The sequence below is a fragment of the Carya illinoinensis genome, chromosome 14 (genome assembly GCF_018687715.1).
Source record: "Carya illinoinensis cultivar Pawnee chromosome 14, C.illinoinensisPawnee_v1, whole genome shotgun sequence".
Taxonomy (NCBI): domain Eukaryota; kingdom Viridiplantae; phylum Streptophyta; class Magnoliopsida; order Fagales; family Juglandaceae; genus Carya; species Carya illinoinensis.
In genome coordinates, this window is record NC_056765.1 from 33527329 (window position 1) to 33599417 (window position 72089).

The window sequence follows — 72089 nt, forward strand, 5'->3', positions numbered from 1 at the left end:
GATCAGATTCGCTCTTTAAGAGGACTTCTCTTTGGTTTTGAAGCTGTCTCAGGCCTTAAAGTAAATTTAGCAAAGACGGAAATAGTTCTGGTTGGCAGGGTCCATAACTTAAATGAAGTGGCTGCCATTTTGGAATGTAAGATTTCATCCTTGCTTCTGCGGTACCTTGGACTTCCCTTGGGGTCCCCTCATAAATCCAAGGTAATGTGGGAAGGGATCATCGAGAAAATTGAAGGCAAATTGGTGGGTTGGAAGAGGATTTACTTGTCTAAGGGAGGGAGAATCACTCTTATTAAGAGTACGTTATCTAATCTCCCAACATACTTTCTCTCTTTTTTCTCTTTGCCAGCAGGGGTGGCAAACAGAATGGAAAAGATCTCCCGCGACTTTCTTTGGGGAGGCATAGAAGTTACAAAGAAATCCCACTTGGTAAAGTGGGATAAAGTATGTACTCCTTTGGCCTGCAGTGGTTTGGGCTTAAAAAAACTAAGAACCTTCAATACGGCACTTCTTGGGAAATGGTTATGGCGTTATATGCATGAGGAAAATGCTCTTTGGAGGAATATTTTGGATGTCAAATATGGAAACATCTGGGGTGGTTGGGGCACAAAGGAAGTAAGAGGTGCGTATGGTGTGGGAGTTTGGAAATTTATTCAGAATGGTTGGAATGACCTTCTCGGCAATTGCAAATATGAGATGGGAGGGGGCACACGTATCAGATTTTGACATGACATTTGGTGCGGGGATGTTGCCTTGAAAAATGCTTTCCCTTCTCTCTATAGGATTGCGTTTGATCAGGACTCCTCAGTGGCTGAGAACATGAGTAATACTGCTGAGTCTATTCATTGGTCCGTGAGATTTACTCATGCTGCTCAGGATTGGGAGGTGGGAGACATTACTGATTTCTACAGCGTACTATATGCTCTGAAACACAGGGTAGGAAGGGAGGACAGATTAGTATGGACACGTACCGGGAACAAGAAATTCTCAGTTCGCTCATACTACAAGGCCTTGACAACTCACTCCCCTAATACCTTTCCTTGGAAGAGCATCTGGAGGAGTAATGCCCCTCTAAAGGTTGCTTTTTTTGGTTGGTTGGCTTCTCAAGGCAAAATCCTGACTATAGACAAGTTAAGAAAGCGCGATCTAATCATAATGGACTGGTGTTTCTTGTGTAAACATGACAACGAATCAGTGGATCACCTTCTCCTTCACTGTGATGTAGTCAAAGCCCTATGGGATGAAATCCTCTCAAGACTTGGTATCGCATGGGTTATGCCAAAGAGGGTAATAGATTTATTGTACTGCTGGCAAAGGATTGGAGGCAATCGACAGATCGCCGCTGTTTGAAAAATGGTACCGTTATGTCTAATGTGGTGCACTTGGAACGAAAGAAACGGTCGCTGTTTTGAGGATAAGGAATGCTCCCTGGCTGGTTTTAGGGACTTTTTCTTTCATACGTTGTTATTGTGGGCCTCCTCTATTGTATTGAATGGAATGAGTTTTAATAACTTTTATGCTACTATACGTAGCATGTAGTTTGTAATTACGTGGATCAATAAAATTTCTTTTACCTATAAAAAAAAAAAAAGTTTTCCCTTTAGCTTGCTGCCCATTAGTAAAATTACTGAAAATCTTCAATGTTTTGTAACATTTTTTCTTTCTGTATGTATCTTTTAGGATCTCAAGACGGGGAAGAAGATTGGTACGGGGCATGAAACTGGTAGTCTGTATTACCTCGACATCGACCAGTCACCCACTCAAGCCCTCACTTCGTCCTCCGCTTTTGAATGGCATTGCCGCCTTGGACATCCATCCCTTTCTCTTTTGAAATGTCAAGTTAGGGATCTTGAAAATATGTCTCCCTTTCCTTGTGAAGCATGTCAACTTATTAAACACCACCGTGTGTCTTTTGTACCTCGAGTTGATAATCGAGCATCTTGTTCTTTTGCATTGGTTTACTTTGATATATAGGGACCATTCAATATTGTATCAAACAAGTTTCAATATTTTGTTACATTTGTTGATGACTATTCTCGTATGACATGGTTATTTCTGATGAAAGCACGATCTGAACTCCTTTCCATATTCAAAGTCTTTCGAAAAGAAATTAAAACTCAATTTAGACACAAAGTTCAAGTTTTGCGTTCTGACAATGCTAAAGAATATCAATCTAATTTTTTTGCTGCTTAAGCAGTAAGGGAATTATTCATCAAACTTCATGGTTTTACACACCCCGACAAAATGGGGTGGCTAAACGTAAAAATCGTTATTTGTTAGATGTAATCCGAGCACTTTTACTACGCATGTATGTTCTTAAACGTTTCTAGAGTGATGGTATTTTTACTGCGTGTCACCTTATCAATCGTATGCCTTCATCTGTCCTCGATGGCTTCTCTTCATTTTCCATCTTGTTTCCCTCATTACCATCTTTTTCTCTTCCACCCAAAATTTTTGGGTATATTTGCTATGTTCATAATCTTGGCCCAGGCTTTGATAAACTTGATTCACGTGCTATCAAGTATTTCTTTGTTGGTTATTCCCGATCTCAAAAAGGATATCGCTGCTATAGTCTTGCTCTTAGACGCTACTTCACGAGTGTTGATGTCACATTTTTTGAGTCCATACCCTATTTCTCAGACACGTCTTCGGTTGTTGAGTGTGATCCTTTACCATTACCTACTCTAGCCTTTTCCCTCCACAATCACCCACTGTTACCCAACCCCCTACAGTGCCTTCTCTTGTCTCTCTACAGGTGTACTCGTGTCGCTCAGGGACCCTAGATCCCCTGCCTCCACCAACTTTGTCTCCGTCTTTAGATCCTGAGTTACCCAGTGCTTGAGAATCTCCATCTATTGCTCTTCGAAAAGGTACTTGTTCTTGTGTTACTCAACATTCGATTAGCCAATATGTCTCTTGTCATGCCTTGTCTCCATCTTTTACTTCTCAACTGTCAAAAGTTTCTGTTCCTAAGACAGTTCAAGATGCTTTATTTGATCTGAGATGGAGGAAAACCATGGAAAATGAAATGGATGCTCTTCATCATAATGGGACACAGGATCTTGTTACTTTGCCGCTGGGTAAACAATTTGTTGGCTGTAGATGGGTATACATAGTCAAATTTCATCATACTGGCTCTGTGAAACGTCTGAAAGCTCAATTGGTAGATAAAAGTTACACTCAAATTTATGGCATTGATTACAACAAGACTTTTTCCTTCGTTGCCAAAATTTCATCTGTTCGGGTATTGATCTCTCTTGCTGCTAATTTGGATTGACTCTTATTTCAGTTGGATGTAAAAATGTATTCCTCTATGGTGACTTAAATGAGGAAGTGTATATGGAGCAACCACCTGGGTTTGTTGCTCAGGAGGAGTGTCAAGGTACAATTTGTAAGTTAAAAAATGCATTATATGGTTTGAAACAATGTCCTCAAACATGGTTTGGGTGGTTCTCTGATAGTGTATTGGCATTTGGTCTTCATAGTTGCCAAACAGACCACTCGGTATTTCATCTGCATAGTGATGGAGGTCATATCTTATTGATTATATATGAAGATGATATTCTAATTACTGGGAGAGATTCAATTGGAATCGTCAGGCTGAAACAATTTTTGCATGATCAGTTTTAGACAAAAGACTTGGGTAAACTTAAATACTTTCTTGGAATTGAAGTTAGTAGATCTAAAAAGGGTATCAACCTATTTCAGAGAAAACACGTGCTTGATCTTTTGGAAGAAATTGGCATGTTGGGTGCACGGCCTACTGACACTCCTATTGATCCAAATCGTAAACTCTTGAAAGAGGAAGGTGAGTTGTTTGGAGATCCAAGTCCGTATCAAAGACTTGTTGAAAAATTAAATTATCTGACTATCACTGGACCTGATATTTCTTATGCAGTAAGTGTATTGAGCCAATTTCTACAAATGCCTAGGGTCTCACATTGGGATGCTGTAATCCATATTCTTCGGTATCTTAAGCGAGCTCTTGGCCTTGGGTTGTTGTATAAACCAAATAAGTATCTTAGAATTGAAGTTTTTTCAGATGCTGATTGGGCAGGATCTCCTTCAGATAGAAGATCGATTACTGGATATTGTACCTTTGTAGGAGGTAACTTGGTTACATGGAAGAGTAAGAAGCAAACAGTAGTAGCTTGATCTAGTGCAGAGGCCGAATACAGAGCAATGGCTCACATTGCTAGTGAGCTAACATGGTTGCAACACTTTCTTCATGAGATTGAGTTTCCAGCTTCAGTCCCCCTTCAGTTATTTTGTGATAATCAAGTTGCAGTATATATTGTGTCTAATCCTGTATTCCATAAGAGGACTAAACACATTGAGATTGATATTGACTTCATTCAAGATAAGATATTTAGTGGTGACATTTCTACACCCTTTGTGAAGTCTGCTGATCAACTTGCAGATATGTTTACCAAACCACTTTGTTATAGTCGGCTAAAGTTTATTTGTTCCAAGCTAAGTTTATATGATATATATGCCCCAGCTTGAGGAGGAGTGTTGGAATACATAGTTGTAACTAATTGTATAGTATGAGAGTATAATGGTCACTACTCTATGTATATGTATGGTTGGATATTCATCAATAATACACAACAAAGTATTCTCTCTCTCTCTCTCTTGTTTATTGACTACAAACAATGGAAGAAGCCCAAAGCTAGAATGTATGAAAGAAAATGTCCCTAAAACCCTCCAGAGAGCATTCCCTATTGTCAAAATAGTGACCATTTCTTTCATTCCATGTGCACCACATTAAGCATAGAGGCACCATCTTCTAAACAGTTGTAATGTGGCAATTACCCCTTATCCCTTTCTAGCATGACAACAAGTCTATTACCTTCCTAGGCATTACCCATGCAAGACCGAGCCTAATAAAGATTTCATCCCATAAAGCCTTGACTACTTCGCAATGAAGAAGTAGGTGATCTGTTGATTGCTATCGTGTTTGCACATAGGGCACCAATCTGTGATATAGAGACCAAGCTTTCTCAATATGTCAATAGTCAAAATTTTCCCATGGAAAGCCAGCCAACCGAAAAATGTAGCCTTGAGGGGAACATTGCTCCTCCAAATGCACTTCCAAGGGAAGGCATTGAAGGAATGAGTTGTTAATACCTTGTAATAAGAATGGCATGAAAACTTCTTGTTCCTTGTAGGTGTCCAAAGTAGTCTGTCCAACCTGATTTTTCAGCGCATGTAGCACGCTGTAAAAATCAGCAATGTCTTCCACCACCCAATCTTGTACAGCTCTATTCAATCTCATGGACCATTGCAAAGAATCAGAGGAAATGATCATATTGTCAGCCACAGAGGCATCCTCATCTGCCGCAATTCTATAAAGAGAGGGGAAGCTGTTTTTCAAAGCAACGTCACCACACCAAAATTGTGCCAAAATCTGATTTGCGTGCTCCTCCTCACCTCAAGTCTGAAATTACCAAGTACGTATTCCCATCCTTTCCGAATGTATTTCCAAACTCCCAACTCATACGTCTCTCTTACCTCATTAGAGTACCAGCTACCCCACAAGCTCCCATATTTAACGTCTATGATGTTCCTCCAAAGGGCATCCCCTTCCCGGTGATACTACCCAAGCCATTTACCAAGGACCTTATTGAAAGTTCTCAATTCTCTGATCCCCAACCCAGAGAAGGGAGTGTAAACTTTATCCCATTTAATCAAATGGAATTTTTTCTCATCCTCTAACCCTCCCCACAAGAAGTCAAGAAAAATCTTTTCCAACCTATTTGCCACTTCTGCTGGTAAATGAAATAATGATAGAAAGTACATTGGAAGGTTAGATAACGTACTTTTGATAAGTGTGATTCGTCCGCCTTTAGACAAATACATCCTCTTCCAACCTGCCAATTTTCTTTCCATTTTTTTCACAATCCCATCCCATATTACCCTGGATTTATGTGGAGCCCCAAAAGGGAGTCCCAGATACTTCATAGGCAAGGATGACACCTTGCAGCCCAAGATATCAGGCACTTCGCTTAAATTATTGACCGAGCCAACTAGAACTATTTCAAACTTGAAAGATTCACCTTAAGACCAGAGACAACTTTGAAGCAAAGAAAAAGGCTCTCAAAGAGTGAAACTGATCTAGATCAGGGTCACAAAAATTAGTGTGTCATCAACAAAGAGAAGATGGGATACTGTTAAGCTACCATGCGTGGAACTACCCACCGAGAAGCCCGAGATAAATCCCCTGTCCACCACCCCAACCAACATTCTACTCAGCACGTCCATCACTAAAATGAATAAGAAGCACATGTATATGTGATATTAGATATTAATTAGTTATATATGAAGTAAAAATATATCTAATTAATATCTAATACTGTGAATTTAGATAGGGATTCCAATAGAAGTCCTTCCCTTTCATTTGTAATTGTGAATGAAATATTTATTCAATGAATAAAGTGAATATTGAATGAATAAATAGATTCAATCAAGAAAAAAAAAACGAAAAATTTGAATGGTTTTGAAAAAAGAAAGAAATGGAAGAAAAAAGTCATATGGATTCACAAAAATTATGTGAATAGAAACTAAAAAAGAAATATGGAAGTAGTTCTAATGATTCAATAATATTATTACTTCAATTCAGAGTTCTTAGTTCCTTCGACTGTATAGATCTTAGCGATGGAATAATTAAGTCATAATTTCTTGGTTGATCGTATCATTAACTATTTACTTATTTTGGTGTGAGGAACTTATCATGAATCCACTGATTTCTGCCGCTTCCGTTATTGCTGATGGGTTGGCCGTCGGTCTTGCTTCTATTGGACCTGGGGTTGGTCAAGGTACTGCTGCGGGCCAAGCTGTAGAAGGGATCGCGAGACAGCCCGAGGCGGAGGGAAAAATACGAGGTACTTTATTGCTTAGTTTGGCTTTTATGGAAGCTTTAACAATTTATGGACTGGTTGTAGCCTTAGCGCTTTTATTTGCGAATCCCTTTGTTTAATCCTATAACAATACCTATTTTTTCTTAGGTTATTTCCTTGGACTTACCACTCTCGCTTTTTCGAATTATATTAAGATTTCACTCCTACAGGGTCCCCTTGTCTCAGGCCCTGAGAATTGTTGAAGAAACCTTCAGGAGTGCCATTGACCAGAATTGAGAATCTGATAGTTGTGATACAATACTTAATCCGTTGACACCATCTTTCCCCAAAACCATACCGACCAAGTATATACAACAAGAAATCCTAGTTTACATGATCGAATGCCAGGTCACTTTGTGCAAGGGATTTTAAAATGTGAAAAGTGGTTGACTACATGGGTTGCTCCGCATATGGGCATTCCCTAAGGATGTTCCTACATATCTTGCTATAGAAGTTATTTTTGTTATTGAAAATAATGCGTAAGGATAACTGAGTTATTTATATGGTATTTCTTTCTTTCTTCTTGTTCTCCTTTTAGTTGCATTCATGTGTGAAAACTAACTTGCTTGTGCTCAGTACTTGTGCCGTACTAGGTAACTTCCTTAGGATCCAATTGAACTCGTTAATTTTTGGTTGATGCATGATTGTAATATCTGCAGGAGAAGGCATTTAACGCCCCAATAGAAGACCCAAACAATATGGCCCATACTCTAAAATGATTATTCAATGAAACAATTGGAGTCCCATTGAAACCTTATAAAAAGTAAGATTTCTCATTCTCAAGCAATATGGGATCCTATACACCATCTACCTTTATCCTTATCATATGGAGTATCACAATCTACCCTCTTTAAATTTCTGACGTCCTCGTCGGGCCAGTCCATCGTAAGTGGCACGACTCAAATCCTACATTTCTGGTTGGGATAGGCTCTGATACCGTTTTTAACAAAAAAAAAACCATTTTAAGCACCCCAATAGAAGCCCCAAACCACATGACTTACACTCCAAAAAGACTAGTCAATGATACAATTGGAGCCCCATTAGAACATTATAAAGAGCAAGAACTTCTCATTTCCAAGTAATGTGGGGTCCCATACACTATCTTTCATTATTTTTATCATATGGGATATCACAAGGCAACCTAATGTTGAATTTATCATAAGGTTAAAGATTCCACTCTAACAACCTGACCCTATGATCAGATTTAAAGAGTTTTGACAACCTAACTATAGTGCACTTGTTCTTGTATCTTTTTTAATTTGTAGTTAGATGACGTTCTTTTACACATCTCATTGTATTTGGATCGTGCTTTTTATTGAAATTATAATTACTTATTAAAAAAAATTCTAGCACACTTGTCCATTACCGTCTACATCTCTGTATTCTGAATAACGTCTTCTGATCGCTTAAGAATATAGTGAGATTAAAGTAGCAAGAACTTCCCATTTACAAGGATTGTGTCTCTTTCTTTTGCTTTTTTATTAAATTTTACTTGCTGGAAAGAAGGAGAATGGAAAGAAGTTTGACATGGAATTATGGGCAGACGATATATTTTCGATGGAGCATTGGTATTGTGAGCAAACTGCTTCGCTAGTGACTTTGGGGGAACGATAAGGTTGCAAAGTGATTTGAAAATATTATTTGATTTTATTCTAATTGTTATATTGAAGGAAACAATATGATGTGGCTACAGGGATAATCATGGATTATGCTAGACTTTGTCAATAGTCAGAGTGCGTTTAGGGCATGGTATGAGAATAGTTCTCGGTTTGAATCAGAACTGTTTATATTTGTCAAAGTATGAGAAATTGAGGATGAGAAAATTATGGGAGGAAGTTGGTTGAGGATGCTTGCCCGCGTATAACTAATGCCTACTGGTATGAGCTGAAGGTGCTATATAGACAAGGGCAAGTACACGGGACATATAGAAGAGTAACACCTATGCTTAGGGGTCTAAAGATACAAGGAAATCATGTGCATTCATGCCATTAAAGTCTATTACAATTGACCAATGGAATCAAGTGTTAAGAAATAATGTTCTAATCTCGTCCATTGTCCATTCATGATCCTTAAGACTCCGACCATTCCTCCATCGATATGCACCACCATCAACAAATCAGAATCATCTTCCACATAGTTGCTATTTGAGAGTTACCTTGGATGCCTTGCCCAATGCCAGAAAATCAATGACCATTCGTGGCATGATAGATGTGGCAATATGTGAGACAACCTGTGAACCCAACATGAACATGACACAAAATTAGTGGGTTTGAGTTTGATGTAAATGAGTTTGGATCGAAACGGGTTGACCCGTTAAACCAAGATATTATTAAACAAGCCAATGGTGGGTCAACCTGCTTAACCCGAAATCAATCTGCAGTAACCCGTTTAAATTTTATTTCAAAATTACAATTTTACCATTGTTGGGTTATAATATTGGTATTTATTGTTGGATTAAGATAAGGGTATCCCCTGTCCCCATTGTTATTTGTCATTGTTATGGAAGCATTGAGTTGTATGTTGAGAGCAGCTGTTAATGGAGGCTTCCTTGCTGGATTTTCTGTGGGAGGTGTTAATATATCTCACCTTCTATTTGATGATGACATGCTACTTTTTTGTGAGCCGGATGGTGATCATATGCAGTACTTGAGGGCTGTCTTACTTTGCTTTGAAGCTGTTTCAGGCCTGAAGGTAAATCTCTCGAACTTTGAAATGGTTCTTGTCGGTGGTGTAAACAATATTCAGGGCTTGGCGAATATCTTGGGTTGGAAGGTTGCTTCACTGCCCTTGAAATACCTTGGTCTTCTACTGGGACCTTCTTTCAAGAAAAAATCTATTTGGGATAGGGTGTTGGAAAAAAATTGAAAGAAGATTGGCTGGGTGGAAATAGATATATTTTTCCAAGGGTGGGAAATTAACTCTCATCAAGAGCACTTTATCTAACCTTCCTACTTGTTTTCTATCCCTATTTTTGCTACCTACAAGTGTGGCCCCTTGTATTGAGAAAACTTTTCGTAAATTTCTTTGGGGAGGCATTGGGGAGGAAACTAAGTTCCATCTTGCTAATTGGGATAAAATTTGCTCACCGATTCCTTGCAATGGGTTGGGGGTGCGTAATGTGAGGGTCTTCGACAAAGCACTTTTGTGGAACTGGTTGTGGAGATATCATAGGGAAAAAGAGGGCTTATGGAGAGAAGTTATAGATTCTAAGTATAGGCATATTCGGGGGGGTTGGTGTTTTAATGAAGTTAGGGTGACACATAGCGTCGGGTTGTGGAAAAACATTAGAGCTAGATGGGGAAGATTTCGAAGTTTTTCAGATTTGCAATTGGAAGAGGTAATAGCGTTTTTTTTTTGGCATGATCTTTGGTGCGGTGAAAGGGATCTAAAGGAGGTGTTTCCCATGCTCTACCAAATTTCTTGTGACAAAGAGGCTGTTGTGGCTGATTTATTGGTATTATCTAATAGTGCTGTCCATTGGAATGTAAGTTTTTTTGAGAGCGGCTCAAGATTGGGAGTTGGATATGTTTGCTGATTTCGTTGACTCGTTGTATGCAATGTCGATTGGCAATGAGATGGAGGATAGGATGATTTGGAATCCTAGTGGAAATAAAAAATTCTCGGTCCCCTCCTTCTACAAGGCTCTCTCGGGATTCGCTATTGATCATAGTTTTCCTTCGAAGGCTATTTGGAAGTGCAAGGTAGCTTCTAAGATTGCTTTCTTTGTATGGACTGCATCTCTTGGGTGGATTTTCACTTTGGATAATTTGAGAAAACGCAGTCTCATCATTTTAGATTGGTACTTTAGGTGCAAGAAAGATGGGGGAATCATTGGATCATTTTTTGTTACATTGTGAGGTGGCCTGGTGTTTATAGAATGAGAACTTTACTTGGACTGGGGTGGCATGGGTTATGCCTGGAAGAGTTTGGGATATTCTAAGGTGCTGGACAGGAATTAGGGGAAATGCCCACATTGCTGTTTTGTGGAGAATGATCCCTCATTGTATTATGTGGTGTTTGTGATTGGAGAGAAACAAAAGATGCTTTGAAGATATGGAGTGTTCTTTGGATGAGCTGAAGCAATTTTTTTACAATACTTTACTCTCTTTGGCTTCAGCCATTATTTGTAATACAGACAATTTTCATGATTTGTTTGTATCTCTCACTAGTGCTTATATGTATTTAGGCATGTTCATTGTATACTAGTATGTACTTGGGCATTGCCTCTTATATCAATAGAACTTTTCTTTTACCTATAAAAACAATATTTTTATTTCTCAATATGCTTATGTTTTTATTGTTGGGATTGTAATTCTAGACTTATGCTCATATTTGTTGTTGTTGGGTTTGTACTATTGGTTTTATTATACGTTATAATATGAAAGTATTGATTTTTTTGTTAGTAGGTGTCTTAGGCCTGGTTTGTATACAAAAGTCCTCCCAACTCATTTCAATTCATCTCATTTAATCATTTTAATTTTTTCAAATTCTCATACAAAATATAATAAATAATTCAATTTTTTCAAATCCCAAAATAATAATATTAAAAAATAATATTTTAAGAATATTTTATTCAACTTTTAACTTTCATCTTATCTCAACTTACTATCCAAACCTCCCCTTATATTTTTTTTCTAAAGATATTGTGGTTACTAATAAATATAGATTTGAACTTTTATATGAAATTATGTTCATCAGGTCAAATGGGTTTTGATGATTAACTCAATCCATTTATATGAAACGGGTTAAAATGAGTCGTGTTGTATTGATTCATTTCTAATTAATTATTAAACCAGCCAAAACGGGTTATCTAACCCGACTTGTTATTTAAATGGGTCGTGTTAGGGTTTGAATGTCTGATATATTTACCTTAACAGGTTGTGTTCCCCATAAGTCGAATGTTTATAACTAGACATGACACAAACATGACTGACGAACATGAATTGCCACCCTTAGTGGCATCACCCAATGGAGCCCCACTCTAGCAAAGATATCATTCTACAAGCTCATGGCTACATCACAATGCAATAATAGGTGATCCACAGACTCTCCACTTTTGTTAAACAAATAACACCAATCCAATACAATTATTTAGTGTTTCCTTAGATTAAGCTAAACCCATTTATATCAAATTCAGACCCGTTAATACAATGATTCGCTGTTTCCTTAGAAAATCAACGACCCTTCCTGGCATGATAGGGGTGGCAATAAGTGATATGACCCTTGAATCCAACACGAAAACGACATGAAATTAGTGGGTTTGAGTTTGATATTAATGGGTTCTGAATACCATAGAAGAATGTATGGAAGATTATTGTTATTTTTAAAGATATTGTGGCTACAAATAATATAGATTTTAACTTTTATATGAAATTATATTAATCATGTCAAATGGATTATGATGATTAGTTCAGCTCATTTACATGAAACAGGTTGAAATGAGTCGTGTTGTGTTGATTCATTTCTAAATTATTAAACAGGTCAAAATGGGTGACCCGACCCGTTATTTAAATTAATCATGTTAGGGTTTGAATGTCTGATCCGTTTAGCTTAATAGGTTGTGTTCGGGTTGAGCTATAAACCGAATGTCCATGACTAGACATGACACAAACACGACACGCGAACATGAATTGCCCCTAGTTGCATCACCCAATGGAGCCCTACTCTAGCAAAGATATCATTCCACAAGCTCATGGCTACGTCACAATGGAATAACAGGTGATCCACAGACTCCCCACTTTTATTACACATATAACGCTAATCCAATACAATTATTTGGTGTTTTCTTAGATTAAGCTAAACCCATTTGTATCAAACCCAAACCCGCTAATATAATGATTCGGTGTTTCCGTAGAAAATCAACGACCCTTCTTGGCATGATAGGGGTGACAATATGTGATACTACCTATGAACCCAACAAGAATATGACACAAAATTAGTGGTTTTGAGTTTGATATTAGTGGGTTCTGAATACCATGGAAGGATGTATGGAAAACTAAGGCCCCAATTGGATTCAGAGTTGATCTCAACTAATCTCATTTAATCATTACAATTTTTCCAAATTCCCGCACCAAACATAATAAACAATTCAACTTTTTCAAATTCTAAAATAATAATAATATTAAAAATAATATTCTAAAAATATTTTATTTAACTTTCATCTCAACTCACTATCCAAACCTCACCTAAGACCCCCATAAAAGCCTCTCTTCGTAGTATCTCCACAGCCGCTTACCCAATAAGGCCTTATCGAATCAAGAAGTCTCGAATACCCAACCCACCTCTGGCTATTGGCCTACAAGTTGTAGCCCAATTCACCAAATGAAACTCGAATTCTTCATCCATTCCTCCCCATAGGAAGTCTCGTTGCAATTTCTCTAACTGGTGAGCCACCTTGCATGGTAGTGGAAATAATGATGAAAAGTATGTGAGCAGGTTGGATAGAGTACTTTTGATCCCACAATGGCTATCTGATAGAACTTAATGGTATATTTCCTGCTTCTTGGGAGCTTGCAGTACAGGGCTTTAGAGGGGTCAAATCGATACAGGGTGGCAGACACTGATTTGCGGAGCGAATCCTTGTGTAGACAAAGAAGAGAGTGGTGGCACAATGGAGGAGAGGGACAGCCCAGCTGGGGTGTCTTAGGGTTTTACGGTTTTACCCTTCTCAACTTTTTCTCTTTTGAGATAGCCCTATATTTGTTGAGAAGAAATTGCGCATGTCTGATTTCTGATGGAGGGGGGCACCAGCTGGATTGGGAGAAGAATATGGAATTTCAGCATGATTCTAGGGAGGTTCATCCTTAGTTTTGTTTAAAAACTTTCCTAAAAATGACATGGGAAGTCGGCAGCCTCATGCCAGGAGACTTCTAAGGCTTTTTGTTGGAATATTACAGCTGTGACAGACTTCTAGGAAAATTCCCTTCAGTCTGGGTTACATAAACTTTCCTAATTTCACCATAGGGATGTCAGGAGCCTTAATTAGATAGATTTTCTGGCAGTGACAGCTTGCTTAAGTCAACTTCTGCCAGAAAGAAAAAGAAGAAATTTCCTAATTTATTCCTTAGGCCTTTATAAGACAAAGCTCGCCTAAAATGCTGCAGGAAGTTGGAAAATCTGTCTGACAGATAAGGAAGTTTCCTAATCTGTCCCAAGTCCTATCTCCAGCAATTACACCACTTGATACCTTCCTTATTCAATTAAGGAAAGTCTTTGAAGCTTAGGGCTGTCATCATCCCTAAGAATATGCACAAAAGCTTACTTTGTGCGGGTGAAAACATCCCATATATATGTAAGTCAACTAACTATTCTAAACTTCTTGGGTATCAAGCTGGTGCCACAAGCTGTCCAGTGGATTGGACAGCAAGCCCACTATCATAACCCATTTATTACCATGTGAAACAAAAGCCCAAAGTCCATGCAATTCAAACAATAATAAGCAAATAAAAGTTTGATTATGGAAAATCCTAGCCCAATGAGTCCTAGTTGAAGTCCAACCCAAATATATGACCTAGGACTTGGGGGCAACACACGTGTGGTTTTCTTTGTTTGGATGTTTGCATCAGGGAAAGTTCTCACTTTTGGACAATCTAAGGAAGTGTCATGCTTTTAGTGATTGGCTAGTCTTATATGTGCAAGAAAAGTGAGGAAATAGCTTATCACCTATTGCGTCACTGCCAGGTAGCCAATGCTTTATGGAGTTCCATTTGTAGAAGGATTTGGCTATAGTAGGTAATGACTTTACGGTAGTGGATCTTTTGGCGTGTTTGTAAATATATACTTAATGCATTTTATTTATTTTTAATTAAGTATAATAAATGTGTTTTATTAAAAGTGCAAACGAGTATATAAAGGAAACACCAAACAAAGAAGAAGAAAAAGAGCAAATGTCTTTGAAGTCTAGAAAATTAGGAGATTGGAAATTGTCGTGAGCAGCGGCAGCAGCCATCCATTGAGTGCTGAAAATAATAGCTTTTAACTCTGGTAACGTCTTTTCTTGGCCTTCAACTGTCTGTGCATAGCGTCAGATTAGGCATGAGGGGAACAATATGAACATCTGATTTTTTATGCATTAGACTTTTAATCTGCATGTCGGTACTTTATGGAAAATGATCGCGTCCTCTTTGATGCGGTGCATTTGGAGGGAAAAAAATGATCTGAGTTTTCGAAGTTTGTGAAAGAAAAATGGAGGATCTTAGGGTTTTTTTCCTTAACTGTCCTTATATTTATCTGAATGCTCATGCTTCTTCTGTTTCTAGTTTTTAAGTGATTCCCTCACCATAATATCCCCTTCCTCTCTCTCCACCTTTTCTTGGTATGTGAGTGTGGGCACGCACACATTTATTCTGCCTCTTCCTGTTCAGATCTTAAATATTGATTATAAAATTGGATAGGACCATTGCTTCCCGGCTCATCTTTCTTTATGCACTGGTTAGTGCTGTTTAATGAGTTATTGTTGTTCATGCACCGCTCGAATCAAGAATGTTCCTTTTACGCTATGCTCCTTTGACAGTATAAGTTAATTATCAGATACTTGGCCTGATTAATTTGTTGATATGAGGCATATAAATTCAAAGACTTTTTTTTTTTTCCTTTTAATCTCACATCAAATCTTGGTTCTGTGAGCTAGATCTAATATAATGATTCTGCTTTTTATTGTTGTGTTACTATATTCATATGGGATCAAATGTTTTAAATCACATAGTTGACCACAGCATTTTTACATTTTAATAACCAGCTTATTTTGCCTTTTCTTTTTGGATTGCATATGAAGACAGATGACATTATGTGAGATAATGAGTAGATTGGTTCTTGCTTGGTATTTTCGTTTGATTCCTCTTTCTTATTCTCACTATCGTTCTGGTTTTTGCAGTGGTAGCAATTTGGAATTGATGGAAGGATCATGGACTGAAATCAATGGAATACTTGCCAAGCATGGTTATAATAGTAATAGCAATGGTAACGATAGCAATGTCAGCAGCAGCTCGAGTGATAGTGATCACATGATGAACACAGCAGCCAGTGAACTTGAGGGAGATGCTGACAATTTAACATGTAGACAGTCTGGTTTATCTTATAATGATCATTCAGAGAATGGCCCCAAATTGGTACATCATTATACACAAAGCAAGTAGTTTTTTAATATGTATTTATCACCCATTGAAACATTGTATGTCACACTCATATTAGATGCATATAAGTTTTTATACATTTTTATGGTTAATTTATGCATGTGTATCTAAGAGACTTTATAAAGTATATTTGCATGGTTTTTCTTTTAGAAGGGATTGATGTAGTTCTTTAAATTGTTGAAGTAAAGGTGGGCGAGTCTCTAATTGCCTAAACTAGTGTAAATTATTGTCTGACAAACAACTGTTTCCAGGGAGAGGCTTCGTACACATCATAGGTACATTCATATGTAGCTAATGATTACAGATATGTTGCTTGTTATGAACGAGCAGCTTGTTATTTATTCAAAATTGTGAACTCCAAATGCAGGACTGGCTTTTTTGATCGTCAGTTAACTCAAATGGTGCAGCTCTATGTTAGCTATTCTATTTATTACTTCATTTCCATCATTTGTGCTATTGAACCTCAATCTTATGAATCCCATTTTACTTTAAAAATATAGTTTGGTGGATGCAAATGAAATTTTCTTCCAAATTGATTATGCTAGCATCAAAACAGTATTGAGGCAACAAAATATAGTACTGATGTACCCTTGAGAATGATGTCTTTGTTTATTTATCAGACTACAGTCTTACTTTTGATACTGTTTATTTTTCATGATTATGCTACTTGCCAGGAGTTCTTTTTCAAGGAATTGAATGTGAATATTACTTCATATCTTAATGCTAAATGTGTGGATTCTGCAAAAGAAGTGAGCTTTGATGCTAATGCAGGGTTCTAAGCGTCCTCAAACCAGGATGACAGATTCATTTGGTCAAGTGGGTACAGAGACAAATGATCTTCTGCAAGAAGTGTACAAGTCTGATTTTGTATCCATGGAAGTTGATAATTCAGCCATAACAGGAGTTGCAAATGATCAGATTGGATCCCATTGGGATTATGATGATGATGACATAGCTATGGTCATGGATATCCAAACTCTTCTCTCTGAGTTTGGAGATTTTGGGGAATTCTTCGAAAATGATGCTTTGCCTTTTGGAGAGGTATTTTCTTATCCTCTTCAGCAATTTCAATTTTGCGAAAGACTTGCTGATCAAAGTGGATAACATGCTGTTGTGTGAATAAAGGGAGCTTCTCATCTGTTTGTTATTTTGAGCAAAAATTTATGTAAACGCAACTTTAGGATACATGGTATTTTTGTCAATTAAATAGAATAATGTCTTTTCTGAATCAAATGTTAGGATTTTTTTCCACAGATATTCCCTCTCTCTTCTGGATTTGCTACTTATTTTTATGATTTTCTTTGTATGTCTGAAAGTTTTTGCCCAGTTAGGACGCAAGAATTGCTTTTGTGTTGTAGTTCTTGTCTGATCTATGTTTGATAATTCTAATACTGTGAGGATTGATGGATGATGGGAAGTCATTATCGTATTTATTGGTTGGAGGTTTTTTTCTAATAAGTAAAAGAAGGTAATAAATTTAAGATTGGGGCATGGGAATTTTCACGACTCCACATGGATCATTTTTCCAGATCGGACGTTCATTTTCTTTAAATGAAAAAATAAAATCTACCTAGCATTATCAATTGGCGGGAACGTCGAGACCCACGCCAAGTACGAAATGTAGAGTCTGGCAGGCTAGTTGGACAGGAGACGTGGGTGTCCAGTACACGCCTGCTGGAGCTACAGGGGCAGTTGAGGAAGTTGCAGAGGGAGTTGGAGGAAGTCAGGCAACATGTCGGGATGGTTAAGGAAAAAGGAGGGAGATGGGAGGATGACAACGTGAATAACAATACGGTGGCGTTTAAGAATAAGGGGTTTAATGAACCCAATAAGGCTGGAGAAAACACAAGGCACGGGCCTGGAGATGGGCCTGGGGCCCTGGAACTTAACATACGGAAACAAGGCCTCCACGAGTGGAGGGCCTCGTTTCGGGCCTGGGCCTCCTCAGCCCAGGTCCACATCTGAAGACCCAGATTCGGGTTTTCTCAACTCGGGCTCCCGCGACACCTCTGAAGACGTAGAAGCATCATCGAGGCAGCCGTCAGTCGTTAAGGTCTCGGCGACGACACAGACCTCGCCAACGGTGATACCGGAGACCGTCGACAAGGTCCCGGCAACCCTAAGCGAGGAGACGACGCCGCCGTGTCTTGTGCCGAGCTCGTGCTTACACCGGGATGGGTCTTTTCCGGCTCAGGAAGGTCAGAGGAGCCCGATAGGCTCAGAACTGCAACACAAAAGCAATTCTTGCGTCCTAACTGGGCAAAAACTTTCAGACATACAAAGAAAATCATAAAAATAAGTAGCAAATCCAGAAGAGAGAGGGAATATCTGTGGAAAAAAATCCTAACATTTGATTCAGAAAAGACATTATTCTATTTAATTGACAAAAATACCATGTATTCTGGGAGTTTAGTTTTGCACAAAAATGGCCAATCTGTGGCCAAATCTAATCTGTGCATTGGCTGTGGCAGTAGTCTTATTAGCTATCAATGTAGCAGCTGATGATCACAAGCCTTACGTTTATGCATCTCCACCTCCACCAAAATACATGTACAAATCCCCTCCACCCCCACATTACAGCTACAAATCACCACCTCCATACCACAAGGAATCTCCTCCACCACCGCATTACCGTTATAAGTCCCCGCCACCCCCATCTCCATCACCACCACCTCCTTATATATACAAATCCCCACCTCCTCCATCTCCATCACCACCCCCTCCCTATGTCTACAAGTCCCCACCTCCCCCATCTCCATCACCTCTTCCACCCTACATTTATAAATCTCCACCACCTCCCTCGCCGTCTCCTCCACCTCCTTACATTTACAAATCACCACCACCACCATCTCCATCACCTCCTCCACCATACATCTACAAGTCACCACCTCCTCCACCACCATCACCTCCTCCTCCCTACATTTATAAATCTCCACCACCACCCTCACCATCCCCTCCACCTCCTTATATTTACAAATCACCTCCACCACCTTCTCCTTCACCTCCTCCTCCATATGTGTACAAGTCACCACCACCACCACCTCCATCTCCATCACCACCACCTCCATATGTCTACAAGTCACCACCTCCTCCATCTCCATCACCTCCTCCTCCCTACGTATATAAGTCTCCACCACCACCCTCACCATCTCCTCCACCTCCTTATATTTATAAGTCACCTCCTCCACCCTCTTCCTCACCTCCTCCTCCATATGTCTACAAGTCACCACCTCCTCCATCTCCCTCACCTCCTCCTCCTTACATCTATAAATCACCACCCCCTCCATCTCCTTCACCTGCTCCTCCATATGTGTACAAGTCACCACCACCACCCTCACCATCCCCTCCACCTCCTTATATTTACAAGTCACCTCCACCACCTTCTCCTTCACCCCCTCCATATGTATACAAGTCACCACCTCCTCCATCTCCATCGCCACCACCTCCATATGTCTACAAGTCACCACCTCCTCCATCTCCCTCACCTCCTCCTCCTTACATCTATAAATCACCACCCCCTCCATCTCCATCACCGTCTCCTCCATATGTTTACAAGTCACCCCCTCCTCCATCTCCATCACCTCCTCCTCCATATATTTACAAATCACCACCACCCCCATCTCCGTCACCATCTCCACCCTATATCTACAAGTCACCTCCTCCTCTATCCCCTTCACCCCCTCCACCTTATGTTTATAAATCTCCACCACCACCATCCCCACCACCGCTATCCCCATACTACTACAAATCACCACCACCTCCGAAATACTAAAAGCAATCATTATGTAGTACTACTAATCACGTAAGTATTTTTATATGCGCATTCTCGTCGAATCTACATAACATTTCCTTTACTCGTTTACTTTTATTTCTTGTACTTTCCCCATCCATCGTAACCTTCTCATGATTCTACTACTCTGTTTTTGCAACTTATTATGTGATAAAAGGAATAATTGCTGCTCATGAAGTAATCAGATACTTGTGGATGCGCTCTCTACTTGCTTTTAGAAAATAAGTTCTCTGTTTTTCTTTTTGGTTCCTACGGCCACTTGATATATTAATTATATGTATTTGTGATTTATTTAGTTAATGGATCAAATCAATTAAGTATGCTTTCTCTCGATCTCTCTTTGATCTCTCTCATAAAAATTAATAATTTTACTATATATTTCTACATGACAATCATGAACCAAAAAAAAAAAAAGCAATTGTTTTAAGACTAGCAAACCAAAAATCAATTCAAAATACATACACATTATACGCATTTGGTCTGATCGAGAGTACTGATGATCATCATCATTTGGTTATAAAATATTATAAAGAGAAAATATTGGGAGCAGCCACTATTCACCACTGCACACCACACACCCTATAAAAAACATCTATATATCCTATGAAAAGCATTCCTACACCCTATAAAAACCTATAAGTGTGTGGTGTGCAACATGAATAGTGGCTGATGCATAATAAATTCCTATTATAAATATGTATGGATGGCCTGCATGCATGCATGCTTTTGCACCATTAATATTTTATAACTTGTACCTTCAAGCTGAGATTGAGCAGATCAACAAAACGCGAAACAACAAAAAAAATTAAGCAAAAAGGTGATCGAACAAAACCATCGTTAATTTATTTTATAATCAATCCTGTCTGTAATATTTGCAACTGGAGATCAAACGCTTAATTAACATGGTCATGTAATATATGCGTGTTAAATGGATTCGATCCCTCTTTCTGAGGATTTATCCTCCTTATATAGAATCTCTTTACATGGCTATGTACAGTCTAATTTGAGCGGGAAGAGTCCCTAAAATTACAGCTGATGTTTAGACCGCGGCGCCGTATGTAGCCTCCCTCTACTTAGTAGCTTTGACTAGCCTACCTATAAATATATATAATCTAAACTACTACAACTTGATGGACTGTATAGTATTGACAGCCGGACTGTATAGTATTGACAGCCCCCCTCAAATTGATGCCCGTAGATCAACAAGCATCAATTTGCTACTTAGGAAGCAATGTCGATGACGAGTGAGAGCCTTGGTGAAGATATCAGCAATTTGTAGTTCAGTAGAAATATGTGGAAGAGTAATAACACGAGCTTCAAATGCTTCACGGATAGAGTGACAATCGACTTCAATATGCTTCGTGCGCTCATGATAGACAGAATTGGCTGTGATCTGAATAGCACTTGTATTATCGGCATGTAGAGGTGTGGGATCGGTCTCTGAAAAATCTAGTTCAGCAAGCATACCTCGAAGCCAAATAATTTCAGAACAAGCTAAAGACATCGCCCGGTATTCAGATTCCGTAGATGACTTAGAAACTCTGTCTTGCTTCTTACTCTTCCAAGAGATCAATGCATTACCTAATAACACACACCAACCAGTGATGGAGCGACGTGCATCCGCACAACCAGCCCAATCAGCATCGCTATAAGCAGCAAGACGAGTAGAGTTGCCAGCCGGGAAGAATAAACCACGGGCAGAAGTGCCCTGAACATAGCGTATGATCCTACGAACAGCAGCCAAATGAAGATGACGAGGAGTCTGAAGAAATTGACTGACTTGCTGTACAGCAAAAGAAATGTCTGGTCTAGTAATGGTGAGATAAACAAGGCTACCCACCAACTTTCGATATAAACTGGGATCAACAAGTAAGTCACCCTCCTCTTTGCGAAGCTTGACATTTAATTCCATAGGTGTATCAACAGAAGTAGCCTCCTGTAGGCCAGCTGTAGCCACCAAGTCACTAGCATACTTATGTTGATTGAGTGAAATACCAGAGGGACTACGATGCACCTCAAGACCAAGAAAATATGTGAGAGATCCAAGATCTTTCATATGAAAGGACTCTAAGAGATGAGTCTTGAGCTGGTCAAGTAAAACAGAATCGGAACCAGTGATCACAATATCATCAACATAAACTAAAAGAACAACAATACCCATGTCTGATTTTCGAAGAAATAATGAAGTATCATACTTGCTCTGCTTGAATGAAAATTGTAATAAAGTTGTGCGGAATTTATCAAACCAGGCCCTCGGAGCTTGTTTAAGACCATAAAGAGAGCGACGAAGCTTACACACATGTGAAGTCGGAGAAGTGAACAATCCCGGGGGTGGCTTCATATAAATACTCTCTTTAAGATCCCCATGAAGGAAAGCATTCTTAACATCCATCTGATGTAGTGGCCAATCACTAGAAGCGGCAAGAGCTAGAATCGTACGAACAGTAGTCATCTTAGCCACGGGAGCAAAGGTCTCTTCATAATTGACACCATATTCTTGATTATTCCCAAGTGCAACAAGTCGAGCTTTGTAACGATCCAAACTTCCATTAGATTGGACTTTGACTGAATAAACCCACTTGCAACCTAGAGGAACAATGGTGGGAGGACATGGCTCAATGTCCCAAGTGTGATTGGCCTCTAAAGCGGCAATTTCTTCCTGCATAGCTTGTCGCCAACAATCATGCTTAACAGCATGTGAGTAGCATGTGGGAATATCAAAATTGGATAATGTAGCAGTAAGAGCAGAAGCAAACCACCCATACCTATCCGGAGGTACTGACACTCGAGAAGAGCGACGTACCAAGTGCTCTGAAGGTGCTGCAACTGACTGGTCCTGGAGCATGGTAGGATCAGATATCGGTTGAGCCACCGGAAGAGACTGTGGGTGGGAGCATCTTGTATACACAATACTTGGTTTAAAACGAGAGTTGACTGGATGAAGATCTGAGAACTGTTGGTCAAAAGGAGGAAGGACCACAGTAGAAGAAGAGGGTATAGAGGACACAGGAAAGAAATGTTGATTTTCAAAGAAAATAACATTCCTAGAAATGCGTGTACGATGTGAAGTAGCATCATAGCAAACAAATCCTTTTTGACACACATTATATCCCAAGAACGCACATCTAACTGATTGAGCAGATAATTTATGTCGCTCATGAGGAGGTAAATGGACAAAACATACACAACCAAAGATACGAAGATTATCATAACTAGGTTGTTTAGCAAACAAGCGGAAATAGGGAGACTCCATGTGTAAGACTTGGGTAGGTAAACGATTAATCAAGTGAGTAGCAGTTTTCAGAGCCTCGACCTAGAACATGGATGGAACAGAGGATTCTAATAAAAGAGTACGTACCACATCAAGAAGATGACGATTTTTGCGTTCGGCTACTCCATTCTGTTGAGGAGTAGCAGGACATGAACGTTGATGAATAATACCTTTAGAAGTCAAGAATGCCTGAAACTCAGTAGACAAATATTCACCACCAGAATCTGTGCGTAATGTCTTAATAGTCGTAGAGAATTGATTGTCAATATACGCAAAAAACTCAGTGAAAGTACGAAAAACTTCAGATTTAGAGCGAAGAAAATAAACCCAAGTGAATCTGCTATAATCATCAATGAAAGTCACATAATATTTAAATTTTTCATGTGAACTAACCGGGGAAGGTCCCCAAACATCACTATGGATAAGATCAAAGCAGTGAGAAGCTCTACTAGCATGCAAAGGAAATGGAAGAATTTTACTTTTACCAAGTTTACAAGAATCACATTGAAGAGATAAAGAAGAACGTTCTTCATTATCAAGAAAAACTGAGTGCAATACATGAGATAAGATCTGAGCATTGGGATGACCTAAACGACGATGCCACATCATACTTAGATCAGGAACATTATGACAAGTAAAAGACTTAATAGAAGAGACTGAAGAAAGTACTGGAACAGGTAAACATAGTGGAAACAAACGCCCCACTTTAGGTCCCTTCGCGATCGGCTCCCCCGTTACCTGGTCCTGCACAACACAACCATCACCAGAAAAATGAACAGCACAATTTTTATCAACTAATTGACCAACAGAAATAAGATTTGTGGAAAGTTGAGGAGCAAGAAACACATCAGTAAATTGAGAAGAGGCATCTCCGACAGCAGCTATTGGCAAAGAGCTACCATTAGCAGTCTGAATGGCAGATTGACCAGCATCGGGCCGAACATGACACAGAGCGGTAGGAGTATTCGTCATGTGATTAGAAGCACCCGAGTCTACATACCAGAGTTTCGTTGTATTTTTACCTTGAAACCCCATTGCAGATAATGCCGAAATTAGCATCTGTTGCACCATTTCTGGTGTGCAATAATTTGTTGCAGGAGGTGCAAGATTAGAGGAAGCACCGGAGGAAGAGCCATGTGCTATAGAAGTCTGAAATGCTTGAACCTGACGATTTTGGGGGCGTATACGACATTCTTTGATAATGTGACCCTTCTTCTTACAATAAGAACAATATTTCTTAGGGCAATTAGCAGCAATATGCCCATATTCCTTGCAGCAGAAACATTGTAAGGAGCTAGAATGTACAGGCGGTCCTCGTCGTTGAGCAGCATAAGCCATCGGAGGGAACCCTGAACTACCATGAGATTGTTCCAAAGAGGCTTGAGTACTAAGCCTTTGTTCTTCACGAAGTAACTCACCAAAACAAACATCAAGAGAAGGAACAGGAGAGCGATTCAGCAGAGAAGAGCGAACAGATTCATACTCGGGGCGGAGTTTCATAAGAAACTGATCACGACGACAAGTCTCGTGAAGACTTTGAATAGTGGAAAGAGAGGCAACAGGAACATCTGCAGTAACCAAATCAGAATATTCGTTCCAAAGAGTCAGGAACGCCGAATAATAATCTTGGATGGAACGATTGTCATGTGAAAACATGGCAATCGTATGCTCTAACTGAAAACGACGAACAGCATTATCTTGATGATATACTTTCTTTAAGTAAGTCCACATGAATTGAGCGGTGCGATGAGGCCGTAAGTGGGTGACAACATGTGGCTCAACTGAGCCAAGAAGCCAAGACATAATTCGAGCATCAAGCATAGCCCAATCCTTGGATTTATTAGGATTTGGTGCACAATCAGTGCCATCAATATGACCCCAAAGATCTTTTCCCTTAAGAAAAAGTTCAAACTGAAATGCCCACGTAGAATAATTGTTGCCTGTAAATTTGGTACACACAGGTGCAGAATCCATAGAAAAAAAATAGAACCCACGCTGTCGTTGAATTGCAAAAAATAAAAATAAACCCAGCAGGTCTGGACGAAAACTCCCCTTTACTGACTCCCTCAAAAAAATAAATAAATCCCAACGTCCTCTTCAATCAAATCACTAGAAAAATGATCGACACATTTTCTCTCCACTCAAACGTTCCTTACGTACACCCCTCCGTTTCTTTTTTTTTTTTTTTCACCTAATAAATCACCCTTTTTTCTTTTTTCTTTTCTCACCTAATAAAGCACCTGCTTTTTTTTTTCTTTTTTTCTTTTTTCACCTAATAAAGCACCTGCATGTCCAACTCTCCCCTCATGTCCCTACACGCACGTTTGCTCATAAAAAAATATATATCCTCCCTTGGTTGAAAACTCATGCACGGCACCTCTAAAATAAATCCCAACTAACTCACACTTTACTCTCTCCCACGTCAATACTCTCCTCCTCTCTACAGACCGACACACTGCCTGAGAAATTAATCCCAGCCGACTCTAACCCACGGGATGGAAGAACCGAAGAACTACTGCACAACACGTGAAGAACAACTGCTTCAGAAATTGCCGAGAAGAGCACCAGATGAAAGGCCGAGAACCTGCAGAGTACTGTTCCGAAATGATGGTGCTGAGAACCTGCAGAATAAACCACTGTGCCGAGAACAACAAAGCCAGTAAGAGACCAGAAACACAAGAAATTGACCGAAACACAACAAAACCAGTACACTAGAGATTGACCGAAACACAAGAAATTGATCAGAAAAATTTAAGAGAGCTCTGATACCATGTTAAATGGATTCGATCCCTCTTTCTGAGGATTTATCCTCCTTATATAGAATCTCTTTACATGGCTATGTACAGTCTAATTTGAGCGGGAAGAGTCCCTAAAATTACAGCTGATGTTTAGACCGCGGCGCCGTATGTAGCCTCCCTCTACTTAGCAGCTTTGACTAGCTTACCTATAAATATATATAATCTAAACTACTGCAACTTGATGGACTGTATAGTATTGACAGCCGGACTGTATAGTATTGACAATGCGTGCATGCATACATATACACATACACGAGCTAGCGTCTAGTTTTTCTTTTCTCCTGATCTGTTGTGCACTAAAATTAAAATTTTCATATCCAAATTAAAAGGCACGTGTAAGCGTCACTAATTAGTTTCCATGATTTTAGTTCAACAAATGTCTGATCATAGGATTGTTGTGCCTCTAGCCTATCCAAAAATCACACAAGACAATATTTAAGTGGTTCGGCAGCTTGCCTACGTCCACTGAAGCGGAAACTCAGTATTTTCAATATGTTTGTATAAAATTACAAACACTTATAAACAACCTCTTTATCTCTCAAAAAACCCTATGTTCTAGATTTCTCCAGAACCTATATTTCGTCCTCAACTCTCCACCTTGATCGCTTCCCTCAGTGAGGATGGTTTACACTATTGCAAAGTATCTCATTTTATAGGAGAAACCTACCTAACGTAGTCACCATAGTTGACAACCAAGAAATTTCCAACAGCTATCCTTGACTGTTGAGGGGCTGCTGCAGCCATCTAGGACTAGTGGGAAGCTTCTCTTGGACGGTGGGAGGCTGCATGCTCACATGGGCAATTCACACTTGGGGGTTTTCCAAAAATCACCCCCTCCACTCAAGTGTGCCATACTAGGATGCTACAAACGGTTGCATTCTTCAAATGATTGCACTCCCTCATTGGAATGCTTGTTAGCCATGAGAGATTTCCGCTATTAAATGCATCTGCATGCATGTGTGTCTTCAAATGGATGTCCATATGCCTCTCTAAATGCATCTTCAAATGCATCAACATCGTCTACATCCACGGAGCTTGTAAGGGATTTTCTTCAGATGAGATTTTCAAGTATTTCACTGCACAATCTCAACTCTCTAGGATTCTTCTTTCAATCGAGTTCATGAGTCCACACTCATGCACACCTTGAGAGAACTGAGCTTCGCTCGAGCCACAATCGAGCTAACAATCTACCTAGTTCCTTTACAGCTTTCAAACCAGGCTCCATAATCCTACAATCACCAATCTCCAACTTGGAGACTGGTTCTCAACATGCCAGCCTCTATCTCTAGCATGATCCCTTATAATCTCTGCAATTTTACAGCTCATGTCTTCAAGTTAGAAGACTAACTAAAGTGATGTATAACTTTAGTTCATCATGTACAGTGCCCTTAATCAACACATCTATATATAGGGCAACACATCTCCCACTGCACTGGGAATCAATGGTCTCGCAAGGACCTTGACACATATCAGAGAACTTGTTGTTGAGGTCTCCATCTCTGACCTGGGCGACTGACTCCTCATCCTGCTGTTAACATATCCTATCTTCAATCGATGTGCACATCTTGTGTACAGTCTCTACTGACTTGCATAATCTCCATTCTTGCAAGATTTGTCTTCATATCGTAGTTCACTACCTTCATTTAGCAGGATATACTTTAAGGTAGTAACCACCATGGAGGTGTGATCGTCTTGGCAGTCATGCGTTCATAAACTTTAGGTTTAGACATCCCTAGAACATCTGATAACATCTGACGTTCTATTCCCATCTCTCATAACTTTGCTTTATATTGTGGTCTAGGGAGATTTCTTCAGGTTTAGATGAGGAAAAGTAAAACTGACTTCCTTTTACTTCCTCATCTAATTCACACAACCATTACCACAAGCCAAAACCAATGAATCATTCGTGAGCTTCCACCTTTTTTGTGGAAGATGATCCTATTGTGTATCATGTGGTGCACATGGGTGGAGAGGAATGAGAGGTGCTTCGAAGACATGGAGCGTACAATAGTGGAGTTGCAGAATTTTTTTATGCGCACTTTAATCCTTTGGTTCTCAGCCATTGTACTTGATGGAAACAATGTTCATGACTTTCTTTCCTTAATCTAGAATGTATTTAGGTGTTCTTTTGTATACTTCCTGTGTACATGGACTACGTCTATTTCATTCATATGAATAAAATTTCTTATTACCTATAAAAAAAAAAAATACAGAAACTAGTTTCTTTAAAAGAGCTCCATAATATGGCCCACCATCCTGTCCAAATACCTTTCGACATTCATACATACAACTGAATTCAGGACATCTTGAGTAAAACAAGATTTACCCTACTTATTTCACAGGGAAGATAAGATGCTTCGTAAGTTTCTTGGTGTTCTTTACAGTGAGAAGAACACCATGTTTGCCCGGATTAGCAATTTTCAAAACTTTTCTCCACAGTGAGAAGAAACAAAGTGGCTGAAAGAATATTTCCCGGATGGTTCAGTCATCTTTTTGCTTATGGTGTTAGTGGATGATTTGGGTCTCTTGGGATGCTTCAAATAATGAGGTTTTGCTTTGTGGTATGTTGTATATGGTGATAGTAGACTAACATAGGCTGTTTCTCATAGATTAAGTTGACTGTTCATCATATGCGGAGAGTCACAAATTATGATTTTTGTTATAGTTACCAGGATGATTGGCTTAAGACGTCTGCAAGCACCTGAAACTCTGGGAGAAGGCTCCTCTTGAACCATATTCTTTACAGAAACCTGTAAGTCCAATACCAATTCCAGTTGCAACACATATTGGTGATGCTGCCAGTTTTCATACTCTGCACTTTTGTAATTTTCCTATTGAAGAACTTTTATAAATTGCTTTCCTGTATCAATGATTCTGCAACTTTGTTCATTAACTGTTGCAGGTTACTTATAATGTTATATGTCCAGACATTGATCCATTAACTTCTGCTGCTGCTGATTATTTCCAACGACTAGGAGCTGGTGAGTGCGTGGTGTTTTTATGCTTCAAGTCCAGACAAACTGGTTCTTTAACTTGTGCATGCAAAGGCATATAAGAGTTTTGCTGAAAATAGGTTTTTATTATACCTTGGTTGCGACAAGCTAACTGGTATTGGGTTGTTGCTGCGTGTAATAAGTTGATTAAATAAAACTTATTTTTGATCAAATGAGGAAAAAAGAAAATAATGTCTACCCTCTGTTTTCAATGCCGCTTATATTGAAAGCAGCATTATCCTATATTAATATAATGATAGGAGAGTACTTATAAAAAAAATATGATGATAGGAGTTGCTCTTAGATAAAAGGCCTTGTTATCTACGCTACCTGGAATCTGGGTTACATTAAAATGTAATGCGTTTCTGGACTTTTAGTTCCTTCATGAAATATATGCTTTACTATATGTTATTTATACGTACCAGATGTTCATCCTTTCATTCAGAATACGTGCTTATTTTTCGACTTACTGATGTCATTTTCCTATGTCTCTTAAAAGAGAAGACTAATGGATTATTTCTGCATTTTCTCTACATATTTTATGTTTCTTACAGTCTATGAGACATGTAAACTGGGTAGTCATTCACCACAAATTTTGGGAGACCAAATGGAAATAGATTCTGCAAAATGGTCATCTTCTGGTTTTGTTCTACTTGATTGTCCTCAGTCAATGAGGATAGAAAGCAGTAGCGCATCTCTCATGGGCTCAATAAGCAATTATTTTCTCTCTCTTTCCAATGATTGGGACTTGATGAGCTACCTTAAGTCCCTTTCAAAGGCACTAAAAGGCTTGAAACTTAGTCCATACTCATCCACAAACCCAAGAGATGGAAGCTGGGGTCCTTGTATGGTAAGTGGTAATACTATTTTTCATCATTTTGTAGATTGAAACATCCTTATTTTCTTCTCATTTTTCCTCTCTCTGGCAGCTGGAGTATAGGTTCCAATGATGTATTAGGTTGCTATCTTAAACATTTTTCTCACAGTATTTGGTGGAATCAAGGATTCATGTGAATTGCACCATCGCATGTTACTAGGTCTTCAATGTAATCTGCCAAGTATTATTAATGGTGAAGAACATATTTAGTAAAATATTTGCCTTTTATTATATATAGATTTTCAGTAATCTGGAGTATCTATTTGCTTTTAATAGTTCATAATACATTTGGCCGGAAGATGAAGTTTCACTGTCTGACCTGACTGAAGTTGTTCGGTTCATATTCGATGATGTTCTCTTTGATCTACTTCTTACTATTTCTGAAAGACATATTTCATTGTTGGCATTTTCTGAACCCCACGAATGATCTTGGATGCATTCTGGCCTCTCTTAAGTGAGGGAATTGGTCAAGATTGATTCTTTACTTGCTTGCATGTGATGCTCCTCAGGCATGTTTAGTGATTCTGGGGTTAGGGGTGGAAAGGATGGTTCTGGCTCTTGATTATTTCCAACAGGCAATAGGTTACCACCTATCTATCTATCTATCTATCTATCTATATATATAGATATATGTTAAATTTTATTATTTGCATTATCCATGCTGCTGAGTGCTAGTCTATCATGCCCAAACAGATATGAGGGTACCTAATTTACCGGTGCTTTCTATCCAGGTAATATATGTAGTGTGCTCCTTCCCTGACCCTACTGCAGTTCTACAAACTGTCGTTGAGTCTTCTGTTGCTGTTGGATCGATGATTCTCCAATCAGACAGGGAGATCTATATTGCACGGTCAGGTTGGGAAGGCTTTAAGCTGCTCAGAAGCCGTGGATGAAGCAACTATATAAAATGTTTTAGTACTTTCAGGCTTTAGTATTCCTAAATTGGTACTGCAGATTGTGACAGTTGATTCCATTTTTAGAGTAACGAGTCCATCATTTGATGAGCTTGTCATTCTTAAAGAGACTGCCTTCACTGTTTATAACAAAGCTCGTCGAATTTTGCGAGGATCCTCTAATGATATGGTCCAGTTGTCATCATTATCTAGTAGGTCTCCTTCGGTCCTGATACAAATGTCTTCTCCTATTTCAGGGATGTTGAAGGACTGTGTAGGTCCTAGAATTGATGTGCATTCCCTTTCCAGAGAGGGTGACATTGATGCTAACCTGAGGACTAGTGCTTGGGATAATTCTTGGCAGACAACAAGGACTGGAGGATTAAGTTGTGAGTCAGTTAGAAGGGGGTATTTTCAAGATGAAATTCATTACATGTTTGAACCTCTTTTTATTCTTGCTGAACCTGGTTCTATAGAACATGGGATTTCACCCGCAATTTCTGGTAATATGGTGTCAGAACCTGCAAAGCCATTGTCTGATGATAGCAGTGGAGGCTTTATGCAGGGTTTAAGTTCAGCAGGAAGTGCCAACGCTGGATCATGCTCCCAACTTGATGGATCTGAAACTTATGGCTTTGGGTTTAGCCAACAAAAGACCCCTCCAAGTCTACATTGTTGTTATGGGTGGACAGAGGATTGGCGTTGGCTAGTATGCATCTGGACCGATTCAAGGGGAGAATTGCTTGACAGCCATGTATTCCCCTTTGGTGGAATCAGCAGCAGGCAGGACACTAAGGGTTTGCAATGCCTTTTCGTTCAAGTTCTGCAGCAAGGCTGTCAGATACTTCAGGCATGCTCTTCTCCTGATATTGGTGTTGCCAAGCCTAGAGATTTTGTGATTGTGCGCATTGGGAGTTTCTTTGAACTCGAACACCTAGGTATATGAGTTTCGTCCACAATGTTATCTAGTATTGTGAAAATTACCGTTGATTGCATTGTTGTTGATTTGTTCCATTTTCTCTGCTTTGTAGTCAAATAGTAAGTTGTAGCTGGCTTGCAGCTGTGTGTTGTTCAATGGACCAAAAATATTGTAGCTTTTGTTTTTAAAAATAATGAAACTACCTCCCTCTAGATTCTTCTCATTGACAAAGTCTGGTGGGAGAAGATAAGTTTACGTATTTTGAAGTAATGCTTGACAATTTTACCATGAGAAGAAGAACCCACATATCATGTAGCAATTTTTTCTCATATACCGTGTTCTTCATTATTATTGATTTTTCAGATGTTGCTAATTAAATCTTAAAAGAAAAAAATTAATCTATGTAGTCTGTATGTTAAAAGCATTCAGCAGGGTTTTAAATTGTACTTTACCTTTCTTTTTATATCCATTTCTCAAATTGGAATTGATAATTTTTTATTTTTCACTGCCATTTGGATTGTAAACAGAGTGGCAAAATGCCATTAATTCAATTGGAGGTTCTGAGGTGAAAAAATGGCCCCTGCAACTTCAACGATCTTTGCGTGATGGAATTCCTGCAAGCAGTAATAGTACTTCCTTAGAGCAACAGGAGTGGAGTTTGATTCAAGAGACCCTACCTTATGCTAAAGCTTCTGGCTTTATTAAAGGCGATTTAGGAAAACCTGCTGCAAGAAAGAAGCCTATGGGTGGGCAGACACTGGTTGACTGCTCAAGGGGCTTGCTTAAGTGGGTGCAGAGCATTAGTTTTGTTGCAATTTCAGTTGACCATTCTTTAAATCTAGTTTCTCAAGCAGATTCATCATCTCCCGGTAAGGAGGCACACTCTCTTTACCCTCCATTCCTCGTCCCGTTATATGTGTTCATCTCACATAAAGCAAAGATAATATGCACCATTCATTTGGTCCACTGAAAACTTGGATCTTGGGCATATACTTAACAATTTTCTCTGCTTATCACTTTGAGAATCTTATTGATATGTTCTCTGCCCATGATGCTGACTGTATTGTTGTGTTTCTGTTTCTTTACATGGCTAACTATTGTAAAGGCTATAAGTTATAAAAAAAAAAAAAAGCCAAATCCGTATCCATAGGTATATGAGCCATGTGTGGAACATGCATTGATCGGGGAAGTATGTGTCCTTGCAATTTTATTTTATTTTTTAAAATCTGATTCTATTTTGAAAATAACATTTTTTTCCTTTTTTGATGGATCTTATCTTTAGAAGACATGGACTTGGTCATGATGACCTTTTGACATTGATGGGAAATAGGAAGTTGGAAAAATAATCAATGACCTTTTTTTATTCTTCTTTTGTTCAATCAAGTCATCAACTTAAGACCTGCTGCTATCCTGGAAAAGACGCTGCTTTTGTAAAGTTGGTAGGGATTTTGAAAATTCCAGGGAAACATGTTCTAGTGAGGAGATGGTTTTGTAGAGGTCATTCGAATAGTAGCACACGAGAAAACCAGGAAAAAAAGGAACTTCCACCCTCCGGGCAAAGAGGGAAGCAAACTTTTTCAACTCTATAAGAGGTGGTTGGTGACGTCTTTTTTCTTGTCCCTCTTCTTTATTGGTAAATTATTTGAAAATCCCACAGATTTGAACTCATGATCCTTTACACAACCTCTATTAATATGGGCGATTTAGGGTGTCATTTAGCCCTAGGGACTTTAGTATGTGGGAATAATGTTAACAAAAGTTAAATGTATTTATATGGAAACTTGCTTAGTTGTATTGTACACTTCATACAAATTTTTTTATTGTAGTATTGACAGTAAACATTGTGCAGAAGGTACTCAAGGTGGCGTTGGCATGGGGCCATCAGGCTATTCTGTACAGTCCCTTGGTTCTACATTTGCTTCATACATTCTGATCCCATCACCCAGCATGCACTCTCTCCCTGCAACACCTCTACAGCTCCCAGCGTGTCTCACTACAGAATCACCTCCCCTGGCCCATCTCCTGCACAGCAAGGGCCCTGCAATTCCACTTTCCACTGGTTTTGTAGCTTCAAAAGCAGTACCTTCCATGAGGAAAGACTATAGAAGCAACTTGAAAGAAGAATGGCCATCAGTTCTTTGTATCAACCTTATTGATTATTACGGAGGCACTCGCATTATCCAAGGCATGTTTGTTGGAGGTGTTAATAAACAGGACGGTAGGAGTTTAAGCACTGAGGCTAAAGATTTCGAAATTGAGACCCATTTAGTTCTTGAGTCTGTTGCTGCAGAGCTTCATGCACTATCTTGGATGACTGTTAGTCCAGCATACTTAGAGCGACAGACTGCACTGCCGATCCATTGTGACATGGTTTTAAGACTGAGAAGGCTACTTCAGTTTGTTGATAAAGAGCTCTCTCGGCAGCCGAAGAAGTTGCATCTGTAAGTTAAAACATTATCAAAGTAAGAGATGACTTTTTAGGCTTATTTTTAGCGGAGACTTTTATAGTTTTATAGAGAGATGAATTCAAAACAAGCATTGAATCGGCTGGGCTATAGTCCGTCTGGTGTTGTATTTCAATGCACAAGATTATAGCATGTAATCTGTGTATGTTATCTTTGCCCACTGATCCCGGTGTTCATAAAAATTCAAAGGTGATTAGAAAAATTTCAGTTTGTGGCTATTTTTAAGTTGAAAAGTTTGAAGATATTCAGTAACGCCAGAGTCCAATTTTAAGACACTCTTCTAACTCTTCATGAATGGTTTGTGCGGCTCCAATGAATTGAAGTTGTTGAATTTTCGGTGCCTTCTGTTACGTGCCATTGGTTCAAATTTCCTTTTCATCATGCTTAATCTAATATTAACAACATGAGGAGAAAATTAAGAGTAACAATTAATAGCATCTCCATTTTGCATTTCCTTTTGTTTTAAGTTTAAATGGGAAGGAATTGCACGACAATCTACATGGTATGCACGTGTTTAGCGTTCCTTTCTTGGAGCACTTGAAATGATCTAGACTACCTCTGAGCACCACTCCAGCAAGAGTTCCAAACACTGGAAGACCGGGCTGCATCTTCTACTGCAGTATACTGTATTAACAATTTGTTCCTCCCCTTTTCTTATAGGCAAATATCCGCCGATCATGCACTTTACCATTCAACCCAACTGTACTTAATTTTAATTACAAAACCAAGATGAAAATGGAATACATGTCAACAGTGATGAGATCGCTCTTAAGTTCTAGAAAAGATACGAATCTCTTCTATGAAAGAAAGAACCATAAATTATTCAAATGAACGAAGTAACATGGTTGGCACTAATTGCGGGGTCCCATTCCTTTGAACCATTAGCGTAGAGACAAAGCAACCGCAATCAAACCACCCTTTCTGGTGATTATGTATGTTCTGTCTATGATATGAGAATAAGACCCCCATGTGCAAAGCATATGATATGAATCATGATCTGCCTAGTTCATTTTTTTTTTTTTTTTGGTTCTAAAGATCTTTCTTATATCTTCCCTCCTAGTTTACATATTTTTAGACCACAACAAAGCAAATTAGAAGGGGAGGAAGTATCTTCTTTGTTCTATGCATGCGGACACGGGGAAAGCAAATAAAAAGAAGAAAACAAATTAAGCCCAAAGTCCTGAAATTAAGGCAAATAAGTGAAACTTTTGAAATGTTAAACAAAAGAGGGTTTAGTTGTCTCCTTATGGTCCCCAACTTTATTGGACCCCATAAAGCATGTGCTGTGTCTGGTTGACATCATTACTGGTTCTGGCCTCCTTTCCAGTTCAATAAATTACCTTAATTGCCTTGTAATTTTATGAGACATTTCTTTAACAAGAGGTCAAATTTTTTCCTTTACTTTTTCACACCAGCTAAATCTATTCTGTCCATATCATACCGGTGTTGCCCACTCTCTTAAGTCATTTACTTAAGAATTTTTCCCAACATTTCGACTATAGCAATTACCGTTTTCAACCTTTAAATAAGATTCAGAAGGATCAAAATATGTTTGTGCAGAAAGAAAGCGATGTTATTTATCATCATCCTCGTCATTATCATCATGTTCATCCTCATTATTTTGCCCTTCATTTTTATATTTTGATCACTTCCTAATCAATAGAATAATAAAGGAAGAGAGAAGTTGTAGAGTAGGTGGCGCATTTGGGAACAGAAAAAGCCATCACTGAATGACATTGGGAGCTTTCTTACAATAGAACAGTCAGAAGTCGCCATAACCAGAATCTGAATCATTCTACAAAGAATATTTTCCCTTGTGGTTATGATTCATGCTCTTTTTGAATCTTCATATCCAACGAAATGGCTGCTTTAAAGTATACTAAAACTCAAAAGTTAGTCTTATAATGCTTGGTATTGGGTTGGAATCCCTCTAAGTTGGTACGTACTGGTTGAATTGATTTGGTTTCATATACTTCGGACGGAGGAAACCATGACAGATACTCAACAACTGGCCAGCAAAATGTTTCTCTCATTTTCCAATCAATCAATCCCCCGAACTAAGATTGGGAGACAAAATGAATACATATTTGGATTCCGTTTTGATGATTATTTGGATCTGGGCACTAAAACAGAGTAATTCAGCAACAGAGTATATATATATACCACTACATATAAATGCATATGATAATATTTACTTCACAAATGTAATGTACAGAAAAGTATATAATTTATTACAGCAAATGAATTACAAATACAACGGGGAAAAATTACATGAAAGAGACCAAAATCCACCATCCACCACCGGCCATGATATACCCCTCCTCATGATCTCATTATTACCCTAAATCTGACCATAGAAATGAAGAAATTACACAATTAAATTAAATTTATATTACAATAATATAAAAAACACATCAATCACAACCAAACAAATCCAACCATGGGATGAACATAATCAACAATAATTAAATTAACCTGGACCTCCCAAAAAGTAACAAAACAAAATCCCAACCAACTTCCCCTCACTGTCTCATGGTCACGAAAAAGCACATTACTTGTCAGAAAGAAGGAGATGGCGAGGGAGAAAATGGGTTGAAAGATAAATGAACCATTATGCAGCCAATCTACGTGGGTCAATGCATTGACCACAAAAGCTCAGAATAACAAACCAAAAGCCAGAGCTGAAAGAGAGGCAAAGAAAGTTGGCATAAAGATGAAAGCTTCAGATGTTGGGCTAGGCGTTGGAGCCTCAGCTGCAGCGGCTTTTTGAACAGAAGAGATGGCCATCAACACCACCAACATTATCACGAATAGCTTAAACCTCATAGCCTCCATTTCTCCAAATGCTCGGTGAAAGAAGCACTACAATTCCTTCCTTGTAGACGGGTTCCCTTTTGGCAACAGAGAAATGGTAAGAGTTGCAATGTAAACCAATGGCAGCGGGTTGTGGATATTTATTAACCACAGAGAGAGAGAGAGAGTGTGTGTGTGTCTGAGCGTTGGGATGACACAACACAACACAGGGTGGCTTTACCATTGTTGCCATACAGCTGTCAAAAATGACTTTATGGGGTCCCCCACCTTTTGCTGTCTTGTTTTTTTTTTTTTTTTTTGAAATGATACTAGTTCTCATTACTGTAAACAAAATATTACAACATATCAGAAGCTACAACGTGCTGAACACAAAGAGGTACTTCTTCAAAATCATACACGTCCTCATTAAGAGATAAAGCTCCTTTTGCTAACACATGGGCTGCTTTATTGCCCTCCCTCCTAGTGTGGACTGCATGCCACTCTGCGAACCTGTTCAGCAGCATCTTGGCTTCCTTAATTATAAGCCCCCCGTAGCTCCAGTCCTCTTGTGCTCCACTAAGTAGCTTAACCACCCGTAGAGCATCACCCTCTAGGATGAAACGGTTCACCCCCACTTCCCTGCAGAAATTCACACACACCATCATAGCATATGCTTCACCACTGAATGCATCCAACTTCAAATGTCTTTGAGCTTGTATAGTACCCACCACCTGGCCATCACTGTTTCTGAGAATGCCTCCAACTCCAAGTCGGCCCCGAGTGTCACTTAAAGCTGCATCCCAGTTCAGCTTATACCAGTCTTTTGGGGGTCTAAGCCACTTGAAAGCTGCCTGGTCCTTGGTCCCTTGCACACCATCCGGTTGCCTCTGGATCTGGTTGAACAAATCAAGGTCCCTCTTGGCTCTGTTGATAAGTTGGTTTGGGTGGCTGAATCCCTTACCAAAAACAAAATCATTTCTTCTATTCCAGATTAGTTTTGCAATCATGGCCACTTCCCCGAGGCTACTATCCTTCAGATACTTGCATAGGTGTTCCCATACCTCCCTAAATGATGAGCTATAAATACTCATTTTCTGGACTTGTCGACAGCCTTGGCTCCATATGTCTTTGGCTGCCCCACAGCTCCATAGGACATGCTCAGATGTTTCAGGTTCAGTGAGACAGATAGGACAGCTGCTTTCTTCAACCACCTTCCTCCTCACCAGGTTCACCATTGTTGGCAAGGCATCATGACATGCTCTCCAAATGAAATTTCTAACTGCATTTGGCACTGGAAGCTTCCATATACCTTTCCAAAAACCATCCTCCAGACTGCCATTGGAAGGTTCTCCTGTGGATCTTGTTAATATAGCCCTATGTAAGAAGTATGCACTCCTTACAGAGAAAATGCTATTCTTCGTGTAATACCAAACAAGCTGATCTTCTCTACCCCCCATGCTAATTGGTATTGATTTTATGCTGTCAACTTCCTGGTCTGAGAAGAGTCTAACCAAGAGAGGTTCATTCCAGCTCCTCAAATCCGTGTTAAAAAGATCAGACACCATCACTTGTACTGCACTTTCCTCTTTACTGGACTGAATTCTGAAGGTGTGTGGCTTAGGAATCCACCTATCTTCCCAAATCTTGACTTGCCTACCGTTTCCGATTCTCCAAACTAGGCCCTCTTTCAGTAGCTCCCTTCCACTTACAATGCTCCTCCAGACATGGGAAGGCCTATAACCCAGATTGGCTCCTAGGAAGTTCCCATCAGGGAAATATTTCTGTTTTAGTATTTGAGCAGGTAGGGATTGTGGTGACTTTAGAATTCGCCACCCTTGCTTGGCCAACATGGCTAAATTGAAGCTTTTGAAATCTCTAAAACCCAGGCCCCCCTTTGTCTTTCCTTGGTTTAGCTTATCCCATTTCATCCATTGCATCTTTGAGTGATCCTCATTAAAACCCCACCAGAACTTCTTCATGAGTTTGTTGAGCTTGTTTGAAATGGACATAGGGAGGAGGAAGATACCCATGGTGTAGGTTGGTATGGCTTGGAGCACAGCCTTAAGAAGGACTTCCTTGCCTGCTGCTGAAAGCCACTTGGTTTTCCAGTTTGTAATCCTGGACCAAATTCTGTCAAGTAACGAGTGGAAAGCAGCAACTTTCGACCTCCCAAGCAGGGTTGGTAATCCCAAATACTTTTCAAAAGAGTCTGAGGACTTGATCCCTGAAATCTGAATGATATTACTCTGTATGTCCTTGGGGGTATTCCTGCTGAAGAAGATAGAGGTTTTCTCTTTGTTGAGCATCTGTCCTGAGGCAGTTTCATAGATCTCCAGAATGTGAAGCACTCTACACCACTCTAATGAGTTTGCCTTGCAGAACAGCAGGCTATCATCTGCAAAGAACAGATGATTCACTCGGATTGGGCCACTTCCAATGGGGATGCTTGTCAAACTACCTTTCACCTCAGCTTGGTTCAATAGATTAGAAAGAGCTTCAGCACACAGAATAAAAAGATAAGGGGACAGGGGGTCCCCTTGTCTAATACCTCTTGTGGGAGTGAAGGAGGGGCCTGCCTCTCTATTAATTAAAATAGAATAGGTGACTGAAGTTATACAGTTCATAATGAGGGAGATCCATTGGGTTGCAAAACCCATCTTTTCCATCACTGCCCTTAGAAAGCTCCACTCCACCCTATCATAAGCTTTACTCATGTCAAGCTTGAGGGCCATGAAACCAGCTTTGCCTTTAAACTTAGAATTCATTGTGTGAAGAGTCTCGTATGCTGCAACTACATTGTCAGTTATGAGTCTTCCTGGAACAAAAGCACTTTGATTCAAGGAGATGATGTCAGGAAGGATTAACTTCAGCCGATTGGCCAAAACTTTAGCTACAATTTTATAGCTAACATTACACAAGTTTATTGGCCTAAAATCAGAGATTGTTTTGGGCTCCTTAACCTTTGGAATCAGGGTGATAAAAGTATCATTGACCCCTTTTAAAGAGTCTCCCTTGTTCAGGATTCTAAGAACAAAATTACTAGTCTCCTTTCCAATGCTATCCCAGTGATCTTGATAAAACTGGGCTGGAAATCCATCGGGACCTGGGGATCCCAATGGATTCATGTGTGAGACAGCATCATAGACCTCCTCCTCAGTAAAATTGAGTAGGAGTTTGCTATTCATGGCATCGGTGACTTTTTTCTCCATGCCTTGGAGACAAGTAGTGAATTCAACAGGACTAGAGGTTGAGAACAACTGTAAATAGAAATCAGAGAAGGTACCAGCTATAAGATCTGGTTTGTTTTGGATTTCACCCTGCTGGTCCAGAATTTGGCTGATTGTGTTTGTTTTCCTCCTTTGGTTGGCATGCATGTGGTAGAACTGTGTATTCCTGTCCCCATCCTTCAACCAATGTTGCTGGGCCCGCTGCTTCCATTTTAGCTCTTCTTCTTCTAGTTGTTGTTCCACTTCCCTCTGTAACACTTTGAGTTCACAGACCTGGTCATCTCCTTCCTCCTTTTGTATAGTTGCAATTCTGTCCATTTTCTGTTAGTTGTTGACAAGTTGTTAGTATTTTTTTCCATGTTACCGAGTCGGATTTGTAGCTTGTCCTACCTTATTATTTTTCAAATCAACAACGGTATTAAATTGTTAAAAAATATATATATATATCATTAAAAATGACTTTTAAGAGTTGGGGAAAGAAGTGCACAAAATTACTTCTCAACTGTATAAAACCTTCTTCGTTACAATCTCTCAAGTGCATAGGAAGAGTATAACTTAAAAGTAGCAAATCACATGCCTGGCTCATGGGAAAAAAAAAAAAAAAAAAAAAAGGAAAAGAAGTGCGCCCATGTTTAACCACTAAAACATCTAATTCTTTTTAAACCAGAATGAGGAAACCTTGAGGTGCATTTCGTTCAAAATTCAAATGAAAGGGAAATGGCAGCTGCTTGAGACTTCTTGTGTTGCGTATGGTTAGAGACGGATACCTAATTTTTGGCAGAAAGAAGTTGGTGCATAGTCTACATCCAGTCGGATTTAGAACACACACAAATCTTTGAACCTTTCATTTGGTTCATGAAGTTTAGAAGTCCATGATAATGATCTATTCAAGAGATTATGATATCTGAAATGATGTCACTGAAGGTCTAAATTACATATTATGGATCTTTGGAAACATGAGCACAAGTGCGTGAGAAAGGAAGACAAACTCTTAATCAGTTGGTTTGTGTTTCTTTTTGTTTTCCGCAACAATTGCAAAATCCAAATATTGCATAAGTGACAGAGTGAGTTTAGGTGGAATAAGATGAGGAAATCCACCAATATTTTTTTAACGCAAGAAGTAATCAGTAAGTTCAAAGAGCAAGATATACGCCGCCTTATGACAACGATTCAATGAAGTACGTATTTCAGATCATGGTTACATCTAACTAAAGAAATAATATTTATCTAAAATCTGTCATGGCATAAGGGTGACATAAGTGTGTGTTTACACACATCATCCATTTTCTCATTATCCTCTTGTCATTTCATAATTTGGCATTAGATGATTGGAAACTATTTATTATGTTTCACTTGTGAACCTATCATTTAATACACATCATGAAATAATGAGAAGATAATGAAAAAAATTATGATAAATAGATTTTCTATATATATATATATATTAACAGAAATTAGTCTCAGCCATGACTTAGCAATTATGATAAGTTCATATATGGGCAAGTTGTAAAAAAATGGCTCACTTCCAAATAAAAAATCCGTCATTTCTCAAAAACACATCTGACCCCTCTATGAATCCATATAGTCCTTATCGTTAGGAATTGTGTACACTGCTTTCTAGACCTTAATTGACCATTGGGAAACTTGGAAGTTCTTTTCTTGATTTTACTACAGGCTTTGAAACTAGGCAGGCTGGGTGACACAAGAAGAATCCTTCATGAAACATGCTAAGTTCACAAAACTCATGGCCCGGTAACATGCAAACTTCTTATAATCTTGGTTATACTTTTCAGAAGGATGAGTATTCTAACCAACACCCCAAGTCGTGAATCTATTTAACATTGTTTTCTATTTTGAGATTTGATCCATAGACTGTCAAGAGAAAATTAATTTGTACCAAAAACTTAGTGAAAGTGGGAAATCAGAACATATGGTTAGCATGTACTTGTAAGCATATCGGTTTCAAATCCTAAATCAGAGCACAAGTTCACATGGTGTCAAAAAGAAGACAGAAATGTGAGTCGATTCCCTGATTTGAAAAGGGCTTTAAGAAGAACTAAGATGGTCATTTGTAGTCAGGGGTTGAGCAAATGGATGCATTCTATTACTTGCAATCGTTGAGGGATACACATTAAATAGTCTCTGTGATAAATGTGTCAACTATTTTATCTTCAATTGTTATTAACTCATCTTCATGCAGAAATTAATCCACGTGATAAGCAGCAGCCCTTATATGATCAATGAAGTAATGAGAACCTGCAGTGATCTAAACGACATCCCAGCAGTACACTAAACGGCATCTCACGCAGTGCTTTAAACGGTGCCATCTTACTTAAAGAATGGGATGAAGGAGAGCCGTCCGATTGATCTTAACTTCATGTATATATATGTGCTTATCGTGTTAGGGTTAAGAGTGAGATTCATTTTGTACAGTGGCCGTCTGAGAGCTTTGGGGAATCCGAGTGAAAGAGAGAACTAGGGTTTAGAGAGGGAAAAAGAAAAGCCAAATCTTGTGGATTTTCTTGGCTCGATTGTAGTTCTATCTTGTACAATGGCATTTTGGTCTTGAAGATTCATCAATAAAGTAATCTCTGAGGCTGTTCCTGCCGTGGATGTAGGCCATTAGGGCCGAACCACGTAATCTCTGTTTGTATCTTCTTCTTTCTTATTTTCGTGCATATTTCTTGTTCCTTTACAGATTTATTTGCTTATCTTGTCATCTTGTTATCTTGATATCATTATCTTATCATTTGTATATCTCAACTGAGTTTCGGCTTTGATTAGTATCTTATCATATTGGGATTCTTGATTTAGTTTCTATTTGAATCTGTATATACATTGACATATTAAAATACTTAATTGGATTTCTGTGTTGGGAATCTTTGAGACTTTTTGTATATTCGGATTTGAATCACAACAAGTGGTATCACGAGCTCAGGTTCTATGGGGACCACGAAATTTGATGTTGAGAAATTTACTGGAAAAAATGACTTTGGGTTGTGGAGAATTAAGATGAGGGCTCTGCTAGTCTAGCAGGGCTTGCAGGATGCCCTCATCTGTGATAAAAAGGCCTCTTCCTCGAAAGAGGAAGGAAAAATGGAGGTCCAGAGGGACATTCTCCAAAAGGCCCATAGTGCTTTGGACTCCTCATACCAGAACCTTAAGGAGACCATGATGTATGGTAGAGATGCAATATCTCTAGATGAAGTGCAATCTGTACTTCATTCTAGAGAGTTATAGAATCAAGAAAATACCAAACAAGAACATGGTGAAGGCTTGTCTGTTAGGGGAAGACCAGAAAAGAGAAGCAAGAAAGGCAAAACAGAAAACAAGAAATATAGGTCTAAGTCTAAAGGAAAACAGTTAAAATGTTTTCTGTGTCACAAAGAAGGACATATCAAAAGAGATTGTCCTGATAGGAAAATTAAGATAGGATACAAGAGCAAAGATGAAGGGGATGTAGCAGTGGTGCTAGATGGGTATGATAGTGCTGAGGTACTAAATATATCTGATATAGGCCATGAAAGTGAGTAGATATTAGATTCAGGTTGTTCTTTCCACATGTGTCCTAATAGGGACTGGTTTGAAAACTTTTCTGAATTGGATGGTGGGCATGTAATTTTAGGGAATAATAAATCCTGTAAAATCATGGGTATTGGGTGTATAAGACTAAAACTACATGATGGGATGGAGAGACTTTTGAGGGAGGTCAGATTTATACCTGACCTAAAGAGAAATTTAATTTCTCTTGGTATGCTTGATAACTCAGGTTATACTTTTAAGTCTGAATCAGGGGTCCTTAGAGTCACAAAAGGTTCACTTACAATTATGAAAGGGGTTATAAAGAATGGCCTTTATACCTTAATTGGCAAAACCACTGTAGGGGAAGCATCTCCTGTACATAATGAAGTTGAGAAAAAATCTGTGCTCTGGCACAGGAGGTTAGGGCATGTTAGTCAAAGAGGGCTTTTAGAACTTAAGAAACAGGGTCTGTTGAAAGAGGCAGACTTGGACAATCTACCTTTCTGTGAAGACTGTGTCTATGGAAAGGCTAAAAGGGTTAGTTTTAAAAGGGCAACTCATCTGACTACTCATACTCTAGATTATGTACATGCTGACCTTTGGGGACCTTCTAGAGTAAGTTCTCATGGTGGAGGGAATTATTTTCTTTCCATCATTGATGATTACTCTAGAAAGGTGTGGATTTACATACTTAAACATAAGAGTGATACTTTTGGAAAGTTTAAAGAATGGAAATCCTTAGTTGAAAAACAGGTAGACAGAAAATTAAAAACCTTAAGAACTGATAATGGGTTAGAGTTTCTGTCAACAGAGTTTAATAATTTCTGTCAAAGGGAAGGGATTCTAAGACACAAAACTGTTAGGGAAACACCTCAACAGAATGGTCTAGCTAAAAGGATGAACAAGACCATTCTAGAGAGGGTAAGATGCATGTTATCAAATGCTGGGTTACCTAAAACTTTCTGGGCTGAAGCTGCTGCCACAACTGTCCATTTAATTAATAGGTGTCCATTTTCTGCCATAGACTTTAAAACACCACAAGAAATGTGGATTGGGAAACCTCCTAGGTATGATTACCTTAGAATTTTTGGGTGTACAGCCTATGCACATTCAAAAACTGATAAGTTAGACCCTAGGGCACTAAAATGCATTTTTGTGGGATACCCTGAGGGAGTGAAGGGGTATAAGCTATGGATAGACACACCTGGTAGAAATAAATGTATAATTAGCAGGGATGTGATCTTTAATGAATCCCAAATGGCTCGGGTACAGAATAAAGAAATAGAACAAAGACCTGGAAATACAGAGGAAAATGTACAGATTGAGGTGGAGAGAAGAAACACCTCAACTGGGAGTAATACTGGGGAAGTCAGTAACTCTGAGGACCTAATTTTAGAGGACTTAGATAAACCAGGTCCTGACTCTTACATGTTAGTAAGAGACAGGAAGAAAAGGACTATAAAACCTCCCATTAGGTATGGTCATGCAGAGCTTACTGCTTTTGCATTGACTATTGCTGATGAGGTCATTTATCAAGAACCAAGGACTTATAAAGAAGCCATTGCAAGCCAAGATGCCACTAAGTGGATACTTGCTATGCAAGAAGAAATAGAGTCTTTAAATAAAAATAAAACTTGGGATTTGGTTACAAAGCCTGCTGGGCTTAAGTTGGTTGGATCCAAGTGGATCTTCAAAAGGAAAGAAGGCATACCAGGGGTAGAAGGAACTAGGTTTAAGGCAAGATTAGTGGCTAAAGGTTTCACTCAAAGAGAGGGAATAGATTTTAATGAGATATTCTCTCCTGTGATTAAACATAGTTCCATTAGATTGCTTTTATCCTTTATAGCTTATAGTGATTTGCACTTAGAACAATTGGATGTAAAAACTGCTTTTTTACATGGAGAATTGGAAGAGGTAATTTACATGCAACCCCCTGAGGGGTTTACAAAAGAAATTAACTCTGATCAAGTGTATTTGCTTAAAAAATCGGCTTAAAACAATCACCTAGACAATGGTATAAGAGATTTGATACTTACATGCTTGAAAATGATTTTAAAAGAAGCTGTTATGACAGTTGTGTTTATTATAAGGATGTTAATGGAATATTAATATATTTGTTACTGTATGTAGACGATATGTTGGTAGCTTGTAAAGATCCTGATTTGATTAAACAGTCTAAGTGCATGTTAAAATCTGAATTTGATATGAAGGAACTAGGACCAGCTAGTAGAATTTTAGGAATGGATATTATAAGAAATAAACCAGAGAGATGTCTGTTTCTATCTCAAAGAAATTATCTATCTAAAATTCTTAAAAGATTTGGTATGGACCAAGTTAAACCTGTAAGCACACCTCTAGGTCAACATTTCAAGCTGTCCACTACTCAAGCCCCTCAAACTGAATCTGAAATGGAGTTTATGCACCAAATACCTTATGCTAGTATGGTAGGAAGTGTGATGTATGCAATGGTCTGTACAAGACCTGATCTTACCTATGCTGTCAGTGTTGTTAGTAGGTTTATGAGTAACCCTGGTAAGGCACACTGGCAGGCTATTAAGTGGCTATTAGGATACATTTCAGGAACTACAGTTTTGGGTTTGAAATATGGGAATAATGTTAAAGAAGGGTGTGAATTGGAAGGATTTGTAGATGCTGATTATGCTGGCAGTGTGGATACTAGAAAGTCTTTAACAGGATAGGTTTTTACTGCTTTTGGGGGGGCTATTAGTTGGAAGTCAAATTTGTAATCTGTTGTAGCCTTGTCTACAACAGAGGCTGAGTATATAGCTATGACAGAAGCAATAAAGGAAGCCATATGGCTGAATGGTATATGACATGAATTAGGTATTTTTAAGGGAAATATAATTGTACATTGTGATAACCAGAGTTCAATATACTTGGCTAAAAATCAAGTATATCATGAAAGGTCTAAGCATATAGATGTTAGGCTTCACTTTGTAAGGGATGTAATTGAGTCTAAAGAAGTTGGAGTGGAGAAAATTACAACTGAGGAAAATCCCTCAGATATGATGACTAAGTCCTTGCCATTAGCAAAGTTCAGACACTGTCTGAACTTAATTAATGTGAAAACTGTTGGGGTCCCTTAGTAGAGGGACAAAGCAGGAACAACCAAGATGAGAGTAGAATAGGAATCATGAATAAAATATTGTCAAGGTGGATAATTGTGATAAATGTGTCAACTATTTTATCTTCAATTGTTATTAACTCATCTTCATGCAGAAATTAATCCACGTGATAAGCAATAGCCCTTATATGATCAATGAAGTAATGAGAACCTGCAGTGATCTAAATGACATCCCAGCAGTACACTAAATGGCATCTCAGGCAGTGCTTTAAACGGTGCCATCTTACTTAAAGAATGGGATGAAGGAGAGCCGTCCGATTGATCTTAACTTCATGTATATATATGTGCTTATCGTGTTAGGGTTAAGAGTGAGATTCATTTTGTACAGTGGCCGTCTGAGAGCTTTGGGGAATCCGAGTGAAAGAGAGAACTAGGGTTTAGAGAGGGAAAAAGAAAAGCCAAATCTTGTGGCTTTTCTTGGCTCGATTGTAGTTCTATCTTGTACAATGGCATTTTGGCCTTGAAGATTCATCAATAAAGTGATTTCTGAGGCTGTTCCTGCCGTGGATGTAGGCCATTAGGGCCGAACCACGTAATCTCTGTTTGTATCTTCTTCTTTCTTATTTTCATGCATATTTCTTGTTCCTTTACAGATTTATTTGCTTATCTTGTTATCTTGATATCATTATCTTATCATTTGTATATCTCAACTGAGTTTCGGCTTTGATTAGTATCTTATCATATTGGGATTCTTGATTTAGTTTCTATTTGAATCTGTATATACATTGACATATTAAAATACTTGATTGGATTTCTGTGTTGGGAATCTTTGAGACTTTTTGTATATTCAGATTTGAATCACAACAGTCTCCATGGCAGTCTTTATCAATGCATTTCAATACTAAGTTTATCTACTTAAATTAATTGTGATTGTTTATGAGAATGTCCCTCAATCTTACTTACCAAAGGGGCAAAAAAGTTGATAAGTCTTTAAAGGTCGTTGGGATCGAGGATGATGTTTGGTTGAGCTCGGTTTGATTCCTATACATGAATGCCATATATATACATGTGTGTGTGTGTGTGTGTATATGTGTGTGTGTGTGTGTGTGTGTGTGTCATGCATACGAGAGGTGAAAGTGAAATCTTGTTATTACTCTGCGCATCTTCATATACTTTGACCCCTAAATGTCCAAAGAGGATCGCTACAGACACACAAGGATCCCACAAACTGACGTGATCAACTTTTTATTTTTCCTTCTCAAAAACTCTACCATTCTCATCCATCTCGTTCAATAGTTTTCTTTTCTAGGAATCTTGTTACTTCTTCCCATTCCAAAACTTCCCCACCCATTCATTTTCTTTCTCGCCTTGAGCTCCCATTCGCGGCCGGTAAGTGACTTTGTTTTTCTTTTTTTTTTTTAATTTTTTTGCACTTCAACCTTAACCCACAGTTTCCTCCACTTAGCATTTTTTTTTTCTGTTTGCAGTTGTCGTTGGCCTCGTCCCTATCGTTATCAAAATTTACAATCCCCGAAGTTGGAGCCCTCCTTGCAGGCAGGTATGCACAAGATGACCATTTGAAAGAAAACAAGCATTTGCACAAATATAGTCTACAACTTTTTGGTATTTATATACTATTTTTTTGTTATTCACAAAAACAAGAAAATATATTTAGCAATAGTATACAACTTCTATAGTATAAAATCTCATTTCTATTTAAGTATTAGGAATTTTTGTACAATTATGTCTTAGATACTTGACATCAAAGTACAATGTCAACAATTGCATTCATTACAACTCAAAATAAAAGGTGTGCAACTAATACACCAAAAAATAAATATCCATGACAACAAAATGCCTATCCTAAACTCTATAATCTCTAACTTCTGTCTAATTGCCTTGATTTTCATTTCAACTTTGTGATTCATCAACTTTTACTCAACTAATATATCAATATGGTTGGCTACAGAGGCTAACTGCTCATTCTCTTCTTGAAGATACTTAATCAACATTTTTGTATAATCAAGCATCTCAAGATCAACCCATCTGAAAAACTTGAAAGAATTTTTAGACTGCAAAATAATGACACAATAAAATATTAGATTGCAATAAATTTACTTCATTAAGGAAATACATGTCTCTTACTACAATATTCATGATGAATATTTGTCAATTTTTACAGCCCAAGAAACAACGACCACAGCTGTAATCCTCTCTTGACGTCTTCAACTGTGCTTCAATCTGACAATGATAGAATGCTTAGTATCTAGTTGTGACCTTCCTGTGAATGAGTTAACAGTACTGCTTGAAGCTGACATTGTGCTACAAGTTATCTATTTGGTGGGGGTGGTTGGAGTTTGCACAAGAATCACCAAACAACTAGGTTGGAGTTTGCCCAAGAACCAGCAAACAGTAAAACAAAAAAAAAAATATTTGGATGGGGATCATTCCAAAGCAAGTGCTAAACCAGATTTTATGAAGAGTTTATACATATTCTATACTATAAAGTGTTACTCAACAAATTGTGTATAAGATGTGGGCTGCCACAAATATAGGCACAAATGTAAGTTCGCAATATTTTGCATTGGAAACTTGTCTAAGATTAATAAGGAGAATTTCTATGGATAGAAGCATCTATAGAGCAAATAGGTTGGGGTTTCTATGGGCAAAATCTATACATAAGTTTGAATTATTAAAAAAAGATTATCGAAAACTCCTTAGACAAGGTAGATGATGATCTGTATTAGGTCTTTTGCATATATCAAAATTGACTTATACAAAGCATCAATTATCTCATACAAATCAACTAATCATTTATTAAATTACAAATCATGAAATTCCTAACCCTATCAAACAAACCACTAGTCATTCATGGTGTAATCCTAAATTGCATTGCATATTATAGAAGCATTTAGAGAGCAGATGTGTTGGGGTTTCTGTGGATAGACTAGAGAGTAGATGTGTTGGGGTTTCTGTGGATAGAGCATCTATAGACAAGCTTGAATTATTAGAAAAAGGTTATCGGAAACTCCATAGATGGTAGATGGTCACCTATATTAGGTCTTATGTATATATCAAAATTGAAATACAAATCATCAAATATCTCATACAAATCAACTAATCATTTATTCTCAAATTGCATTATGATATATACAAAAATCCAATCACAAATGTGGAACCCAATTAGATTTATATGGAAATTTTGATATATACACAAATCCAAGCATAACCCACCAACTGAGCAGGCTTAATTTTTACTTGATTGTGAAAATCTGAAAGTTAGGGCAACTCAAATATGGAAATAAAGAGAGAGAGATACCTAGGGTCGACAAGGGCAAGGGCTGTCAGAGAGTGCAATCGGTGAGAGTTGTCACATGGATGGGTCTAGAAAGGGAAATGGGGAGGGGAAAGGGAGGAGAGAGAGAGAGAGACAGAGGGATGGGCAGTGGGGGAAGAGTGAGTTCCATGAGTGAGTTGTCTTTCATGACTTCTGTTGGCGATGAGTTGTGGGCGATGGAATTGCTGTTTGTGCAGGTCTGGAAATTGAAAGGTGGGGAAAGGAAAGGGAGGATAGAGAGGTGAAGGAAGAGCAACAAGGGGAGAATCTAAGGCTTAGTTTGGATACCAAAACCATCTCAACCCATATAATCTCATTATTACAATTTTAATAAATTTTCATATAAAATATAATAAATAATTCAACTTTTTCAAATCTCAAAATAATAATAATATTAAAAAATAATATTCTAATAATATTTTATTCAACTTTCATCGAAAACCATCTCATCTTATCTTACTATCCAAACCCCACCTAAAGCTTAGAGTTTAAAAAAAAAAATGAAATTATGCCACGTCAGTTTATAAGATCCCTTTGTTGGATTCCTTTGTATCCCTATGAATTTTCATGTCCAAAATAAAGCAATGCAGCTTCTTTCAATTCCAAAATATAAATTAGCACGTTTTACCAAACAATTTTAATATCTACTCTTTGTAAATTCTATCAATTTCAATGGAAAGAAATTAATGACAGGATGAACCTATACGTGACATTAAATCAGGCAAGAGTAACTAAGCAAATATAAAAAATCAGGCAAGCAGTTAATTAACTACCAATGGTGGGGAGTTAATTAACCGCCTTATTAGAATATTCTTTAAATAAAAGTCCTATGTACATTAGTTATGTTTGAAAAAATTGAGTGAACATACAAACAAATTAGACCTCTCCTCTGTCTCTACAATTTCCTAGAGCAACCATCTTAACATCTTGATATTGAAATATGTAAATATTGTGGGAGACTCTTGTAGTATCTTAAGTGACATAAAGGTACAATCACAATAATTCGACATGGGCTGTAAGACGAGCAATGATTCAGGCTTGTGGGAATTCCGCTCTACTCTAAGTAATTCAAATTAAGCTTATTTAACATTGGCATTAGATCATCTGCTACTTGTTTTCGCCCCTATGAATATGATTACATGTTGTTTGATGCTTTAGAATGAGTTTAACAGTGTGTAATTGATGATATGTCATAATTGTGTCAGATTTTTATTATATGCTATGCTATGACATGTTTAAGATTAGATTTTCTACATAAAGACATTCCTTATAATTTATAAACATGTCATTTAAATTTTTTCAAATTTCATTGCATGTAGAGAGAGAAATCTAAAATCTTAATTGTAAGTTAATGTTAGGACCAACACTTTGAGCCCAATTTTAATCAACCATATGTTATTTTCTAAAATCAAATTTTATATGGTTAGAAAGCTCGGTTCATAACTTTAAATTAATATATCATATGCATGATTCGAACTTAAATAAGTAAATTATGGCCAACTGAAATTCAGTGATCCCAATCGAGAAAACCCAAAAAAATGGATCAAGGAAGAAGAAAATGTACAATAAATTTTTTACCAATCCCACTCTTTAGCCTCAGAGAGTGCCCTCCACTCATGCATTTTTGTTCCATTTTTTTTTTCAACGGTATGGACACACATACACATTAGGATGAATCAACTTTGTGTTTTGATAGCTAGAAATGTCAAAAACGATAGATGTGTTGTGCATTCGCTGCTAAGGCACTGAAACAAAGGCAACACAGCCTCTTTAGCTAAAACACTGCCCACATGCAAAGGAGGTGCATGGGGGCACGGTGACCATTTAGAGCATAGTGGATGTGGGTTCTTGGGTTGGTCTACACAATTTATACATATAATTTTGTTGTTAAGGCGGGGAGTCAAAAATATTATTTTTACAATCTATTTTTTAGTAAAATGTATAAAAAGCAATGATGATGATAAAAAAAAAACTATGTTGTTAGACATGTGCCATACTTCCTTAAGTCCTATTTCTTAATAGAGAAACGCTTCAGGCCGGATACTCCTATAAGTGGAGAACAATGGAGACCAATTGGTATGTGCCACGTAAGGGCTAAAATTTAAACTTGCTGCACTGCGATGCTTGGGAAAATTTCTGCTGAGAACAAGTGACCACACCCATTTCCTCTCTCTCTATCTCGAATTGAAATCCTCTCTCTCTCTCCCCTTCACGAACCAGTATACAAATTCCTCTGCTAGATCCGAATCTTCTGGGCTGGCCATAGAGAATTGCAAGCAAGCAACACGTAGAGACCAAATTCCTCGGAACCCAAATTCATCAAGGTCGACCACCATTTTTTATTATTTTGGTCTGTATTATTTTCTCCTTATTTTCCCAAGATCAATATATCCAATATCAAGAAAAGTACCTTCAGTCTGTATGGGGAAGCCAATTTTTTTCTCTTTTACAGTGAGGTAATTTAAAACCGAAATGGGAAGATTTAGATCAAGAAGAACTTATCTGCACGTCATATTTACTTTGTTTTGTTTAATTTGTTCTTCGGAGGAGTCGTTAGGATTCTATGGATTTCGGTTTCACACAAGAGGGAGGGAGGGAGGGACGAACGGAAATGACTTAAGATTTTATGGGTTTCTATTTTATGGAGGAGGGAGGGTTAGGGTAACACTTCTATTTCAGTTTCATAGAGGAGGGAGTGAAAATGGTTTCATTTTGCTTGGACGAACTTCGAAGGAAGAGATCTTCTGGGGTTTTTCATGGAGAGAGAGAGAGAGAGAGAGAGAGAGAGAGAGAGAGAGAGAGAGAGAGAGAGAGTGGGTGGGAAAGGAGGGTCTCGATTGGATCGGTGGCCAGAAGTTGAAACTGAGAGAGAGGGGTGGTGTTTTGCTTGGATAAACTTCAAAGGAGAAACACGCAGAGATCTTTCCGTGTTGCGCGCGCGTGTGTGTGTGTGTGAGAGAGAGAGAGAGAGGTAGTGTCTCGTGAGGGGTTTCATTAGAGTGGTTTTCCTGCAACGCGATAGAGAAATGGAGCCCTTACGTGGCTATTGAACCCAAGGTTTCAAGTTTTGTATAATTATATATCTACACACGAATTTTGATGATAACAAATGAATTTAAAGAATAAAGAAGTCTCAAGTTCAAGTTGTCTACACAATGGAGTCAAGCACATCAAGGAAACAAGCATGAGCAAGAAGGGAACAAGTTCACATTAAAGTTATAGAGTAATGTTGTAAATCTCTTCAAAATTCAAAATTAGGATTAATGCTCAAAATTAATATTTTATCATAAAGCATTAAAATATATTTTCCACATGTGCATGAATATTTTTGAAAATTAAATTTAAAAATTTTGAAAGATGATTGATTGTCATATTTTACATGTGCATGTCTTGATTAAAGGGTTGAACTTTGAAAATATTAAAGATGATTGATTGTCATATTTCACATGTGCATGTTTTATTTGAATATTTTCAAAAGTGATTGATACTTTTTTAGACTTATACAAAAGGTAGATGATTTTGTTTGAAAAATTTGAAAAATATAGTGTGCTCCTTTTGTCATATACAAAAAGTAAAAGATTAGGTTTGAATTTTTTGAAAAGGAAAGTGTGCTCCTTTTGTCATATGCAAAAAGTAAAAGATTAGATTTGAATTTTTTGAAAAGGAAAGTGTGCTCCTTTTGTCATATGTCAAAAGTAAAAGATTAGGTTTGATTTTTTTGAAAAAGTAAATGATGTTGTCTTTGACATGTGAATCTTTTAAAATTTGAATATGAAGTCTCATATGCCTATAAATAGATCATTTGAGAGCTTTACATTCACAATATCCAGAGCATACAACATTCATTCAAAGCTTTCATTCTCTCTTCTCTAAGCATTGAGTTTTAATCCTTGTTCATTTTGAGAGATATAGTTTGCGCTGTATTGTTCTTATTTCACTCATTGAGGAGTGTTTTCTGATAACCTACCCACTATCAGCTCTTGTATCAGAAAAATGGTGTTTATAACCCTTGTGCATGTAGAAAGTGTTCTACACGGGGAATAGTTGAATCACCACGTGTAAGGTGATTGTAAGTGTAGAAGGTGTTATACACGGATCCTTTGTAGCGGTGTTGTTCAAATGTGTAATAGGTTTCTATCTCCAACTGAAGGAGGTTGAATAGTGAATTTGGAGATTCTCAAGGGGTAGCTTAAGGCGAGGACATAGGCAGTGGAGCCGAACCTTGTTAACATACTGAGTTTGCTTCTCTCTTACTCTTACTATTTATATTTATTACAGTTTCGCATTTTGTTTATATTTTATATTGTATATTTGATTTATAATTATTATTTTTTAAAATATAACTCAATTGACCCCCCTCTTGTGTTAGTCATTTGGGCAACAATTGGTATCGGAACTAGTTGACCTGTACTGTTCATACAGGCAGATCACTCATGGGAACTCTCGCTTGTGACTGTGTCACCGAAGCAAGACTCTCCGACCATGAGTGACGGTGCACCGGTAGAGACGGTGGCCGGCTAGTCTGGTAGGTACAATTGTTAGGTGACATAGGTGCGGCCTATGATCAGTAACAATTGGTATCAGAGCTAAGAGCTCTATTATAAGATTAACTATCTTTTGAGTTAAGATTGTATGGCTAACATTGCAGTTTCATTTGGTGAAGGTCAATCTAGCAGTTGGCCTCCACTCTTTTGTGGAGATAATTACTCATTCTGGAAAGTTAGAATGAGAATATTTCTTCAGGCTCAAAGTAGATAAATCTGGAAATGTATTGTAAATGGACCTTATATTCCAACAAAAGTGGTTGATGGAGTAAAGGTCAAAAAGGAAGAAGAAGAGTTTGAACGTGAAGACGATAGACTTTATACTTTAAATTTAACTGCTATGAATTTATTATATAATGCTCTTAATGTAAATGAGTTTAATAGAATAATGAATTGCGCTACAGCAAAGGAAATTTAGGATAACTTGGAAGTAACTTATGAAGGAACTTCGCAAGTCAAGGAATCAAAAATTTATATTCTAACTCATGAATATGAAATGTTTAAGATGAATGATGATGAATCTATTTCTAGTATGTACACTCGTTTTACTAACATCATAAACAGCTTAACAGCTCTTGGCAAAGTTTATTCTAAGGTGGAGATAGTAAGAAAAATTATCAACTCTTTACCAAAACGTTGGGAATCAAAAGTTACAGCAATTCTTGAAACTAGAGACCTCAAGAAGCTTGAAGTCAATGAACTCATCGGGTCACTTATCACCCATGAGTACACATTGAAAAGAGGAGAAGAAGAAGGAAAGCCAAAGAAGAGCTTAGCACTTAAAGCTGTTCCTCATGAAAGTGAAAGTGATGAAGATGAGGAAAATGAAGATAAAGATGAAGAAGTTGCAATGATAACAAGAAGAATTCAGAGGTTCTTGAAGAAAAATAGAACTCCTCCGAGGAAATCTTTCAAAAAGTTTTTCAAAAAAGATTCAGGTAAAAATGACACTTTAATTTGTTATAAATGTAATAAGCCTGGTCATATCAAACCAGATTGTCCTCTGCTAAAGAAAGATCGAAACAAGGGCAAGAAAGCAATGAAAGTTACATAAAATGATGATTCAAGTAGTTCAGATAATGAAGCAAGTAATGGAGAATCAACAAATCTTTGTCTTATGGCTAAAGATGACATTGAGGTAACAAATCTTGATAATATTAAAGATCCTTCATATGAAGAATTGCAAAATGTTTTAGAAGAGGTATATGAGGAATTTGAAAATTTGGGTATCAAGTATACTGCTTTGAAAACGAAAAATTCTTCTTTAACAAACGAAATTGAAATTTTAAGAAAAGAAAGTATCATTTTGAAAGATGAAAATTTTGAATTGAATAAGAAGAAAACCGATTTAGAAAATATTGTTGAAAACTTTACGAATGGAAAAAGAAATTTTGAAAAACTTCTTGGTAGTCAAAGATGTGTTTTTGACAAGGCAGGTTTGGGATATATGCCAAAACAAAAATACAAACCTTATAAAAATTTCTTTAATAATCATTCTACATCAAAGACTAATATTCAAAATTCTTTTCATAAAAATAATTTTGTCAAAAAATGATATTATTATAATCATTCAAGTTTTTCATATATGTCACATGCTATTTGCAATTTTTGTAATAGAAATGGTCATAATTATCATACTTGTCCTATTAGAAGAAATCATACAATGACTATTAGGGCCATATGGGTACTTAAAAATCTTGTTTATTCTAATACTAATAAATAAAAGACCCAAAGAACTTGGGTACTAAGAAAAATCATTTTAATTGTTTTTATAGGTATGCATGAAGTTATCCACAAGTAAAAACAAGTAGTTTTTAGATATTGGATGTTCAAGACACATGACGGGAGACAAGACTAAGTTCTTTGATCTTAGATCTAAAGAAGAAGGACACGTGACATTTGGAGACAACTCGAAAGGGAAGATCGTGGGAATAGGTAAAATTGGTAATGAATCTTCTCTCATAATTGAAGATGTTCTACTTGTTGAAGGTTTAAAACATAATCTTTTGGGTATAAGTCAATTATGTGATAAAGGATTTACAGTTACTTTCAAAGTAGATAAGTGCATTATTTTGAATGATCATGATTGTAATATTTATTTTATTACTTTTAGAAACAATAATGTTTATACAATCAATTTTAAAGAAATTACCTCACAAGATGCTATTTGCTTTTCAGCTCAAAATGAAACTAGTTGACTATGGCATAGAAGATTAGGTCATGCCAACATGGAACTTATTTCCAAACTTTCAAAAAATGATCTTGTGAGAGGTTTACCAAAAACAAATTTTCTTAAAGACAAAATTTGTGATGCGTGCCAATTTGGTAAACAAACAAAAACTTCTTTTAAAACTAAGAAATATATTTCCACTACTAGACCATTGCAACTGATACACATGGATCTTTTTGGACCAAATAGAGTTGCAAGTCTAGGAGGAAAATATTATGTATTTGTTATTGTTGATGATTTCTCTAGATATATTTGGGTCATCTTTCTTACTCATAAAGATGAGGCACATAATGCTTTTACCAAGTTATGCAAGAGAATTCAAAATGAAAATGGCTATACTATTTCAAGTATCCGAAGTGATAGGGGAAAAGAGTTTGTTAATAAAAATATTGAAACATTTTGTGATGAAAATGGTTTTGTGCATAATTTTTCTGCTCCTCGAACTTCTCAACAAAATGAGGTAGTAGAGAGGAAAAATAGATCTCTTCAAGAGATGGCAAGAACAATGCTCAATGAGAACAACTTGCCTAGTTATTTTTGGGCCGAAGTGGTAAGTACTGCATGTTATGTTATAAATAGAGTTATGTTAAGGTCTAAATTAGATAAAACCCCCTATGAGCTTTGGAATGAGAAAAAGCCCAACATTGGTTACTTTCATGTATTTGGATGCAAATGTTTTATTTTGAATGACAGAGATAATTTAGGTAAGTTTGATGCAAAATCTGATGAAGGTATTTTTCTCGAGTATTCTACTAATAGTAAAGCTTATAGAGTATTCAATAAAAAGACTTTAACTGTACAAGAATCTATGCATGTAGTATTTGATGAATCTAATTCTCGGCTCTCCAAGAAATCTATTGATGAAGAAGCAGGATGTATAAATAACACGGAAAGTCTCAATCTCAACAAAGAGAAAACAATAGAGGAAGTTCAACATGGAGCCATCAGGAAAGATCATCAAAATTTAATACAAGATGCAACCAAACAGTGAAAATTTGTGAAAGATCATCCAGTGGAACAAATTTTGGGAGAACCTTCACGAGGTGTAAGTACTCGATCATCTCTTAGAAATATTTGCAATCATACTGCTTTTCTATCTCAAATTAAACCCAAAAATATTGATGACGCACTTCTTGATGAATCTTGGATTATAGCTATGCAAGAAGAGTTGAATCAATTTGAAAGAAATGATGTTTGGACACTTGTTCCTAGACCCAAAAATCATACTATTATTGGAACAAAATGGGTTTTTAGAAACAAGAAAGATGAGTCTGGAATCATTACTAGAAATAAGGCTCGACCTGTAACCCAAGATTTTAATCAAGAAGAATGAATCGATTATGATGAGACATATGCACCAGTCGCAAGATTAGAAGCTATTCAAATGCTACTTGCATATGCTTGTTATAAAGATTTCAAACTTTTTCAAATGGATGTTAAAAGTGCTTTCTTAAATGGTTTTATAAATGAAGAGGTATATGTTGAGCAACCTCTAGGTTTTGAAAATCATATTTCCCCAAATCATGTTTTCAAACTCACAAAAACACTATATGGACTTAAACAAGCTCCTAGAACTTGGTACGAGAGATTCAGTGGTTTCTTGATTGAAAAAAGTTTTTCAAGAGGAAAAATAGACACAACTCTTTTCATTAAATATGAAAATGATGATATTTTTTTTATTCAGATTTATATTGATGATATAATATTCGGTGCTACTAATGAAAATATGTGTCAAGTTTTTGCTAAAATTATACAGGAAGAATTTGCGATGAGCATGATGGGAGAACTTAGATTCTTTCTCTGATTGCAAATTAAGCAAGCAAAAAGTGGAACATTCATCAATCAATCAAAATATATTAAGGAATTACTGAAGAAGTTTGGGATGGAAAATGCTAAGGAAATTGGAACACCAATGAGCCTATCAACTAAACTTGATAAAGATGAATCTGGTAAACCAGTTGACTCGAAAATATATCGAGGTATGATTGGTAGCTTATTATATTTAACAGCCAGTAGACCAGATATTATGTTTAGTGTGTGCTTATGTGCACGCTTTCAATCATCTCCAAAAGAATCACATTTAATTGCAGTTAAGCGCATTTTTAGATATCTTAGTGGTACAATTAACCTAGGATTATGGTACCCTAAGCACACATTTTTCGATCTAATCAGCTACACAGATGCAGATTATTCTGGCTGTAAAATAGATCGAAAAAGCTCTAGTGGAGCATGCCATTTCTTAGGTCATGCACTAGTTTCCTGGTTTAGTAAAAAATAAAATTCTGTTGCACTATCTACTGCTGAGGCAGAATATATATTGCTGCTGGTAGTTGTTGTGCTCAAGTTCTCTACATGAAGCAACAACTTGAAGATTTTAAACTCATGTATAATCACATTCTAATTAAATGTGATAATACAAGTGCTATAAATCTTTCAAAGAACCCAATACAATATTCTAGAACTAAGCATATTGAAATAAGATATCATTTTCTTCAAGATCATGTGCAGAAAGGCGATATAATACTAGAGTTCACAAACACACACGATCAGTTAGCAGATATTTTCACAAAACCTTTACCAGAAGATAGATTATGTATGATCAGAAGAGAAATAGGTATGATACATGCTATGAATATCTCTTAAAAGATAGAACAAAGTCAATAAAAATAGAGATAAATTTTTTAAATACTTTTACATAAACTTGAAATTCTTAGCCTCATGTTTGAGACGCTCATTCTCTTCATACAATATCATGTCATTCTTATTCATGGGAACCGACAAACAGAATGAAGAATCTAATAAAGATTTCAACTGTTTATTCTTCTGTCGAATGATTCCTTCCCTTGTGTGAGACTCTTGAACAATTCGTTGAAGTACAATAATTTATTCTTTATGCTTTTCAACTTCATGATTTTTGGCTTGTAGCCACTGTGAAAAAGTAACAATAGAGGAAGAGTAGCGAGTCCCAAGACTCACCAAGTCATAAATAACATCAGAATCTGACTTATTAGTCAGATTATTATTTTCTTGCTGCAATATGACACCAATGGCAGCTGCAGAAAGGACAGGAGGTTGAGATGCAGAATGCCTCATGGATGGATCTAGAGAAATGTTAGAAGAATGAGCCATTGATAATAGAATAGAAGGCTTAAAACGAGAATGTTGAAAGAATGCAAATGGGTTATAGAGATGAGAAGAAAACTTAATGCAGATTGGATGAACTTTAAAACTGATTTTTATAGAGATAGCATAAAGAACCAGACGAGCTATCATCCAAGTCAAAGAGCAATGTGATTTTTTTTCCTGATCAGTGAAAATGACATTTTTTAGAAACTCGGAGCCTTCAATCTCGTTTGTCAACAACATCAGGCAATTTTTTTCAAATCTCCAGCCACACTTGTCGGGTCACGGACGGATCAAATTTATTTATTTATTTTTTTTTCAACTATCTACAGTGTCTACTAACGCACCGTTTTCTTCAGGTCCATTTACTTATTGCGGATCGTTTTTAATAATGCCAAAAGGGGGAGAAGTGTTAGATTAGAACATTAACATTGTTTGAATTGCTAAACTTATTATATATGCTTGGAATTATATTTATACTTTTGTTTGAAAAACTAACGCACATTCTCAGGGGAGGCTTAAGTATCAATACAGGTTTCAGGTTTTATCAAGTATTTGTCATCATCAAAAAGGGGGAGATTGTTGAACCCAAGGTTTCAAGTTTTGTGTAATTATATATCTACACATGAATTTTGATGATAACAAATGAATTCAAAGAATAAAGAAGTCTCAAGTTCAAGTTGTCTACACAATGGAGTCAAGCACATCAAGGAAACAAGCATGAGCAAGAAGGGAACAAGTTCACATTAAAGTTATAGAGTAATGTTGTAAATCTCTTCAAAATTCGAAATTAGGATTAATGCTCAAAATTAATATTTTATCATAAAGCATTAAAATACATTTTCCACATGTGCATGAATATTTTTGAAAATTAAATTTAAAAATTTTGAAAGATGATTGATTGTCATCTTTTACATGTGCATGCCTTGATTAAAGGGTTAAACTTTGAAAATATTAAAGATGATTGATTGTCATCTTTCACATGTTCATGTTTTATTTGAATATTTTCAAAAGTGATTGATACTTTTTTAGACTTATACAAAAAATAGATGATTTTGTTTGAAAAATTTGAAAAGTGAAGTGTGCTTCTTTTGTCATATACAAAAAGTAAAAGATTAGGTTTGAATTTTTTGAAAATAAAAGTGTGCTCCTTTTGTCATATGCAAAAAGTAAAAGATTAGATTTGAATTTTTTGAAAAGGAAAGTGTGCTCCTTTTGTCATATGCCAAAAGTAAAAGATTAGGTTTGATTTTTTTGAAAAAGTGAATGATGTTGTCTTTGACATGTGAATCTTTTTAAATTTGAATATGAAGTCTCATATGCCTATAAATAGATCATTTGAGAGTTTTACATTCACAACATCCAGAGCATACAACATTCATTCAAAACTTTCATTCTCTCTTCTCTAAACATTGAGCTTTAATCCTTGTTCATTTTGAGAGATATAGTTTGCGCTGTATTGTTCTTATTTCACTCATTGAGGAGTGTTTTCTGATAACCTACCTACTATCAGTTTTTGTATCAGAAAAAGTGTGTGTATAACCCTTGTGTGTGTAGAAAATGTTCTACACGGGGAATAGTTGAATCACCACGTGTAAGGTGATTGCAAGTGTAGAAGGTGTTCTACACGGATCCTTTGTAACGGTGTTGTTCAAAGGTGTAATAGGTTTCTATCTCCACCTGAAGGAGGTTAAATAGTGAATTTGGAGATCCTCAAGGGGTAGCTTGAGGCGAGGACGTAGGCAGTGGGGCCGAACCTTGTTAACATACTGAGTTTGCTTCTCTCTTACCCTTACTCTTTATATTTATTACAGTTTCGCATTTTGTTTATATTTTATATTGTATATTTGATTTATAATTGTTATTTTTTTTAAATATAACTCAATTCACCCCCCTCTTGTGTTAGTCATTTGGGCAACAATGGCTTTCCCTTATTGGTTTCCGATAAAGTGAGAGTTTAGGATAAACCGGTGAAAAGATTTTCTCTTCTTAATATTACATTGAAATTTATACAAATTATTTGATTGTATTAAATAGGTGGATGCATATATTGAATTTTCATTGTTAAATGCATGTATATATTGAATGTTACCCAAGATTTGATGGTCTATTAAAACCTTTTCATTAGTTGAGAATGTGGGTCCTCTATCTATTAAACCATCATGCATATTATTATAAATGGATGTTTGGATTCATTAGTACTTTTTGTAAATGGATAGAGTTGACATTGGTAATTTGTTCTACCTATATGTAGTATATGTATTTATTTTTGTGCATAGATAATGTGTAGCTATAATTATATTGGTGGCATAGTATCTCTATCTATCTATTTATTTTCCTAGAATATTTGTTGTATGGCTTTATTTAGAAATGTAATATTTAAAATGTACTTTTATTATTGAGGCCATGAGAAATATATTTCACGTCTATTGATATACTTTAAGATCACCTTAACATGATATACCAATTTATCAATGAGGTTTCGGGTGGAGCCTATTTACAATGTGTCTATTCCAAAAATTATGGATTTTTTTATACTTGATGAATGGATTATATGTGCATTAGTTATGAATTTTTAAGACTTATTTATAAATTTTATTCAAAATTAATTAGATGTGGTATTTTAACTTGTATAGTGCAAGATGATTACTAACTTTTTGTAAAGTTTCAAACTCACAATGTCAGAAGAATTATTTGGTCGAATTAGCTTTTGGAATAAAATTAAATTTGCGATAATGTTAATCTCGTATAATAAATGTAATGATAATAGCTATTACGAATATAATTGTTGACCTTACTAAATAAGAGGAATTGGATGGGATCAATTATGACATGTGGTATAAAAAAATCAATATCTACTTAATGAACATGAGATCCCAGAAAATTTGTCCTACCTTATGATACAACTTGAAGAAGTGAGTACTTCTAACCATGGTCGTAATATTGAAGCCTATTAAGTTTTGGCAAAGGAAGATTGATGTGCTCGTTTCACTATGTTTACCATGCTTAGTAGCATGCACAATGATTTTATTAGAGAGTTTGAGATCTATCTAAAATTCGTGAACATAGCTAAGAATTGCTTATAAGGAATATTAGCTACTAAGTTCCATGCTCTTACTTTAAGATTCCGTAGTATATTGTGGACCCTAAACATATTACGATTAAACATTTAAGATCGATGTTTACCTAGATTCATGAATTAAAGGTTTATAACAATAATTTCAGTTGTTATAAAATACTCGGTTTTATAGTTATAAATCTTTATGCTATTATGATAGAAAAACTCTATGTTTTATTTTATAAAACCTTTTTCTGTTTGCTTGAAATAAAACCTCTCTGTTTTAGAGCCAAAAAGAAACGCAAGAATCACAATAACCTGAGTTTGATATCAACCACAACCATAGACATAACAGTATACCAGGATATGACCAAATTACCAATATACAACATGATACTGAACAGTATGATGCACAAATCAACAAGATAATGAACAATTATCAAAAGAATCATAAGAAGCAAATATAAACGATAAAGAAATATGAAAGCAAGGAAAAAACACACCGATATATATGGTTCGATCCTAATGGTCTACATCCACGGCAGGAATGGGTCTCAGAGATATTTATTGATAATCAATACATCATAGAGAAGTCTCAGGACATAGAGTTACAAAATCCTCTCAGAAACCACAAAGAAATCGCACAAATTTCTTCTCTCAAGAGCAAACCCTAGAAAAAAAATCATAAATTGCCCTCTCTCTCTCTCTCTCTCTCTCTCTCTCTCTCTCTCTCTCTCTATACACAAATGACTTCACACACTTAGGGTTACATCGCATAAGAACTATATATAAGGTACAACAGATTGTAACATGTGTAGCAAATCCAATGGCTCAGCATATCTCTTCAGATTCAAGTCACAGACTCTCCACGTGCCTGTTAAATCTGTCTTAATAGCTTCAATGAACCAGATCATGCCACATGTTCAACATCCCTTTAAACACACAATAAAATTCATTAGTAATTAAAGGCTGTAAACAAAGTGTATTGACATACATATTACATTATTGATGAACAGTTAGTTACTATTGTGATATTATTTTTCCATATGGCAAATGAAGCTAGTTTTTATACGGAATGAGAATGTTAATACTTTTGTTGATAGTCACTTACAACTAGAGGTGGAGAACATATATACACATTGTGGCACTCTTTTTGTTGCTCAAGTTGGAAAGCGCAAGCAACATAGGAGATCTGCTAGAGTGGCAAATATTCTTGGGTCACAGGATGAAAGATAGTAAAGTACCGTAGATGCAAGCACCCTGATAAGGTTTAAATTGAAGTGTTATAATTGTTAAAAAAGTATGACAATCTACTCGTGAGTGCACTGAAGTAAAGAAGGTATCCACTAAACACAACTCTCTTGTCACTTATATTTGTTTACATATTTTTGTTGTTCACTCAATCCTTGAATAGATTGTAGATGAGTGACCAAACTTGAGATTGACTTGGGTTCATAGGTTATAAAAGAATACCAACTCAAGATGCTTTTATGGCAAATAGTAAAATATATTAGTAAACGAAACTCGATAGGAGGTGTTTGGAGTTTGCACCTACCAACTCAAGATGCATCTAGGGCACTTGTTTCTTCTTCATGATGTGCATTATGCATTTAGTATTCAATGTAATCTATTTTTCAGTTATTTCTACATGGAAACTTGATTTTACTTTTTACTTTGATGACCTTTAGGTAAAGTTTTGAATTCTGTTTCGGTAACCATTCCAGTTTAATTATTGGAATGAAATATTTTGATATCGATACATTTCAATATACCGTTTTGGTATAGCCAATATTTATAATTATATACATGTATGTGTGTATATAAAAATAATAGATTATCGTTTATTAACTTAAAAATAGAAAAAACATCACATATATATACTAATAATAATAATTCATACATAATACAATCTAATATTCTAATATACTTCTCAATTCAAAATTTATCAAAAAAAATTATTACAACAAGAAAAATTTCATCCTTTGTTAAATTGTAACCGACTGGACTTGGATACTAGAGCTAATAGTTATTATTGACTCATAAAAATGACCATAAGCAGCTTGACTTTAAGGTTTTGTTTGAGTTGAAAAAGTAAAAGAAGGCTTCGAAGTTGAAAAACTCATAAAAACATACTAAGCTCATAAAAATGTACTAGGTTTAAGAAGAGGACAATGTTGAAATTATCAAATCACCTAAATCATTACAAAATTTTTAAAAACACCATTGTTATTTTGGACAGAATTAGTATTCAGACCGGAATGCCGAAATTCGGCCAAAAGGCACTAAAATGTTTTGTAACGGTCGAATGTTTGCCTGGAATTGAATATACCTTCAACCTGTAGTAGTTACTGTTTTGAAATGAAAAATTTCAGAAATTCCAATCGAAATGAAATAAAATTAAAAACCTTGCCTTTAGCTAGAATTTTGTTTGGATAGGGCTTATTATGAACATAATTTTCTTTTAAATGGTTTCTTTATATTGGATTTAGATAATTCTTCATTTTCTTTTATGGTTTCAAATAATGATGATGTTATTTCTAAGTCATTGAGATGACATGCCAAACTAGGCCAAGTAGGAAAAGATGAAATAATTAGACAAGTTGGAGAAGACCAATTAAAGTGTTTCGCTAATATAAGTTTGCCTACGTGTGAGCCTTGTTTAGCTGGTAAAGTTTGTAAGAAGCTTTTTGAAAAGGCTCATAGGACATCTTATTCTTTAGAGCTAATCCATTTTGATATTTGCAAACCTATGAATTTGAAAGCATGTTATTGTGCCTCTTATTTTCTCACCTTTATATATCACTAGTCATGTTTCAGTTATGTCTATTTAATCTCCCATTGCTTTGAAGTATTTGATTAATTCAAGTGCTTTATAGTTGAGGTTGAGAATAATAAAGAAGGGAATTTAAAAATTTTACGAACTAATCGAGGTTATGAGGACTTGTCCAAAGAGTTTCAGGGACTACATGAGGAAAAAGGGAATGCATAGGCAATTCACAATTTTTGGCGCACACAACTAAATGGTGTAGTTAAAAGGAGGAATTGTAATTTATTGAAAATTGCTCGATAAATTATGGTGCAAGCTAACCTACCAAGATCCTTTGGGAAAGATGCTCTTTTATCTACTACCTATATTTTGAATTGTGTGCTTTCTAAGTATGTTCCCTCAACCCCATATGAGTTATGGAATGAGGCAAAACTAAAATTGGAACATATGTAACATTATGGTTCTGCAAGTTATGCTCATCCTGATTTTCATAAATATGTAAAACTTGATCTAAAAGCAAATAAGTATATCTTTATAAGATATTCAAAGAGATCAAATGGCTACATAATATATGGTGAATATCATATCAAATGAGTGATGAAAATAGGTCCTGAAATGTCATTTATCGAGAATATTTTTTCAAGAGTCCGGCTACTATGCCGCCCCATTCATACCACTGGTTGGTTTTTTTTTTTTTAATTTTTCATTTCACATTTTTTAATCACTTTCTTAATCATTAAGTAAAAAAAAATACACCAATACACTTAAAATCAATTTCTTAATCACTAAGTAAAAAAAAAAAAAATTGCCCAGCAGTCAACCCCAAGCGGCAAAGAGGCTTTATCCTTTTTTCAATATTGGTGAGACAGAGATTTTTTGAGATTTTTGAGTTGTAAGAACTCGAGGGAGTTACATCATCTTTTGGCAAGGGTAGAGAATTATCACATTCTAAAATCGTAAAAGATAGTTGGAGCGATTTGCCTTCTAGTGTGAGTATACCAGTAGAAAGTGACTCATAAAAATTAAAGGGAATATTTCATATGTGACTAATGTAATCTTGATGAACCTGCTTCATATAAGGAGTACTAATTTCACCTATTTCAGATAAATGACTGGCTAATATAAGAGATGAAATGAGTTCTATGGCAAAAGACCAAGTTTGGGAGTTAGTTGATCTTCCATTTGGCGCAAATCTACTGGAAACAAATGGGTTTTAAAAATTAAGTGCCAAACATATGGATCAATTGACAAGTATATGACCCATCTTGTGGGGAAGGGCTATACCCAAAGACCGAGTATAAGTTATAAAGAAACATTCTCCCATTTAGTGAGATTTGTTTTTATTCGTCTCATTATAGTTATAGTTGTACATTTAGAATTGGAACTTTTTCAAATGAATGTGAAAATTATATTTCTCAATGAAGAACAAGATTAGGAGATCTATACGGATCAAATTGTCGGTTTTAAGGTTGAGGAGTAATAGTGCAAACCATGCTAGCTGAAACGTTTCATTTATGGTTTTAAACATTTGTCTAAACAATGGTACTTCAGATTTTATGAGGTTATTACTTCAATTGGCTCTGAGATGTTAGAAGAAGACCATTGTCTGTATGTCAAGCATACAGAGAAGAATTTTATGATTTTATCTTTGTATATAGATGACATTTTATTAACTGCAAATGATATGGAGATAATTGTTGCCTCAAAAGATTAGTTATCCTCTACTTTTGATATCAAGAGTATGAGTGAAGTAAATTATATATTTAAAGTTAAAATTTCAAGGGAATGATTTAGGAAGATTCTTGGTTTGTCTCAAGAGACTTACATTAAGAAGATTTTAGAATAATTCTGTATGCACAATTCCAAATTCAAAAAGATTTTAATTGAGAAAGATTATACATTTTACCTATAACATTACCTCAAGAGAGATGAGGAAAATAAATAGATAACCAGAATTATTTATGCAATTGAAATTGGAAGTCTGATTTAAGTTATGTTGCATACATGAACTGACATTTATTTTGTAGTTGGACTGGTTAGTCGTTATCAAAATAACATAGGACTAGTTCATTGACAAGCAGTTAAAAGGATTTTTCAATACCTTCGTAGAATAATAAATCTTGCCCTTGCTATCAAGGTGGAGAAACGAGATTAAACTGTTATGTATAGCGATACTAATTGGGCTAATGATAAAGATAAACGTAAATATACCATGAATAAACATTTATGTTTAGTGAGGGAGTTATTTATTGGTGTAGCAAGAAATAATCATGCATTTTTTTGTCCATGATTGAGTAAGAGTACATTGATTGTTTAGCATTTATACAAGAGGATGTTTGGTTGAATAGATATTTTTAACACCTAGAGGTTACCGCTGTTGCATATGAAGCTGCTAAGATATATAATGATAGTATGGCAACTTTGACATATGCTAGAGATCCTAAATACCATGGTTAAACTAAATACACTAATATTCAATTTCACCACATTTGAGATGTTGTTGAGTAAGGTGAGGTAATTCTAAAACATATCTCTACTAGGAAGATGGTAATTGATTCTCTTATTAAGCCTACTAGTAGAAATGATATTTAGATTTGTGTTAGGAGTTTGGGGCTTCATTGGATTTGATACATGTTGTCTCAAGGATATCTTAGATTTTTTTATACATTTGACACTATTAGTATCTATTGCATCAATGTGATTATTGTCTTTATCTCATAATATCAGTCAATTGATACTAAGTAAAAAACATACATTATAAAAATGTCATTAAACAAAGATTAGTCCACTCACATGATGAGACAAATTGATTACTTTGGCACTTGAAAAGCAAGCAAGTAAACATCTTGATGATTTGAGAGCAATCATGATAAAGTTAAAGAATGTCACATTAGCTTGACCAAGATAAGACTTATAAGAATCTTACATGAAGTATTTGTAAAACTTTATGGAGGGTGGTTAAAGTAGAATGTGAGATTTTAGGCATGCGATAGATGAGTGACTGTACTAAACTCAAGTTATGGTGCCTTTATGGTGACCTATACTAAGATTTTTATGGCGTTTGAATATGACAAGACCAATTGAATGGGTATTCCATTGTAACATACATTTCATATTGTATGTGCTATAGATGACCATATGAGGGAGTAATTGAATCAATATGACTATCTAGGGAAGATTATTTAGATTCCTACTTGTTATTTAATGACTCATATCCTTGACGATTATGCTTTTTTAAATCGATATGATTATAAGCATATTATATAAGAATTTTGCTACAAACAAGTAAAGTCACGTACTAATTTGCGTACTAATACTGATTCCTTCATATTTAAAATTTAAATCAGCATTGTTTTCAATAAAATCTATTTTTTAACCAATCACAATAGATTGTGCACATATTAGTGCACAATTGTGCTTGCAACTAGATTTTTTCATTATATAATGTGAATTGATTTTAGTTATAAACTCATGAGGGATTAAGGACACTTGACTTAGTGAGATCAAATAATATGAGGCATAGACGAGATATTATGAATGATGTAATATGTAATAAGATGATAACTTAATATAGTACTCCTACTATTTGCCTTCTCATTAGGTCACATGTTTTATTTTTTGTATGAGAGATAATTAATTGAGGAATCAAGACAAGATTGTTAATGGGCATGAAATCCATTATGAACAAGTGAGAGATGTTAGTAAATGGGTGATCTATGACCCATGTAGTGTCCACATGGGTAGGGAAGTCATAATAAATTAATTAACTCCCCACTACTAGCCGTTAATATAACTTTTATAGAAGTTGATTAATCACCCCATTACTCTTTAAATAAGAGTCTTGCATATGTTAGTTGTGCGTATATGGAAAAAGTGAGTGAACGTACTGTGACGCCCCCAAAATCCCCACGCCCGAACACGGGGAAATTGAGACGTCCGGATGGTGACAACCCGGGTCACCATCCCATCGTCGGGTGCCGAGTGTGTGCAAGGCAACAGATGTGTACAGAGAAACTCGCAGCGGATAAAGAAAGTCATAACTAAGTACCAGAATTTTTCTTAACGTAATACAAGCTGTTTCAAACGTACATAGATAAATATTACAAAACACGACTACAGATTTAAACAAATATAAAGATAGCATCAGCAACCCGGCGGAGCCGCATCCTCGGGCTCAGCCTCCTCCTCTTCGTCCTCTAACTCTGCACCAAAAGCTACGGAACCACGAATGGTACCGCAGGTAAGTAAAACCCAAACACTACCAGATAAAAACACATAAAACTCATACAAGATGCATGAAACATGCCCAATGCACAAAGCCCACAAAAACCCAAGTTTTCCACACACGCCAAAAAAACCCTTTTGGCCCACAAACACATCCTTTCCGAAAAACACGCCAAAAGTCACATTTGGCCGCCAAAAGTCCATTTGGCCCAATATCTCGCCGGAAGTCCATCCGGCCCAATATCTCGCCAGAAGTCCATCTGGCCCACGCCAAAAGTCCCATTTGACCTCATAAACCATTATCCAATTTTAACCGTATGCACCATGACCTCCCCTAGGGGTCATCCGCACACCCTGGCTCCAGTGTCACACCGTAGAGTACCACCACGCATGTGACACCTAACAAGCGATGCCTAGTTCCGCGCCCCGCGCGTGCGTAGCCAAGCATCCTCTAGCCCTCGCCAGCGAAGGGCCACGGAGTCGGTGAGTAGGGCGATGCCCGGTTCCGCGCCCGGCGCGTTCGTAGCCAAGCATCCCCTAGCCCCGCTCCCGTCATCTCTCTCGACAACTCAGGGGACATCACTCAGTTTATTCCGCTCCCGAGTGACCAGAGGAGCTCCACCGAGATAATAACCCATCCCGGCTTGGGCTCGTGATACACACGCACCCGTAAAACCACTCACGCCAATACACAGACTTTTCACATAAATCCACAAACACACGTGCATGCACCATGAAATGCCAAATCAATGCATAATAAAATAACCAACCAACATAATCAATTAAACAGACAACTCCGTCCTCCATCCATCCGACCCCCGAACTCCTCGGACTCAGTCCGGAAACAACAACCAACAACAGTAAATAATTAAATGAGCAATATATATTAAAATCTGAAAATAAGGTTTGGAAAATACTTACAGCGCTATACGGTATTTTTAGAAAGCTCGCGGCGTTGCAAACGGCGGAGGAAAAGCAACGTAACAGTGTAATTTACACTGTGTCCGTGGGTAATAAATTACCCATTTTTGAACGGGGACAAACCAGGGCTTAGAATTGATAGGGAATGGTCTAGGGATGATTGTGAAGCTTTTGGAAGTGGTGGTTGGCCGTGGGTGGCGGCGAAAACTCCGGAAATAGGCCGGAAAACTCAAATCGGAAAGCAAGCTCGTAGGAGCTGTTCCGGTGGTCGTTGGAGGCCGGAAATAGGTGGGTTAGGACGGCAAGGAGTCGGTGATGAAGTGGTGAAGAAATGGTGGCCGGAGGTGGAGCGACGGCGGCGGATCGAGCCAAAAACCGTGGGGAAAGAAATGGCTCTAGGTGGCTAACGGCTGACCGGATGGGGGAGATATTTGGTGGGAAGGTGCGCCGGAGGGAGGGGGTTCGAACAAGACCGGCGGCGAGCCAAACGGTGGCCGGACGGCGGCGGTCTGGGCTGAAGAAGATTCCGGCGACAGGGGTGAAAACAGAGCAGGTGCAGCGACTTCCGGCGGCTCTCGAAAGCAAACGGCTGGTCCGATGGCTCTGAAAATTGGTGGGGATGATCTATGGTGGAAGGGGAAGAGAATGGTGGTGACGGTGCATCAAACGGTGGCCGGACGGCGGAGAACCGGCCGGTCAAAGGGGCGGCGACGAAATGAGAGAAAATGGGCTGATGAGCGTACGCGGGAGAGGAGGAAGAAGAAAGAAGAAGAAAAAAAAGAAAAAGAAAGAAAAAGAAGGAAAAGGAAAAAGAAAAAGGAAAAAGAGAAAAGAAAAAGAAAAGATGAGGGAAAAGAAATGAGGTCCAATCCTCACTCCGGAAACCAAAACTGATCCGCCGAAAACGATTTTAAAAACCGTAAAACGACTAAATAAAATAAACACAACATCAAATAAATTAAAAACCAATTTAAAACACATTAATTTAAAATGAATAAACTAATATATTAATTAAATTAAAAACAACCCTTCAGTGAAAATACACGTAAAAACGGGGTGTCACATCCTCCCCCCCTTAAAATAAATTTCGTCCTCGAAATTTGTGAGATCAATATCAGCGCCAAGTAGGATACACTACGCAACTCAGAATATACTTGAGAAAATCATACCATCAGCCGTTTCCACACAATTATGATTAAAGATCTCTCCAATTATACTCCTA

General features: G+C 37.1%; 4 protein-coding genes and 1 long non-coding RNA gene across 7 annotated transcripts; 4 read left to right on the plus strand and 1 right to left on the minus strand.

Annotated features, from left to right (window-relative positions):
* The first annotated feature begins 6733 nt into the window (after positions 1-6733).
* On the plus strand, positions 6734-9764 carry LOC122293876. The gene is made up of 2 exons (XM_043102315.1): positions 6734-6884; positions 9406-9764. The coding sequence occupies exons 1-2, from the start codon at positions 6734-6736 to the stop codon at positions 9762-9764; spliced, it is 510 nt and encodes a 169-aa protein (XP_042958249.1).
* Positions 9765-14732: 4968 nt separating this feature from the next.
* LOC122294825 lies at positions 14733-16812 on the plus strand. Of its 2 annotated transcripts, none has more exons than XR_006237748.1 (3): positions 14733-14882; positions 15772-16006; positions 16705-16812. It is a non-coding gene; the product is annotated as an uncharacterized LOC122294825 (long non-coding RNA). The 2 variants fall into 2 exon arrangements; XR_006237747.1 differs by lacking the exon at positions 16705-16812 and adding an exon at positions 16181-16698.
* A 118-nt stretch (positions 16813-16930) lies between these two features.
* LOC122294822 (mediator of RNA polymerase II transcription subunit 13-like) lies at positions 16931-34288 on the plus strand. Of its 2 annotated transcripts, none has more exons than XM_043103807.1 (7): positions 16931-17071; positions 28555-28641; positions 28792-29732; positions 30491-30614; positions 30910-31590; positions 32099-32440; positions 33421-34288. In XM_043103807.1, exons 3-7 carry the CDS (start codon positions 29391-29393, stop codon positions 34014-34016), a joined length of 2085 nt encoding a protein of 694 aa, XP_042959741.1. In that variant the 5' UTR covers positions 16931-17071; positions 28555-28641; positions 28792-29390; the 3' UTR covers positions 34017-34288. The 2 variants fall into 2 exon arrangements, with proteins under 2 accessions (XP_042959741.1, XP_042959742.1); XM_043103808.1 differs by having other exon boundaries at positions 33424-34288.
* Positions 18456-21515, plus strand: LOC122294823 (extensin-2-like). The gene has a single exon (XM_043103809.1). The coding sequence runs from the start codon at positions 18456-18458 to the stop codon at positions 19800-19802; it is 1347 nt and encodes a 448-aa protein (XP_042959743.1). The 3' UTR covers positions 19803-21515.
* A 1958-nt stretch (positions 34289-36246) lies between the features above and the next one.
* Positions 36247-37008, minus strand: LOC122293350 (arabinogalactan protein 13-like). Its single transcript, XM_043101904.1, has one exon. It carries the CDS (start codon positions 36869-36871, stop codon positions 36692-36694), a length of 180 nt encoding a protein of 59 aa, XP_042957838.1. The 5' UTR covers positions 36872-37008; the 3' UTR covers positions 36247-36691.
* Positions 37009-72089: the final 35081 nt, after the last annotated feature.

Bases quoted from the DNA above. Each gene is read 5' to 3' on its own strand.
- LOC122293876 (XM_043102315.1), top strand. From the start codon at position 6,734: ATGAATCCACTGATTTCTGCCGCTTCCGTTATTGCTGATGGGTTGGCC. The intron at 6,885-9,405 runs GTACTTTATTGC...TTGTTATGGAAG, and splicing joins GGCGGAGGGAAAAATACGAG to CATTGAGTTGTATGTTGAGA.
- LOC122294823 (XM_043103809.1), top strand. From the start codon at position 18,456: ATGGCCAATCTGTGGCCAAATCTAATCTGTGCATTGGCTGTGGCAGTA.
- LOC122294822 (XM_043103807.1), top strand. From the start codon at position 29,391: ATGGATTATTTCTGCATTTTCTCTACATATTTTATGTTTCTTACAGTC. The intron at 30,615-30,909 runs GTTGGGAAGGCT...CTCCTATTTCAG, and splicing joins GATCTATATTGCACGGTCAG to GGATGTTGAAGGACTGTGTA. The intron at 32,441-33,420 runs GTAAGGAGGCAC...AACATTGTGCAG, and splicing joins AGCAGATTCATCATCTCCCG to AAGGTACTCAAGGTGGCGTT.
- LOC122293350 (XM_043101904.1), bottom strand. From the start codon at position 36,871: ATGGAGGCTATGAGGTTTAAGCTATTCGTGATAATGTTGGTGGTGTTG.